At 49.8% G+C, this 72089-nt stretch overlaps 1 long non-coding RNA gene across 1 annotated transcript; it reads left to right on the top strand.

The window, feature by feature from the left end:
• The first annotated feature begins 34043 nt into the window (after positions 1-34043).
• Positions 34044-49943, top strand: LOC140403471 (uncharacterized). The gene is made up of 3 exons (XR_011938333.1): positions 34044-34122; positions 48147-48281; positions 49261-49943. It is a non-coding gene; the product is annotated as an uncharacterized lncRNA (long non-coding RNA).
• The last annotated feature ends 22146 nt before the right edge of the window (positions 49944-72089 follow it).

Raw genomic sequence — 72089 nt, 5'->3', positions numbered from 1 at the left:
AGGGCGATGATTCTCAAACAAATGTTCCACCACAGGACATGCAGACCCGTTGATTTTCAGCACTGATCCAATTCAACAGCTCCTGATAATGTTCATAAACCTTGGCAGCAAACCTCTAACTTATTGTGATATCACGAGAGCAGCTTGATTGAGTGACTGGATTTTATCTGTCTATTCTCCATCACCGATTGCATTGTTAGCTTTCTATCCGTTTATCTGTACATCACTCCCAGTCGTCATACATTATTCTACACGAACCTTCCTACCTGCAATCTATTGATTCCATATGTAACTTACTGCCCGTCATCAATTTTCCACTCCACAAGCATTTCATCCTTCATGCCATAGGTTCTCTCTTACTCGCTGATAGCTTCTGTTACTCCAACCTGTGGACCTCCCGTACAATGTTTACAATGCGCTGCAGGGCATTTTGCCTGATAGTGTTTGGACTTCATACCAGATGTCACAAAGTGTACTGAAATGATGGAAGGAATAGATTCAGCTCTGCCCGGATCAAGGCGCATTTTCACACTTCACACAGGGGCGGCAGGGCGGCACAGTGGCTAGCACAGCGCCAGAGAGCCGGAACCAATTCCGACCTTGGGTCGCTGTGTGGAGTTTGCACATTCTCCCCCGCATCTGTGTGGGTTTCCGCTGGGTGCTCTGGTTTCCTCCCAGATGTGCAGGTTAGGTGGATTGGCCGTGCTAAAATTGCCCCTTAGTGTCCAAAGAGGTACAGGTTAGGTGGGGTTATGGGGTTTGGGGGATAGGAGGGGAGTGGCCATAGGTAGGGTATTCTTTCGGGGGTTGGTGCAGACTCAATGGCCCAAATGGTCCACTTCTGCACTGTAGGAAATCAATGTTTCTATTTGTTAAAAAAACCAGAAAAATAAATAATAATAATCTTTACAAGTAGGTTTACATTAACAATGCAATGAAGTTACCGCCTACCCAGTTGGATGAAGGGAAAACTGACATTATATGCAAATTATAATATTCCTTAATGTCCGAGAGGTGACTCTTCCTCATGAAAGGATCCAATTTTAAGAGAACATTCCCTGAGCAGCAGAATAATACATTGTACACAGCAGGTTATACGATGGAGGACAGCAAAATATCTTGCTTATTGGTCGTGCGTCTGCCTTCCATCTCACCGACCCTCTGAAAATGCACTCCAGTGCGGCCCATTCCCTCCCCACAACCCCACCTAACCTGCACATCTTTGGACTTCATCTTCTTCGGTTTGATGTCTTCATGACGCAAGGGTAGATGGTGTTGGTTTCACAATGAGGCTTGTTAAATTCACTGTGCCCTCGTGCGTGTCAGCTCCCCTTCCTCAATCAGACATTTTTTTTGTAAGGCCAATGAAATGAAATGAAAATCGCTTATTGTCACAAGTAGGCTTCAATGAAGTTACTGTGAAAAGCCCCTAGTCGCCACATTCCGGCGCCTGTTCAGGGAGGCTGGTACGGGAATTGAACCCACGCTGCTGGCCTGTCTTGGTCTGCTTTAAAAGCCAGCTATTTAGCCCTGTGCTAAACCAGCCCCTACTTGTTAAACCTACTTGATCAGGTTTTTGAGGGGTTGATAAGGGTGATGCGGTTGATGTAGCAGATGTAGACTTCCAAATGGCATTTGGTGATAATAGGCTTGCCGGCTCAGCATAGTTGAATTTTGTGGAATAAGAGGGACTAGCATGGAACCGGAGCTGACTGAGTGACGAGCACACATGGCAGATGAAAATTAAGGCGGGGCATTATGAAATGGTTCATCTCAATGGGGAATGAAATTCAAAAGGGGGAGGTGAGGCAAGAACGGAGGGACGTGGGTGCATATGTGCAAAACCTTTTGAAAGTGGCGGGGCAGGTTGAGGACGTGATTAAAAAGACAAACTGTATCCTGAGCTTTGGGAAATTATGGAGTACAAAAGCAGGGAAGTTTTGATAAACCTTGATAAGATATTGGTTTGGCCACAGCTGAATCCTTGTGACCAATTCTGGGCACCGTACAGTAAGAAGGACGTAAAGGATTTAGTAAGAGTGCAACAAGGAGTTCATGGAAGGGACTCAGAGGTACCTGTGTGTAAAACATAGAAGGTGAGCACACAGGTACAGCAGGTAATCAGGTAGGCTAATGGAATGTTGGCCCTTATTTCAAGGGGGTTGGAGTGTAAGGACAGGGAGCTTGTTGCAACTGTACAAGGTACTGGTGAGACCACATCCGTGAGCAGTTCTGATCCTCTTATTTAAGGAAAGATATAGGGCGAAGTCTAACCGCCGTGTCGCGCCTGACTCTGGATGCGACGCTGCCGGTATATCTCGTGAGACGCCTCCTGCGAGATCTACCGGCTCGACATGCCCTGGCGAGATCGAACGGGATCCCGCGAGACGTAGCGATCTGTATCCCGTCCACAATGGGTGGAACCTTAATTTTCATGTTAAAGTCTGCAGTTAGGCACACTTGAATTTTCACTTGCAGGATCTAACCAGCACCCAGGATCAAATCCCCTCGCTGGTGAGAGTCCAGTTGGGTGCCGTTTAACACTGGTCTCCACAAATGGGGGGGGGGGGGGGGGGTTCCCAGGCGATCCGAGGCCCCCGGGTGGTCGGTCTCTGGGCAGGGTAGCACTCTGGCACTGCTGATGCCATCCGCGCACCTTGGCACTGGCATCCTGCCAGTGGCACAGCCAAGCTGACAGGGGCACTGCCAGGGTGTCAAACTTGCAGTGCCAATGTGCCAAGGTGGCATTTTGCCTGCGCCGGGGCCAGGCCCAGGGGTGCCCACATTAGGTGGGGTGCGGAGGGCTTGAGGATCCTCCAACTGGGGCATTGGGAGGGCCCGGGGGTTGTGTTTGGGGACCGAGAGCTCGGGGCTCCATTTAAAAATGGAGCCCCGATCTCTTCCTGCACTGGCGAGTGGAGCTCCTCAGTGCAGGAAGTGGGACTGAGTGTGGCCTTGGCTGGGCGTTCCTCGTCGAGGCCCTGGAATGAAGCTGAGTCCCGTTTCATAGTGCTGCAACTAAGGGCAGCACGGTAGCCTTGTGGATAGCACAATTGCTTCACAGCTCCAGGGTCCCAGGTTCAATTCCGGCTTGGGTCACTGTCTGTGCGGAGTCTGCACGTTCTCCCCGTGTCTGCGTGGGTTTCCTCCGGGCGCTCCGGTTTCCTCCCACAGTCCAAAGACGTGCAGGTTAGGTGGATTGGCCATGATAAATTGCCCTTAGTGTCCAAAATTGCCCTTAGTGTTGGGTGGGGTTACTGGGTTATAGGGTGGAGGTGTTGACCTTGGGTGGGGTGCTCTTTCCAAGAGCCGGTGCAGATTCGATGGGCTGAATGGCCTCCTTCTGCACTGTAAATTCTATGGTAAATCCTATGAACTGCTGTGAAACACCCGGCTAAACGCCACCGATACGGGACTCCGTTAAATCATCCCCATAATTTAATTGGAGGGGGTTCAGAAAAGGTTCACTACGATGAGTCCCGGTATGGAGGGATTGTCTTATGAGCAAAGATTAAACAGTTTAGGACTCTACTCATTGGAATTTAGAATAATGAGAGATGATCTCATTGAAACGCCTCGGATTCCAAAGGAGTTTGACAGGATAAATGGGGAGAGGATGTTTCCCCTCACGGGAGAGTCTCAGACCAGGGGGCACAGTCTCACAATAAAGGGGGGCCAATTGAAGACTGAGATGAGGAGGAATTTACTTCTCTCAGAGGGGAGTGAGTCTTTGGGACTCTTTGGCACAGGGAGCTGTGAGGGCAGAGTCCTTTTGTATATTCAAGGCTGAGATAGATAGATTCTTGACCAGTAAGGGAATCAAAGGTTACGGGGAAGGGGCAGGAGAGTGAAAGGTAAGGAATGTCAGATCAGCAATGATCCTATTCAATGGCGGAGCAAGCTCGAGGGGCCGAATGGCCTACTCCTGTTCCTATTTCTTATGGGATTAGATCCAGGGATGAAGGACTTCAGTTGAGAAGATCATTTGGAGAAGCTGGGACGGTTCTCAGAGAAGAGAAAAGTTCAGAGATGATCTGATGGACGATCAAAATCACAACAATCGGTCCAGACAGAGTAGATAGAGAGAAACCGTTTCCATGGGTCATTGATTTAAGGTGTTTGGCAAATTAATCAAAGGTGATTTGTGGAAGAGTTCCCCCCCTCCCCCACTCTCCTACCACCCCCGCCCCCCCCCCCCCCCAGCGAGTGGTGAAGACATGCATTGCCTGAGAGTCTGGTGGAGGCATTTTCTTTGTGTCCATTAGGTGGGAATTCGGTAAGCATCTGAGGAATAATGATGCTGGGTTATGGGGGAAGGATCGGTGGGCAGAATAGCCCAGTTGTTCATGCAGAAAGTTAGCACAGACCTGACAGGCCGAATGGCCTCCTTCAGGATTGTAACCATTCTCTGACTTGAACCCCACAGCAGCTCCACTCTTAGCTCCTTCCCCCGACTGCCTCACACAGCTCGAAACTCTCACACCCAATCTGTCCACCATCCCCTGAGAAGGACTCATGGCTGCATTCGAGACTGCACTATGGACAAAGCAAAGGGGTTCATTTTTAATCTGTTGCCTGGGTAAGGATCAGCCACTCGATAGAGAAACAGCACTGTTTTTGAGTCTATTGGTTTCTAAAGGGACGGCTAATCCCCAAGCCAGCAGCACGTTACGGTGACAAGTCAGAAGTCTCCCTGGTCAGTTCTTGTGGAGTTTGGGCAATCCTGGAGGAAGGTACTATTATTAATGGAAAGTACAAGATGAACATACTCAGCAATTTTCTGGTATGTCTGTAATGTTAGAGTGGGTGGGACCAGTTCCAGGGAAGGTACTGCATACCCTGACATGTTGTATGGGAGAAGTCCTACATTCATGTAGTTTGAGTTTTTAATGAATGGAATGAAGGGTGATGCTTAAATGTGTTAGTGTGCGATTGTGTGTGATGTGTGTGTGTGCTGGTGATGCGTGGGGGCGGGTTTCGCTCAGTTGGCTGGACAGCTGGTTTGTGATGCAAAGTAAAACCAGCAGTGTGGGTTCAATTCCCGTAGCAGCTGAGGTTATTGTGACGGCCCCGCCTCCTCAACCTCGTCTGAGGTGTGGTGACCCTCAGGTTAATGGATCACCACCAGTCAGCTCACCCCCCTCAAAGGGTGAAACTATGGTGACTTTACTTTTAAAGTGTTCTTTGTTCTTTGTGTGTGAATGTGAGTGTGTGTGCATGTGTGTATATATATCTGTGTGTTGTGTGTATGTGTTTGTGTGTATATATATATGTGTGTTATCTTTGTGTATGTGTGTTATGCATGTATGTGTTTGTGTGTGTGTGAGAGTATGTGTGTATATATATGTATGTGTGTGTGTGTTTCTGTATATGTACGTATGTTTATGTGTTTCTTCAAGTTGTTTGTGTTAATACATGGTGGAACATGTTTGTGAATGTCAGTATCTGTGTGTGAGGTCCACATGAAACTACTGTAATAATGAGGAGTTCAAACCAGTTTTTTCTATAGGGAATCTCCTGATCACCTGCCGTAACTTTAAGTGGATATAAAAGCTCATGTGGAACATCTGGGGTATTATCCCAATGTCCTATCCTTCAACCAACTTCAACCAACACGTCAAACTAATTGCCTGGTCGTAAATGATCACATCGCTGTTTGTGAGAGTTTGCTGTGTGCAAATTGGGTGACGTGTTTCTTACATCGCAGCAGTGACGAACTTCAAAAGTATTTCACTGGCTGTAAAATGTCACCGTGTCCCAAGGTCAGAAAAAGCACTTTGGAAATGCAAGCTCATCGAGTCGTGGAGTCACAGAGTCATAGAGCTTTACAGAGGCCCTTCAGCCCATCGGCTCTTTGCTTTATTAATTTACACATGAACCGTGCCTGAGTAAGGGAGCAGTGAGAGAGGGGAATGAATCTTGGCAGAACCTCTAAGGTGTAAGAAATAATCAAAAGGAATCTCCGGTACAAACACCAGAGACTTCGGTGTGAGGTACTTCTTGGATGGCAGCGGGAAACAAGCGTTTAGCTTTTCCAATGATTTTAGTAGAAGGGAGGACTGAGGGGATTTTAAAAAGGGCTGACGATTCACTATTGCTCACTTTGCATTCTGGCCCAAACCAAATTTCATCCCCATGGAATAAAAATCATGCAAGGTTATGTTGTTTGCGATGTGCCTTAATCTTTACATGCTGTAGAGTCACAAATAGAGTCATAGATGTTTACAGCATGGAAACAGGCCCTTCGGCCCAGCTTGTCCATGTCGCCCAGTTTCTATCACGAAGCTAGTCCCACTTGCCCACATTTGGCCCATATCCCTCGATACCCACCCTGCCCATGTAACTGTCTAACTGCTTTTTAAAAGGCAAAATCGTATCCGCCTCTACCACTGCCTCTGGCAGCCCGTTCCAGACACTCACCACCCTCTGTGTGAAGAAATTTCCCCTCTGGACTCTTTTGTATCTCTCCCCTCTCACCTTAAACCTATGCCCTCTAGTTCTAGACTCCTCTACCTTTGGGAAAAGATGTTGACTATCTACCTTATCAATGCTCCTCATTATTTTGTAGACCTCTATAAGATTACCCCTAAGCCTCCTACACTCCAGAGAAAAAGGTCCCAGCCTATCCAGCCTCTCCTTATAATTCAGACCATCAAGTCCTAGTAGCATCCTCGTAAATATCTTCTGCACTCTTTTTAGTTTAACAATTGTATGAGAGACCAAGATAGAGTGGATAGGAAGGACCTGGTTCCTTTAGTGGAGAGGTTGATAGCTAGGGGGCAAAGATTTAAAGTAATAGCCAGAAGGATGAGAGGGGAGTTGAGGAGACTGTTTCTTCTCAGTCAGATGATGATGGTGGGCCTGTGAAACTCACCACCTGAAAGGAGGTTGATGGGCAACCTGATAGAGGTCTATAAAATCATGAGGGGCATGGACAGAGTGGATAGTCAGAAGCTTTTTTCCCAGGGTGGAAGAGTCAATTACTAGGGGACTTGGTTAAAGGTGCGAGGAGCAAAGTTTAGAGGAGATGTGTGAGGGAAGTTTTTTTACACAGAGGGTCGTGGGTGCCTGGAACTCGCTGCGGGAGGAGGTGGTGGAAGCAGGGACGATAGTGATGTTTAAGGATGTTTAAGGAATGTCTTAACAAATACATGAATGGGATGGAAATAGAGGGATACGGACTGCGGAAGTGTAGAAGGTTTAAGGTTAGACGGGCAGCATGGTCAGTGCAGGGTTGGAGGGCCAAAGGACCTGTTCCTGTGCTGTACTTTGCTTTGTTCTTTGATAGTAAAATGCATTTAAAAAGCACTTAGATATGTGGTCGAAGTGGCATAACCGACGGGGCCATGGACCAGGAGCTGGATGGTTGGATTAAGCTGGAGAACTCTTTTTTCAGCTGTCACAGGCAGTGCGAACTGAACGGCCTCACTCCCTGCTGCACATTTCTACAAATTCAGATTCGAAGACTTAGGTCAGGAGCGATTAGGACTTGGGAAAGGATCAATATTTCTTTTTGTTGGCGATCGGTCCGATTCGCGGCAAACCATTCTTTTCAAACCTGCGCAATAAACGGGAATGGGGTGCTGAATTGTCCCTGCTTTTCCAGTGGCACCCCCACCCCCTCCCCACCCCACTGCCCTCCGTCTGTCTGAAGGAGCTGGGGCTGTCCAGAGTGCCACTTAATGACAGTGACATTACACACTCACTGAACATTGTATCGCTTTTGTCTTCATCCACGGTGGAATGAAGTTTCCCCGACTGCGTTTATCAATCACCAGGGCTCCAGCTGTTTCCTCGGTTTTGGCCTGACTTCACCAGCCACACTTACAAATTGTCTTTGAATGGCGCAGAGAAAGCCTTTTGTCAGTGTCTCCTGACAAATGTTTCTTTTCTCTCTCTCTCTCGCGCTCTTTGCACAGGCCCCTCTTCACAGACACTTTCTCTCCCTGTCTCCCTCTCCACACCAAACTACCAAAGGCGAAAGAATATTTAGGCGGCGGCACCGGACGAGTTCTCTATCGTACAATCGCGTGCATTGTACTTCGAGTAGGACCGTCAAAAGCAGGCTTAAAAGGGAGAATGCTTTTGCGAGGCTATCGTCCAGTAGAGTATGTCCAGTTTGCACGGGGCGGGGGTGGGGGGAACGACAAGAAAGTGGAAGGGAATCAACGGCCCACCTAACTCCTTCATTTACCTGTGGCGGGAGGGGAAGGGGTGGGGGGGGGGGGGGTGGTTTGAAGAGGGATCTTAATCTTTTGCATGTCCGAACATGAAAAGAATTTTTGATCTCGATTGTTTGGAGGGGGGGCTGTCTGTGATTGCTAACATCGTAACTTGCTGCATCAGGGAGAAGGATAAAAAAATAGCACAGAGGGCGAGAAAAATGGAATTGTCACGGCAGGATGAATGAATTGTACAGTTTCTCTTTGTAACCATTTCACAGGAAATAATTAAGATAGATGTGCAGATGAATTAGCTGTCTTCCAAGGTCAACTGCTGATTGCTTTATTACTCTATTATTTTACTGTTGTGGAACTATTACCAATGACGCTTTTTCATGATATTTTTGTACACCCGAAAAAGAGATACAAATTGATTGTTTGGTGGTGGAATCAGTCTTTGTCACTGTCAGCAGGCGGATTAATGGGTTTGATGGCTGCTGCAGGTTCTGCCAACAACTCTGGCTCAAAACAAGAGAAATTGGTTTGGGCCCTAGGGAACGGAATTGATGTGAGTTGCCTGTGAGTTCGGTGATGGGAGTGAAATTCAGCAAATTCTAAATGCTGTTTTTTTCTTCTTGCTACTAACTGACCATCAGCACTTCTTTAAAAGTATTTATTTCCACCCCCCCCCCCCCCCACCCAAAAAAAAGCCTTTCCCTTTTAAGAGACCGAGTATAATTTCTGGCCACCTGATTTGGTCCAGGTTGAACTTTACAAGGGCACACGGTCCGGTAGCACAGTGGTTAGCACTGCTGCTTCACAGCGCCAGGGTCCCGATTTGATTCCCGGCTCGGGTCACTGCCTGTGCGGAGTCTGCACGTTCTCCCCGTGTCTGCGTGGGTTTCCTCCGGGTGCTCCGGTTTCCTCCCACAAGTCCCGAGAGACGGGCTTGTTAGATAATTTGGACGTTCTGAATTCTCCCTCTGTGTACCCGAACAGGCGCCGGAGTGTGGCGACTAGGGGCTTTTCACAGTAACGTTTCACAGTAACAGGGGCTGGATTAGCACAGTGGGCTAAACAGATGGCTTGTAATGCAGAACAAGACCAGCAGCACGGTTCAATTCCCGTACCAGCCTCCCCGAACAGGCGCCGGAATGTGGCGACTAGGGGCTTTTCACAGTAACTTCATTGAAACCTACTTGTGACAATAAGCTATTATTATTATAACTTAATTGCAGTGTTAATGTAAGCCTACTTGTGACACTAATAAAGATTATTAGTTATTAGTTTTACGTGGACACACTGTGGAGAAAAGAGCTCAAAAGCTGAATTCCCCATCAGTTTGGAGGTTGTGAATAATTAAAGAACTGTCACGTCCCTATTTACAAGGGGGGGGGAGGGCAGCGGGGTGGCGCAGCGGTTAGCACTGTTGCTTCATGGCGCCGAGGACCCGGGTTCAATCCCGGCCCTGGGTCACTGTCCGTGTGGAGTTTGCACATTCTCCCCGTGTCTGTGTGGGTCTCACTCCCCACAACCCAAAAAGGATTGCAGGGTAGGTGGAGTGGCCACGCTAAATTGCCCCTTAATTGGAAAATAAATTATGTACTCTAAATTTTTTTGAAAAAAGTCCCTATTTATGGTTTGCAAAATGCTAAAACCGAACTACCAACCCCTTAACTCCTTCCTCTCTGGCCAATGTGGATATCAGCAGTAGCCTGCTGCTAGTCAATACCCAATAGTGTTGGTAGGATATTTGACTGCAGGGGGCATCACAATCATGCCTGATCCTGTGCTCATGCCATATTAGTGAGCGTGGGTAGCAATTGGTCGCGGAGGCCTTGGCTAATGTAAAAGCTCAGGGGCCCCGAGAAGGTGAATCAAAATGGCAGTTTATTTTAAGCCTAAAGAAAAGGCCGCAATTCTGCCTACAGCACCTAGGTCCCAACCGGGACTGCCGATCTGCAGGTCCCAATCCGGGCGGCTTTTAAGTGTTGATTCTATGAGCCCCAGCTGCTGGGCCGCCGCCCATCAGTGGCGAAGCCCCACGGTGAGATCACTCGGAGCGCCCCCTCGGGTCTCGTGAGGGCTATTACAGCTAACTACCACCTTTTCCAGTTCAGGGGTTCTGCAGTCAAATATAGGAGCATAGGCCTGAGGCTTGGAAATAGGCCATTCAGCCCTTCGAGTCTGCTTCACCGTTCAGTAAGATCATGGCTGATCTGGTTGCAGCCTCAACTTCATTTTGATGTCTGCTCCCCCAACAACCCTTGACGCCCTTCCTGTCATGATATTCAGATAAACATATCATGGTGCAAACACACACACACACTGATGGACAGATCAACGGACCAATCAACACACACGCAACATCACAGCCAATCACCAGTGAGAGCACACGCACTATAAAACGGGGAACACCACAGTTCCTGCTCATTCCAGCAGGAGACAGCTCAGGGCACAGAGCTCACAGCGTGCCACTCAGACATACACCATGTGCTGAGTGCTTCTCCAAGTTAGTGTTAGGGCTGCATCCACAGGTTAGAGGGTAAAGTACGAACCACAGTCATACGTTTACAGATGTTGTTATCAAGAATAATAAAACAGAGTTGTACCATCTACAACCGTGTTGGTTCATCTGTATAGCGGAACACCCAACACGACATAGGGCCAGGATTGGAACCCAGCAACTGTGAGACCTACCTGCACATCTTCAGCGATCCGCCATCCTGCGCCATGGACACCATCAGCCCGCCGCAGCTGCTCCAAATCGCTGGAAACCTCGGCGTCAACTGGAAGCTGTTGAAACAGCACTTCCAGCTCTTCCTAGAAGCCACAGACAGGGAGAATGCATCGGACACCAGGAAGATCGCCCTCCTCCTCTCCACGGCGGGGCAACACGCCATCCACATCTACAACTCCCTGGTGTTCGTGGAAGGTGAGGACAAGACGAAGTACAAGACGGTCCTTCTAAAACTGGAGCAACACTTCAGCATCGAGGTGAATGAGAGCTTCGAGTGGTACCTCTTCCAGCAGCGCCTGCAGGGTAAGGATGAGCCTTTTCAATCTTTCCTGACACACCTCCGAATCCTCGCGCAGTCCTGCGGCTATGAGGCCACCTCCGACTCCATGATTCGGGGCCAGATAGTTTTTGGGGTCACCTCGGGCACCCTACGCCAGCTGCTCCTCAAAATTAAGAGCCTCACCCTAGCCACCGCCATCGAAGCCTGCGTCCTCCATGAAAACGTGACCAACCGGTACTCCCAATTCCAGGCGGCCGAATCGGCGCGGCAGGGGTCCTACGAGGCCAAGCGGGTCCGGTCGATCGAGTTCCTCCCGGCCTGCGGCCCGGATGAGGGCGGCCATTTCACGTGCTTTCCGCGGCCTCCCGCGCTTGTACGCGCCAAAAGAGACGTCGCTGCACAGGGACATGACGCGCAGACGCGCTCTACGCAGGACCGAACTGCGCATGCGCGGTGGCGCAATGAACGCCATGACGTCACGACGTGCGGCAACTGTGGATCCGCACATTTAAAGCGGCAATGTCCAGCAAAGAATCGACAATGCCTCCACTGTGGCAAGATGGGCCACTACGCTGCCTGCTGTCGAGCAGCTCAACCTGCCAATGTTCCCCAATTCCGACAACCCCGCAGGGACGTGCGGGCCATTTAGCCTCCATACACCGAGTCATACCCTGACGATGTACAGACCGGTGATACTGACGACCGGGAAGCCTTCCGCGTTGCGGTAATTGACAGGAACCGGATGTCCCCAAGTAGGACCCACCAGCCGATGCCAGTGAACAGCATTAATCCGGGTGATGAATGATGTGCCACCCTAACGGTCAACCGATCACCAATCAAATTCCGTTTAGACACTGGTGCCTCCGCCAACCTTATTGCATGGTCAGCCTTCTACGCCTTGAAGGTCAAACCATCGATTCGGCCATCCCGAGTCAGATGGTCGATTACAACGGAAATGTTATCCCGGCCATGGGATCCTGCCAGCTCGAGGTTACACACAATGCATACACGGCCACACTGTCCTTTGAGATAGTCGGATCATCAAAGGACTCCCTGCTAGGCGCACAGGCGTGCAATGTTCTCCACCTCGTGCAACGAGTCCACGCTCTGTCTCCAGAAGGCACATCCGACTTCCCGGATGCAGAGTTCAGGGCACAGCTCCACTCGCTCCTCCCCACAACCAGGAGGCTTTGAGGGCAGCACGGTAGCATAGTGGTTAGCACAATTGCTTCACAGCTCCAGGGTCCCAGGTTCGATTCCCGGCTTGGGTCACTGTCTGTGCGGAGTATGCACGTTCTCCCCGTGTGTGCGTGGGTTTCCTCCGGGTGCTCCGGTTTCCTCCCACAGTCCAAAGATGTGCAGGTTAGGTGGATTGGCCATGCTAAATTGCCCTTAGTGTCCAAAATTGCTCTTAGTGTTGGGTGGGGTTATTGGGTTATGGGGATAGGGTGGGGGTGTGGGCTTGGGTAGGGTGCTCTTTCCAAGAGCCGGTGCAGACTCGATGGGCCGAACCTTCTGCACTGTAAATTCTGTGAAGAAACTTTCGAGGGCATGGGCACACTGCCCTACACTTACAGAATACGGCTCAAACCGGACGCCACCCCGGTCATTCACGCACCTCATAGAGTCCCAGCACCACCCAAGGACCGCCTCAAGCAGCAGCTGCAGGATCTCCAGGGCCAAGGAGTGCTTTCCCGGGTCACGGAGCCCACGCCATGGGTCAGCTCCATGGTGTGCGTAAAAAAGCCCTCTGGCGAACTCCGGATCTGCTTCGACTCGAAATACCTGAATAATAACATCATGAGGGAACACCTTCCCATACCCAAACGGGAAGAGATCACGAGCGAAATGGCCTGGGCTAGAATTTTTACAAAGCTTGATGCCTCAAAGGGTTTTTGGCAGATTCAGCTGGATCAGGCCAGCAGGAAGCTGTGCACCTTCAACACTCCCTTTGGCAGGTATTGCTACAATAGGATGCTGTTTGGCATCATCTCGGCATCCGAGGTGTTTCATCGGATCATGGAACAGATGATGGAGGGCATCGAAGGGGTGCGCGTCTATGTTGACGACGTCATCATCTGGTCCACCACACCACAGGAGCACATCAGTCGTCTCCAGCGCGTCTTTGCGCGGATACGAGAACACGGCCTGTGCTTCAACCGAGCCAAGTGTTCTTTTGGCCAAACTGAGCTAAAGTTTCTGGGGACCACATATCCCGGTCAGGAGTGCGTCCGGATGCAGACAAAGTGACAGCTATTGCAGCCGTGCCGCAGCCGGCAGACAAGAAGGCAGTGCTACGCTTCCTCGGGATGGTCAACTTCCTGGGGAAGTTTATTCCCAACCTAGCCTCCCACACAACGGCTCTTCACCACCTAGTGAAGAAGACTACGGAGTTCCAGTGGCTGCCCGCACACCAGAAGGAATGGGAGGAGCTCAAGATTAAGCTCACCACAGCCCCGGTATTGGCGTTCTTCGACACTTCTCGAGATACAAAGATCTCGACTGATGCCAGCCAGTCCGGCATTGGGGCGGTACTCCTGCAACGGGACGACACTGCATCATGGGCCCCAGTCGCCTGTGCCTCGCGGGCCATGACCTCCACAGATTGAGAAGGAGTGCCTGGGTTTGTTAACCCGCATAGATAAGTTCCATGACTACATGTATGGTCTCCCTCAGTTCACCGTGGAAACCGACCATCGCCCTCTGGTCGGCATCATACAAACGGACCTGAATGAGATGACCCCTCGCCTCCAGTGCATTCTGCTCAAGCTCCGGAGGTACGACTTCCAACTGGTCTACACCCCAGGAAAGGAGCTCACCATCGCGGATGCCCTGTCCAGAGCAGTGAGCACACCGCCCGAATCGGGGGGGTTTGTCTGTCAGGTCGAAGCTCATGTTGCCTTCACATCAGCCAATCTGCCAGCTAATGATGCAAGTCTGGCCCGTATTCGCCGTGAGACTGTGGCTGACCCCTTTCTACAATGTGTTATGCACGACATGACGGGAGGGTGGCTCAAAGGACAGTGCCCACAATTCTACAATGTTCGGGACGACATGGCCGTCATTGACAGTGTCCTCCTAAAGCTGGACCGGATTGTGATTCCACACAGCATGCACAGGCTGGTCCTCGAACAATTACACGAAGGCCATCTCGGGGTTGAGAAGTGCAGGCGGAGGGCCCGAGAAGCTGTGTACTGGCCGGGCATCAGCGACGACATCGCCAACATGGTGCTCAACTGCCCCACCTGCCAAAGGTTTCAGCCGGCGCAACCCCCTGAATCGCTTCAGCCCCATGAGTTGGTAACGTCCCCCTGGGCGAAGGTGGGTGTGGACATTTTTCATGCGCTCGGCAGGGACTACGTCATCATAATTGATTATTTTTCAAATTATCCGGAGGTCATACGCCTGCACGATTTGACATCATCAGCTGTCACCAGAGCCTGCAAGGAAACCTTCGCTCGCCATGGCATTCCGCTTACCGTCATGTCGGACAATGGGCCCTGTTTTGCGAGCCATGAATGGTCTTCTTTTGCTGCTTCGTATGGCTTCACACACGTGACGTCCAGCCCTCTGCATTGCCAGTCAAATGGCAAGGCGGAAATAGGCGTCCATATCGTCAAGTGCCTCCTCCGCAAGGCTGCTGATGCCGGATCTGACTTCTGTTTAGCCCTGCTGGCCTATCGCTTGGCCCCACTGTCCACAGGCCTCTCACCAGCCCAGCTGTTGATGGGTCGCGCCCTCAGGACCACTGTGCCGTCCATTCATGTTCCTAAACCCGACCATGCTCCAGTATTACAAAGGATGCGACAGCAGCGTGCTCAGCAGAAGGTGGCACATGACACTCGGGCAACTGATCTTCCTGCCTTGGCGCCTGGAGACAACGTCCGCATACACCTACCAGAGGGCGGCTGGTCGGCAACTGCCGAAGTTCTCCGCCGTGTGGCTCCCCGCTCGTTCCTGGTTCTCATGCCTGATGACGCCATTCGCCGGCGTAATCGCCGGGCCCTTCGGCTGCTTCCGTGCTCGCTACGTGATCATGCACCGGTGCCACGCCCTCCTGTTGTCCCTGATGTCAACTTCGTGGAGCTTCCTGCCACTCTGCCTATTCCTCTATCGCCTGTGGCCAGGCCCATTCCTCAGCCGGTGGATCCTGACCCACCCTTGAGGCGGTCAACCCGAATTCGGCCCCCACCTACTAGGCTGGACTTATGAGCCTGTTTGCACATTGGACTCACTAAAGTGTTATGCCACAATGTTAATGTGTTTCTCTTTTTGTCGTTACAGGAGTTCTCTTTCGATGTTTGATGATTGCACTTGTTTTGTTGGTGGTACAACCTCATGGCTATGTTGCACCTGACACCTTCCTATGTATATAGTTTAGCCTCATGTACATGTTGTAGATATTGCACACACATATTCAGCTGCACTCAGTACACACCAATATTTATTACCATATAGGCACATATTCTTGTAAAAAGGGGGGATGTCATGATATTCAGATAAACATATCATGGTGCAATCACACACACACTGATGGACAGATCAACGGACCAATCAACACACACGCAATATCACAGCCAATCACCAGTGAGGGCACACGCACTATAAAACGGGGAACACCACAGTTCCCGCTCATTCCAGCAGGAGACAGCTCAGGGCACAGAGCTCACAGCGTGCCACTCAGACATACACCATGTGCCGAGTGCCTCTCTAAGATAGTGTTAGGGCTGGGTCCACAGGTTAATGGGTAATGTACAAACCACAGTCATAAGTTTACAGATGTTGTTATCAAGAGTAATAAAACAGAGCTGTACCATCTACAACCGTGTTGGTTTGTTTGTATAGCGGAACACCCAACACGACACTTGCCAATCAAAAATAACGCCCGCTCAGCCAGGGTTCCTGCATCCACACTGTCGAGCCCTGTAAGAATTTTGTGAGCTCAATAAGATCACCTCTCATTCTTTTAAACTCTAAACTCTTCTTTCTAAAGGCTCAGTCTATGGAAAACCCGGAATGCTTGCCTTCATTGGACGGGGCATCGAGTATAAAAACTGGCAAGTCATGCTGACGTTGTATAAAACCTTGGTCAGGCCGCACTTAGAATATTGCGCACAATTCTGGTCGCCACACTACCAGAAGGATGTGGAGGCTTTGGAGAGGGTGCAGAAGAGATTTACCCGGATGGTGCCTGGTCTGGGGGGTGTTAGCTGAGTGGAGAGGCTGAATAGACTCGGACTGTTTTCATTAGAACGACGGAGGTTGAGGGGTGACCTGATAGAGGTCTACAACATTATGAGGGGCATGGATAGAGTGGATGGGCAGGCCTCTTTCCCAGGGTGGCGGGGTCAGTTTTATGGGGGCATAGGTTTAAGGTTAGTGGGGCAAAGTTTAGAGGAGATGTGCGAGGCAGGTTTTTTACGCAGAGGGTGGTGAGTGCCTGGAACACGTTGCCAGGGGAGGTTGGGGAAGCAGATACATTAACGGCGTTCAAAAGGCATCTTGACAAACACATGGATAGGACGGGGATAGAGGGATACGGCACCAGGAAGTGCTGAGAATTTTGGCCAAGGTTAGTATCATGACCAGTGCAGACTTGGAGGGCCGAAGGGCCTGTTCCTGTGTTGTCATAGATTATCATAGAATTTACAGTGCAGAAGGAGGCCATTCTGCCCATCGAGTCTGCACCGGCTCTTGGAAAGAGCACCCTACCCAAGGTCAACATGCCACCCGATCCCCATAACCCAGTAACCCCACCCAACACTAAGGGCAATTTTTGGATACCAAGGGCAATTTATCATGGCCAATCCACCTAACCTGCACATCTTTGCATTATTCTTTGTTCTATTTCATCTGTGAGTTGATGTATTTCTGACGCTACAGAGAACCTGAATGAATCTACAGCAAAACCATTACAAGCTGCAAACAGAGACCTGGAACGGTAAGCTTACATTGAAGGAAGGTCTGCTTAACGACAACCATCTGAAACAAAGGCTCTTTTTCCTTTTACTTAATATTTTCCCCCCTCTGTGTTTGTTTGTCTTGTGTTTCGAGGGTGGGGGGGCAAGTTAAAGTTGGAACAAGTTAATAGTTAACCGTTGTAGCTGCTGCATGTTTCATTCCAGTTCTTGTTATGAATAAAAAATAATTGTGTTTAAACTTACAAACATGGTGACTGTAATTATTGGGCAGCCAAGGGGCAAAGACCTTGGGCTGGATTCTCCCACAATGGGACTAAGTCCCCACGCCGGCGTACAAATGCTGGCGTTTTACTCCAGAGATTCCTGTAAAAAGGTACAGCTAATTCGATGCCCTGCAGGGGGCTAGCAGGAACACGGAGTAATTCACGCAGCTTTAGCTGCGGATATGGGCCCCACGCACTTCCGGTTTGGAGTCCCCGCTTGGGCAAGGTGCCGGCCTCCAGTGGCCGCGCCGAGCTCCATGGCGGACATGGACCGCGGAGCCAGACGCAAAACTTAGACCCCCCCCACCGATCAGCCACGCGCACGAGCATCCAACCGTGCACAAACAGTCCCCGGCCGCCTATAAGGCTCCCCCCCCCCAAGGTGGCCGATCCCCCCACCACCACAGGGCGGCCGCGGACTGAGTCCGCAGCTGCCATGCCAGGCCAGCCATAGGTGGTTAGTTCCATGCCATCGGGAACTAGGCTGGTGGGGAGTGGAGGATCACTGGGCGGGCCTCTGTCAATGGGCCCCCAGCCGCGCGGCGTACTCCGCGATCACGCTGATTCTCAGGTCCCGGTGAATCGCCGGACGGGCACCGGCCCGATTTCAGCATGAACGTGGATTCCCCGCCCCCGCCCTGAACACAATTTCAGCGCAGGGCGACGAAGACTCCAGCCCTCCGGTATTCTTCAAAGAAATATTGGTTAATTCAATCGTGTTCTGGGTCACAGAACCGGAGAACAATAAACCTGGGATTAAAAACAGCTAATATCAGTAACGGTGACCATGGAATTACTGGACTGTTGTAAAAGCCCAACTGGTTCACTAATGTCCTTTAGGGAAAGAAATCTGCCGTCTTTACCCGGTCTGGCCTACACGTGACTCCAGACCCACGGCAACGTGGTTGACTTTGAACTGTCCTCTGTAACGGCCCAGCAAGCCATTTAGTTGCATCGGAACTATAATGGAAACTGCCGTGTCCGTAGGGTGATATAGTTCTGCAGGACAAAACGAGGCCCTTCGGCCCATCGAACGGCCCTTCGGCCTAACAGTGGGTGAAGGAGGTGAGCAACCACCCCCTTCTCAGGGGCAATTAGCTCTGGCCTTGGCAATAAATACTGTCCGAGCCAGCAATACCCGCATCCTGTGATTTATTTGTCTCTGTCTTCATGCCCGCATTGTCTTTTGTTCCCTTTGGGGATAGTGGAGGATGCGGTAGAAGGACTCCTGAGCTAATTATCAGCCTGTTAAACCACATTGCCAATGCTCCCTCAGTTGGGCTTGAACCTGGAGCTTCTGCTCCTGCGGTAGGGGTGCTATGACAGTGCCACATTATCCTGGGCCCCCTTATCCTGAATAGATAATAAACCAAAACATTCTCCTTGCAATGGCTATTCATCTTATTGCTCTGCGGGATCTTTCGATGCTTGCCCACCTATTTGCGGCCCCCTTTACCTGTCGCCTGCAAGTTTCTCAACTTTAACTTTCTTTGCCGTGCGATGTCCTTCCGTCTGATTTTTAACGCTGATGTTTTGGTGAAATTGTAACTCTGGCAGCCTCATGGAATATAGGTGGGGTGGAGAGTTCAACCCACTCAGGGTGCTTACTGAGCAGAAAGCAGCCTGGGCCTCTCCATTCTGAGCTGCTCTAATGTGTAGGCAGCATGGGGACCCATTTAAAGCTGACGAGATCCTTCTTTACATATACATGCTGGATTTTGATGATGCCATTGTACCTTTGACTTGAGGCATGAGTGGGGAAACATGCAAAAAAAAAAGGCCCAAAAAGGTAAGATTTTAAAAGAAATGTCCTTGCGCTCGGCAGGAGGAGCATCCTTCCCCTTCCCCACCAGCCTACCAGCTCCTGAAGCTCATGCTGCCCCCTCACTTGACGTCAGGGTGAAGCCTCTGGGCCAAGCGATCTTTCATTGCCTCTCGTCAACTTCCCACTGAAATCAGGTGGCGAGTGGGGTTAATTGAGATTCGCTGTTTAAAGTCAGCCAAGGTGGCATTGTGTCGTGGGTGGGAACTTAACTTGCCTTCATGGCTTCCTGCCTCAGGCCCTTCATCAGCCATTGTTAAACTTCTATTATTGAGTGCATGGTGCTTGCCTCATCAGACCATAAGATCATAAGGCAAAGGAGGAGAATTAGGCCACTCGGCCCATCGAGTCTGCTCCGCCATTCAATCATGGCTGATATTTTCTCATCCCCATTCTCCTGCCTTCTCCCCATAACCCCTGACCCCCTTATTAATCAAGAACCTATCTATCTCTGTGTGGTAGTATGTATTAGGGGTCATGTGGGACTGGAAGCCCTAATGTCATTGGCTGACAGATCCCGGGTCCTGGTTGGCCGTTGACCTCTAGCTCCGCCCTGAAGGCGGAGTATAAGAAGCCGGAGTCCTCCCCCGCAGGCCATTCTACTATCGAGCTGCGGGGGAACAGGCACGCTTAATAAAGCCTCATCGACTTCACTCTATTCGTCTCACGGAGTCTTTGTGCGCTACAATTGAAGTCTTCTCCACCGTGGATCTCAAGTCCGCCTACCATCAGCTCCCCATCCGCCCAAGTGACCGCAAGTACACAGCCTTCGAGGCAGACGGGCGATTATACCATTTCCTGAGGGTCCCATTTGGCGTCACAAACGGGGTCTCGGTCTTCCAACGGGAGATGGACCGAATGGTTGATCAACATGGGTTGCAGGCCACGTTCCCGTATCTCGACAATGTAACCATCTGCGGCCACGATCAGCAGGACCACGACGCCAACCTCCAAAAATTCCTCCAGACCGCTAAGGCCTTGAACCTCACGTACAACGAGGACAAGTGCGTTTTTAGCACCAACCGGCTAGCCATCCTGGGCTACGTAGTGCGCAATGGGATAATAGGCCCCGACCCCGAACGTATGCGCGCCCTCATGGAATTTCCCCTCCCGCACTGCTCAAAAGCCCTGAAACGCTGCCTGGGTTTTTTTTCATACTACGCCCAGTGGGTCTCCCAGTACGCAGACAAGGCCCGCCCCCTAATACAGACCACGACCTTCCCTCTGTCGACAGAGGCTTGCCAGGCCTTCAGCCGCATCAAAGCGGATATCGCAAAGGCCACGATGCGCGCCATCGACGAGTCCCTCCCCTTCCAGGTCGAGAGCGACGCCTCCGACGTAGCTCTAGCGGCCACCCTTAACCAAGTGGGCAGACCCGTGGCCTTTTTCTCCCGAACCCTCCACGCTTCAGAAATCCGCCACTCCTCAGTGGAAAAGGAAGCCCAAGCCATAGTGGAAGCTGTGCGACATTGGAGGCATTACCTGGCCAGCAGGAGATTCACTCTCCTCACCGACCAACGGTCGGTAGCCTTCATGTTCGATAATGCACTGTGGGGCAAAATCAAAAACGACAAGATCTTAAGGTGGAGGATCGAGCTCTCCACCTTCAACTACGAGATCTTGTATCGTCCCGGAAAGCTGAACGAGCCGTCCGATGCCCTATCCCGCGGCACATGTGCCAACGCACAAATTAACCGCCTCCAAACCCTCCACGAGGACCTCTGCCACCCGGGGGTCACTCGGTTTTTCCACTTTATCAAGTCCCGCAACCTCCCATACTCTTTAGAGAAGGTCCGTACAGTCACAAGGGACTGCCACATCTGCGCGGAATGCAAACCGCATTTTTTCAGGCCGGATGGTGCGCACCTGATTAAGGCTTCCCGCCCCTTTGAACGCCTTAGTCTGGATTTCAAAGGGCCCCTCCCCTCCACCGACCGCAACACATACTTCCTTAATGTGGTGGACGAATACTCCCGCTTCCCATTCGCCATTCCCTGCTCTGACATGACCGCGGCCACAGTCATAAAAGCCCTGAACACCATCTTCACACTGTTCGGTTGCCCCGCATACGTCCACAGCGACAGGGGGTCCTCTTTCATGAGTGATGAGCTGCGCCAGTTCTTGCTCAGCAAGGGCATAGCCTCAAGCAGGACGACCAGCTACAACCCCCGGGGGAACGGGCAAGTAGAGAGGGAGAACGGCACGGTCTGGAAGACCGTCCTACTGGCCCTACGGTCCAGGGACCTCCCAGTTTCACGGTGGCAGGAGGTCCTCCCGGACGCTCTCCACTCCATCCGGTCGCTATTATGTACGGGCACTAATCAAACGCCTCATGAGCGTCTCCTTGTCTTCCCTAGGAGGTCCTCCTCTGGAACGTCGCTGCCGACCTGGCTGGCGGCCCCAGGACCCATCTTGCTCTGAAAGCATGTGCGGGCACACAAGGCGGACCCGTTGGTCGAAAGGGTTCACCTCCTCCACGCGAACCCGCAGTACGCTTACGTGGAGTACCCCGACGGCCGACAGGACACGGTCTCCCTGCGGGATCTGGCGCCCGCCGGCAACACACACACCCCCCCGACACCATTCACCCAACCCCCCCCCCTTCCTGCCACCGCCGCACCCCGCGACCGCCCCCTTCCCAGGAGGATCGGTTCCCCTCCCCTCAGGCCCGACCAAGAATAAAGCCCAAGCTGAAACCGTAAGGCTCCCGGAGACGACAACACCGGTACAAGCACCACCACCACCACCGGGGCCGAGGCGATCGAAACGGATGACCAGACCGCCCGACCCACTCGTGGCATCGATCTAAATCAATATATGGACTTTTCACATGAACATTTTGCTTTTCTCCCGATACCTTCTGTAAATAGTTGAAACAGGACAAAATTGTACATACTGTATTGCCATATGAATGTTTTCCTCCCAGGACCAGCCCTGTAAACCCTTACCACCATGCGAAGCATCACCCCGCCGGGTTCATTTTTGACAAGGGGTGAATGTGGTAGTATGTATTAGGGGTCATGTGGGACTGGAAGCCCTAATGTCATTGGCTGACAGATCCCGGGTCCTGGTTGGCCGTTGACCTCTAGCTCCGCCCTGAAGGCGGAGTATAAGAAGCCGGAGTCCTCCCCCGCAGGCCATTCTACTATCGAGCTGCGGGGGAACAGACACGCTTAATAGAGCCTCATCGACTTCACTCTGTTCGTCTCATGGAGTCTTTGTGCGCTACACTCTGTCTTGACGACACTCAGTTATTTGACCTCCACAGTCTTCTGTGGCAAAGAGTTCCACAGATTCACCACCCTCTGGCTGAAGAAATTCTTCCTCATCTCTGTTTTAAAGGATCACCCCTTCAGTCTGACGCTGTGCCCTCTCAGTCTACTTTCTCCGACAAGTGGAAACATCCTCTCCACGTCCACTCTATCCAGGCCTCGCAGTATCCTGTAAGTTTCAATAAGATCCCCCCTCATCCTTCGAAACTCCAACGAGTTCAGACCCAGAGTCGCAACTGTTCCTCATACGACAAGTTCTTCATTCCAGGGATCATTCTTGTGAATCTCCTCTGGACCCTTTCCAAGGCCAGCACATCCTTCCTTAGATACGGGGCCCAAAACTGCTCACAATACTCCAAATGGGGTCTGACCAGAGCCTTATGCAGCCTCAGGAGTACATCCCTGCTCCTGTACTCTAGCCCTCTCGACATGAATGCTAACATTGCATTTGCCTTCCGAACTGCCGACTGAACCTGCACGTTAACCTTAAGAGAATCGTGAACAAGGACTCCCAAGTCCCATTGTGTTTCTGATTTCCTAGCATGGGACTAGCACCAAACAACCCCCCACCCCCACCCCGCCACGGCCCCCTCCCCAACTGTTTGTCCCCTTGTTGCCCTTCTCCACTTTGGCTTCATTGAACTCCTTCAATCCGGCACAAGACTGCTTTTTTTTACGAGTTGCTGTTTGCCACATGCTTCTTTGTGGGACTATTTATGTTTGCAAGCAGTCTCTTGCCACAGGTCCAATGACTGTCTTAAGTGTCCAGTGCTATGTCAAGTGCACTATTGTGTCGTCTATTCATGCAAGTAAGTGAAAGTACACTTGAGGTCAACGAGTCTCCTTGAAGGGCTTCAGAGTATGGCTGTACGAGACAAGGGCTCCTTCTCTCCAGCTCCAGATCACTCACAGGAACCGAGGGAAAGGACAGCATCATTTTCACGCCACTTGTTGTCCACTTCATTATCCCTCCCCCAACATCTGTAGTGGCTTATGGAGTTCCAGCTGAAGGGGCTAAACTGTCTGAAATGACTCTCCTCCAAGTGCCTTCCCTGATTGCAAGAGATGCTAATCAGAGGGAGAAGATCATTAGCCTGAGAGCACTTGGTGAGTTTTTTCCAGACAAGGTTCAGGCAAACGCCCGAGAAACCGGGTTGCCATTTTTTTCATTCTCGGAGGCGTAGAAAGTGATCGGGCGCTTTCTTCAATACTTGTCTGACTGAGCACATTTCTACAGGAAGGGAGGACAATGTAAGAGTGAGTGCCGGCGTCACTGAACAAATTAACCATTTCGTAGCCTGCTCTGGTTAACGTCTAAGCTTCTGAAATCATGCTTCCTTGCTCACGAGGAGTGCGTTTCTGTCACGTACCTCTGTTCGATCCATCTTTTTGATTTCTTTTCTCGAACATTACGGGCAGAGGCCATCAAACATCAGTTACTGAGCTCGAGAGTGTATGGAAGTTGAAATCACATACACAGGCCAAGCAGAAGGACCCCTGAGGTTTAATGGCTTCAGCATGACCAATGTCATTTTCAATTCCTGCCACAGTCTGGTTCCTCCCAGTTGGTCCTCCCATGGCATCAGCTCTCGCTTTTCAATCCAGTATAACTCAAACAATTCAACAGAAATGAACAAGTGATGAATTCGGTATTAATTCTTTGTAATTGTTTGATCCCTTTAAAACGGTATTTTTCTAACTTTTTTTCCCGGGACCCACTTTTACCAACAGGCCAACCGGTTTTTACGACAATCGTTTCCTGGTCATCTTTTAATTTCAGCTGGGAATTTGGGGGCTGTGACAGTTGGTTTGTAATGTGGAGTGGGGCCAGTAGCGTGGGCTCAACTCCCGTACCGGCTGATGTTATTCATGAAGGTCCTGCCTTCTGAACTCTACCCCTCATCTGAGGTGTGGTGATCCTCAGGTTAAATCACCACCAGTCAGTTTACCCCCTTCAAAGGGGAAGACGATGGTGACTTTGCTTTTACTTTTTATCCCAGCTTGTTTTTTATTCAATTCAAATTTCACTATCTGCCGTGGTGGGATTCGAACCCAGGTCCCCTGTGTCTCTGGAATACTCCATCCAGTGACAATGCCACTGTAACTTTCCCACCCCGCATTAGATAAGTTCAATGTGGTTTGAAAGTTAGTTGGTGATGTGGTTGGGAACCATTTGTCAAGAGGAAGAAAGAGGCTTATGTAAAGATGAGACATCTTTAGGGTGCTCGAGAGTTACAAGTTAGCTAGAAAGGACCTAAAGAGAGAGCTAAGAAGAGCCAGGAGGGGACATGAGAAGTCTTTGGCAGGTAGGATCAAGGATAAGCTTTTTATAGATATGTCAGGAATAAAAGAATGACGAGGGTAAGAGTAGGACCAGTCAAGGACAGTAGTGGAAAGTTGTGCCTGGAGTCCGAGGAGATAGGAGAGCTAATAGCTAATAGAATTTACAGTGCAGAAGGAGGCTATTCGGCCCATCGAGTCTGCACCAGCTCTTGGAAAGAGCACCCGATCCAAGGTCAACACCTCCACCCTATCCCCATAACCCAGTAACCCCACCCAACACTAAGGGCAATTTTGGACACTAAGGGCAATTTATCACGGCCAATCCACCTAACCTGCACATCTTTGGACTGTGGGAGGAAACCGGAGCACCCGGAGGAAACCCACGCAGACACGGGGAGGATGTGCAGACTCCGCACAGACAGTGACCCAAGCCGGAATCGAACCTGGGACCCTGGAGCTGTGAAGCAATTGTGCTATCCACAAGGCTACCGTGCTGCCCCAAAGGTGCTAAATGAATATTTTTTGTCAGTATCACACAGGAAAAAGACAATGTTGTTGAGGAGAATACTGAAATTCAGGCTACTAGACTAGAAGGGCTTGAGGTTCATAAGGAGGAGGTGTTAGCAATTCTGGAAAGTGTGAAAATAGATAAGTCCCCTGGGCCGGATGGGATTTATCCTAGGATTCTCTGGGAAGCTAGGGAGGAGATTGCTGAGCCTTTCAGGCTTTGATTTTTAAGTCATCTTTGTCTACAGGAATAGTGGCAGAAGACTGGAGGATAGCAAATGTTGTCCCCTTGTTCAAGAAGGGGAGTAAAGACAACCCAGGTAACTATAGACCGGTGAGCCTTACTTCTGTTGTGGGCAAAATCTTGGAAAGGTTTATAAGAGATAGGATGTATAATCATCTGGAAAGGAATAATTTGATTAGAGATAGTCAACACGGTTTTGTGAAGGGTAGGTCGTGCCTCACAAACCTTATTGAGTTCTTTGAGAAGGTGACCAAACAGGTGGATGAGGGTAAAGCAGTTGATGTGGTGTATATGATTTTCAGTAAAGCGTTTGATAAGGTTCCCCACGGTAGGCTACTACAGAAAATACGGAGGCATGGGATTCAGGGTCATTTCGCAGTTTGAATCAGAAATTGGCTAGCTGGAAGAAGACAAAGGGTGGTGGTTGATGGGAAATGTTCAGATTAGAGTCCAGTTACTAGTGGTGTACCACAAGAATCTGTTTTGGGGCCACTGCTGTTTGTCATTTTTATAAGTGACCTGGAGGAGGGCGTAGAAGGATGGGTGAGTAAATTTGCAGATGACACTAAAGTCGGTGGAGTTGTAGACAGTGCAGAAGGATGTTACAAGTTACAGAGGGACATAGATAAGCTGCAGCGCTGGGCTGAGAGGTGGCAAATGGAGTTTAATGCAGAAAAGTGTGAGGTGATTCATTCTGGAAGGAATAACAGGAAGACCGAGTACTGGGCTACTGCTTGTTTGCACCCAGGTTGAGAGGGTTGTTAAGAAGGCGTACGGTGTGTTAGCTTTTATTGGTAGAGGGATTGAGTTTCGGAGCCATGGGGTCATGTTGCAGCTGTACAAAACTCTGGTGCGGCCGCATTTGGAGTATTGCGTGCAATTCTGGTCGCCGCATTATAGGAAGGATGTGGAAGCATTGGAAAGGGTGCAGAGAAGATTTACCAGAATGTTGCCTGGTATGGAGGGAAGATCTTATGAGGAAAGGCTGAGGGACTTGAGGCTATTTTCATTAGAGAGAAGGTTAAGAGGTGACTTAATTGAGGCATACAAGATGATCAGAGTATTGGATAGGGTGGACAGTGAGAGCCTTTTTCCTCGGATGGTGATGTCTAGCATGAGGGGACATAGCTTTAAATTGAGGGGAGATAGATATAAGACAGATGTCAGAGGTAGGTTCTTTACTCAGAGAGTAGTAAGGGATTGGAATGCCCTGCCTGCAACAGTAGTTGGCTCGCCAACACTAAGGGCATTGGATAGACATATGGACGATAAGGGAATAGTGTCGATGGGCTTTAGAGTGGTTTCACAGGTCGGTCCCCCGGGTGCTCCGGTTTCCTCCCACCGTCCAAAGACGTGCAGGTTAGGTGGATTGGCCATGATAAATTGCCCTTTCTGTCCAAAAAGGTTAGGTGGGGTTACTGGGTTACGGGGATAAGGTGGAGGCATGGTGTGGTCTTTCCAAGAGCCGGTGCAGACTCGATGGGCCGAATGGTCTCCTTCTGCATTGTAAATTCTATGATTCTGTGTGTTTCTCTCTTCCCTCTGCTGGTTAATGGGGTTTCCCATCGAAGCCACCCCTCCCTGCTGGGAAACCCACGGGCAGGGGTGCGCAGTCAGTGGGAACAGAAAAGCCCAATGGCCGGAACATTCTGGCCAATGTAACCCACGACCAGGTTAGGAGAGGTAAACTGACCCCTCTCTTTGCCCCATCCTGGTTGGTTATAGCAGAGTTGGAATTAAAAAATGAGGTGATATTGTCAATTCAGTGTTGGAAATAAGCCAACCAGGATTCTTAAGTTAACAAGTAAAGGACTAGCAGGGTTCGGGGTTTCCAGGCAAAGATGCCGAACTTAGTAACAAAATGTACAGGTTTGTACCACTAGATGTTAATGTAAAAAGCACACACACACAACCCCAGAAGCAGGAAAAACGGAACTAAAAGAAAGTATCAAACCTGAAAACCTGACCAACTAAAAAGTAAAATCGAACAAAAATCACTGATTGTCCGGGTGTTTGTTTACAGCGGAAGAGTCACTTTGCACAATAGCTGTTGATTACTTGGGTTTCTGATTGGAGCAGCCATGGCTGGTTGGAGGCAGTGGCGTTGATTTGGGATCCTCCTTTATCAGCTCTCGGTTTGCAGCAATGAGGTCTTCTGGTGGTTTTTAAATCACAGCCAGCTCAGTTTTGATGAGAGAGGCTTCAGAGAAAGAGGGAGAGAGCGAATAACGATGTTGTCCCTTCTGTGCCTTTGGAAGTCTAGCTCTGGCTGCGAATCCAGCCTATTTTACATCCACAAACTGGGTCAAATGATCTCTCTCTGGATTCAATCTGGGTTTATTTTGGCCCCTGAGATCTCCATGTCTCCACAAAGCAGTTTGTGCCCTTCACAAATGTAACATAGTAGCTGCTGTAGGCTACTTTTGCGAAGCAAAATGTGTTCTCTCCAAAAAGTTCAATATAGATAAATTATATATGTCCAGCCAATGACATTACATATTAATATTCTATATAATGCATCTTCGTAACTACACAAACAAGGACCTAGTGGTCTTTCCACCCTTTCACATAAAGCTGTGCTTCCTTATGCATTGTAATACAGACACTCACGACCCGAGCCAAAACACAGGGGATTTCCTGGAAGAGGTTAAAAAAACAGATTAAAGACCAACAATTAAGGGAGAAAATCTGCAAAATTACTCTCCCCCAACCCCACCGTTTTGGGTGATTGATACCAGACCAGGCCCTGATTACTGCCTCGCATTACAAGGTGGGGGTGGGTTTCGCTCAGTTGGCTGGACAGCTGGTTTGTGATGCAGAGTGAGGCCAGCAGAGTGGGTTGCCCTGGTCTGCTTTTCTCTGGATAAGGAAGCCCCTCTGAACATCTAAGGACCTCTGAGTAGTAACCACCTCCTGACTCCCGCAAGCCTGTCCACCATCAACAAGGCACAGGGCAGGAGACCCTATTCAAGAGCCCAGTGAATTCTAATCTGCAATATAAGAGCAGATGGCATTTCAAATTGCTATCCAATGATTCATCAAATATCGAAACACCAAACCAACCAATAACATCAAGAACGTCAAGCCTACTTAAATTTTATTACCACTGATTAAAAACATAGAATCCCACAGAGGGAGGCCAATTGGTCCACAGAATCGGCACTGACCCTCTAAAAGAGCACTGTACCTAGGCCCACTCCCCCGCCCTATCCCCATAACCTTGTGCATCAAGCGTGGGCAATTCACCTAACCTGCCCATCTTTGAACACTAAGGAGAAATTTAGCGTGGCCAATCCACCTACCTTGCACATCTTTGGGATGTGGGGGGGAGACCCACACAGACTCAGGGAGAATGTGCAAACAGGCAGTGACCCAGGGCCGGGATCAAATCCAGGTCCTCGGCGCCGTGGGGCAGCTGAGCTAACCATTGCACGACCCTCGTAATTCTGTCTAATATTATTGGATAGGTACATGGATTACGGTAAAATGATATAGTGTAGATTTATTTGTTCTTGAGGGCAGCACGGTAGCATTGTGGATAGCACAATTGCTTCACATCCCCAGGGTCCCAGGTTCGATTCCGGCTTGGGTCACTGTCTGTGCGGAGTCTGCACATCCTCCCCGTGTCTGCGTGGATTTCCTCCGGGTGCTCCGGTTTCCTCTCACAGTCCAAAGATGTGCAGGTTAGGTGGATTGGCCATGATAAATTGCCCTTAGTGTCCAAAATTGCCGTTAGTGTTGGGTGGAGGTGTTGACTTTGGGTAGGGTGCTCTTTCCAAGAGCCGGTGCAGACTCAATGGGCCGATTGGCCTCCTGCTGCACTGTAAATTTTATGATAATCTATGATTAATCTGGGACAAAGGTTCGGCTCAACATCGTGGGCCGAAGGGCCTGTTCTGTGCTGTATTTTTCTATGTTCTATGTGTGTTATCAGTCTGTAGTTTGAATTTGAGTTTCTAGACAGAAGATTTACCCTATTTTTCGGGCAGTTGGAGTATTATTCCACAACAGTTGGAAGACTATTGAACTGTTGGGTAAAGTGGCCATAGTCCCAGCTGTCCAAAGGCTATTTTCCCCTTTGAGGGGGTGAGCTGACTGGTGGTGATTTAACCTGAGCGTCACCACACCTCAGGCGAGGGGCGAGGTTGAGAAGGCCGGTCCTTCATGAATAACCTCAGCCAGTACGGGAATTGAACCCACGCTGCTGGCCTCGTTCCGCATCATGAACCAGCTGTTTAGCCAACTGAGCCCCGTTGGAGCTGTATGTGATATTGGACAATAGGTTGGTATGTGTGTGTGTTCTTCAACAATGGCTCGCAGTTGCTTATATCATTGGGAAGTATACTGGTGTTGTGTGTGTGTTATTAGATAGTAGGTTGGAAATATGTATGATATTCAGTATTTGAAGGGAGGTGAGGTGGCGCAGGGCTGGCGTCATTACTTCATGGGTCAGAATTTCCCGGTTCAAGTCCCACTTCAGCACTTGGTGGCCATGGAAGGTGCATCCATACCTGCCAGTTCATTATCCGCCTGCGAATCCTTCCAATATGTCAGGTGATAAAGAGTTGGGCTGTTTCCTGGTCAGCCATACTGCGGCAACGGCAAGCCACTGCAGTACTTTGTCAACTGTAATCATGAACAAATCCAATGGAAAATCCATGGTTGCCAATAGCCTCTTGGCACCTGGTATCTGAAGAAGAAGGATTGAGTAGTTAGAATTGCTGTCAGTAGAGAAGCGTTGCGTGTATTATTGGACCGAAGTGTGGAGTAACGTGTTTTCGAACAGTAGGTTGAATTTGAGTGCATTACGAGCATACAAAATGGGAACAGAAGTAGGCCATTCAGCCCCTCGAGCCTGCTCCACCATACAGTAAGATCATCCTGATCTGATTGTATTTCGAGTTCCACATTCCCATCTATCCCCGATAACGTTTGATTCCCTTGCCAAATAACAATCTAGCCACCTCCCGCTTAAATGTTTTGAGTGACCCTGCCTCCGCTACCTTCAAGTTCCAAAGTCAGATTAACCCACTGAGAGAACAATTGTTTCCTAATCTATGGCCTATAAGGGCGTTGTCTAATTTTAAAAGTGTCACCCAGTTCTGGACTAACCCACAAAAGGAAACATCCTTTCCATGTCCACCTTGTCAAGATCATTCAGCATCTTTATATACTTCAATCGAGTTATTGGAAATAGGTTTGATCCCTATTTATTATTGAACAGTAGAGCGGTGTTTTTCAAACTTTTTTTCCGAGGACCCATTTTTACCAACCGGCCAACCTTCGGGACCCATGCCGGCCGACCTTCGCGACACACGCAAGCCGACCTTCGCGACCCATGCCGGCTGACCTTCACGACCCATGCTGGCCGACCTCTGCGACCCAGGCCGGCCGACCTTCGGGACCCACGCTGGCCGACCTTCGGGACCCACGCTGGCCGACCTTTGCGACCCACGCAAGCCGACCTTTGCGACCCACGCTGGCCGACCTTCGGGACCCACGCTGGCCGACCTTCGCGACCCACGCAAGCCGACCTTCGCGACCCATGCCGGCCGACCTTCACGACCCACGCTGGCCGACCTCCGCGACCCATGCCGGCCGACCTTCACGACCCACGCTGGCCGACCTTCGCGACCCACGCCGGCCGACCTTCGCGACCCACGCAAGCCGACCTTCGCGACCCACGCAAGCCGACCTTCGCGACCCATGCCGGCCGACCTTCGCGACCCACGCTGGCTGACCTTCGCGACCCACGCAAGCCGACCTTCGCGACCCATGCCGGCCGACCTTCGCGACCCACGCTGGCTGACCTCCGCGACCCATGCCGGCCGACCTTCACGACCCACGCTGGCCGACCTTCGCGACCCACGCCGGCCGACCTTCGCGACCCACGCAAGCCGACCTTCGCGACCCATGCCGGCCGACCTTCGCGACCCACGCAAGCCGACCTTCGTGACCCACGCCGGCCGTCCTTCGCGACCCACGCTGGCTGACCTTCGCGACCCACGCTGGCCGACCTTCGCGACCCACGCAAGCCGACCTTCGCGACCCACGCCGGCCGACCTTCGCGACCCACGCAAGCCGACCTTCGCGACCCACGCCGGCCGACCTTCGCGACCCACGCTGGCTGACCTTTGCGACCCATGCCGGCCGACCTTCGGGACCCACGCTGGCCGACCTTTGCGACCCACGCAAGCCGACCTTTGCGACCCACGCTGGCCGACCTTCGGGACCCGCACTGGCCGACCTTCGCGACCCACGCAAGCCGACCTTCGCGACCCATGCCGGCCGACCTTCACGGCCCACGCTGGCCGACCTTCGCGACCCACGCCGGCCGACCTTCGCGACCCACGCAAGCCGACCTTCGCGACCCACGCAAGCCGACCTTCGCGACCCATGCCGGCCGACCTTCGCGACCCACGCTGGCTGACCTTCGCGACCCACGCAAGCCGACCTTCGCGACCCATGCCGGCCGACCTTCGCGACCCACGCTGGCTGACCTCCGCGACCCATGCCGGCCGACCTTCACGACCCACGCTGGCCGACCTTCGGGACCCACGCCGGCCGACCTTCGCGACCCACGCAAGCCAACCTTCGTGACCCACGCCGGCCGTCCTTCGCGACCCACGCTGGCTGACCTTCGCGACCCACGCTGGCCGACCTTCGCGACCCACGCAAGCCGACCTTCGCGACCCACGCCGGCCGACCTTCGCGACCCACGCCGGCCGACCTTCGCGACCCATGCCGGCCGACCTTTGTGACCCATGCCGGCCGACCTTTGTGACCCACGCCGGCTGTCCTTCGCGACCCACCATTTTCTCTTACCTTGTTTGTTGCTGACAAAAATGGAGGAAATGGTTTTGGGTCCTTTTGGCCCCAATGGTCCCTTTGTCCCTCTGAACGTGAAAAATAAAGGCTTGCGACCATATTTTAAAAATGCAGCCGCACTGGGCATGCGCACCGATGATTGGGCACGCATGCGCAGTGCGGGCAAAATTGTTTTATCTGTTCCTGGCCATTTTGTAGGCCGCTTGCAGCCGGCATTATTAAAAGCCGGCTGCTGCGACTGTTGCGCGTGGATTTGCACGATCGGGAGCGCCGCGACGGACGGCTCCGTGACCCTCCCGACACCCGCCTGCAACCCACCGAGTATAACAATGCCTGCAGTAGGGTGATGTTGTGCCTGATACTGGTTTCATCTGTTACTTTGGACGGCAGTTTGGATATGTTTGCGTTATTGTCAGTCAATTGTCATGAAAGACTTGCATTTGAATAGCACCTTTCATGACTACAGAGTGTGCCAAAGGATTGGACAACCAGTGAAGTGCTGACACTGCCGCAATGTAGAAAATGTCGCAGCCAAGTTATGTATGATAAACTCCCCCAAAACAATAACGTGGTAATGATCAGACAAGCTGGTTTTGTGATGCTGATTGAGGGAGAAAGAGTCGCTGGGACACTAGGCATAATTCCCCTGCCTTGAAACAGATCATAGATCATAGAATTTACAGTACAGAAGGAGGCCATTTGGCCCATCGAGTCTGCACTGGCCCTTGGAAAGAGCACCCTACCTAAGCCCACACCTCCACCCTATCCCTACACCTCCACTCCATGCCCGTAACCCCACTTAAACCTTTCTTGGACACTGAGGGCAATTTAGCTTAGCCAATCCACCTAACCTGCACACCTTTGACTGTGGGAGGAAACCGGAGCACTTGGAGGAAACCCACGCAGGCACAGGGAGAACGTGCAAACTCCACACAGATAATTACCCAAGCTAGGAATCGAACTTGGGACCCTGGAGCTGTGAAGCAACTATGCCAACTATTGTGCTACCATGCTACCCTATAGTGCCCGATAGTGCCATAGAAATATATACACTCAACTGAGTGGACAGACGAGGCCTTGGTTGAGTGCCTCACCTGAAAGATGACACCTTCCTCAGTGCTGCACTGGAGTTGATCTTTTGTACTTAGTTCCTTGAATGGGCCTATAAGATTCTATCTAAGGCGAGGGTGGTGTTATTGGACAGGAGGTGGAGTTGCTTTAGTGTTGGATGGTAGTTTGTTTTTGGAGAGTAGGCAGGATTAATTTACAGCGCTGCCGGTTGTTTTATTGGATAGCCGGTTGGAATTATGCATGTTGTTGGGATATGGTTTGATGGGGCCAGCACACACACAGTGGGCCAATGGGCCTCTTTCTGTGCTGCTAAATTGACTCTTATTGGTGGCTGTTTTTTCTGCTGGAAGGCAGGCTGAAGTTGGGTTGACTCAGTGGGCAGTAGCCTGAAGCTGTGGGTGTAATCCTGCATGGGTTTGGAATGGGATGTGTTGTTGGAGATTAACGTGGAAATTATTGGAAAGTAGTTTCACGTTTTGTATGTTATTTTGCAATAGGCACGTGTCGTGCATGTTGGACGGCAGATGGGATTTCTTTGTGCTAATAATCGGCAGGGTGTAGTTGTGTATGTTTTGTACAGCGGGCTGGAAATGCTTTTGGTATTGGACAGAGGTGACTGAATGATTGAAACACTTGTGTTATTCTGCAGCAGTTTGGTGATGTGAGCATTATTCAACAGCAGTTCAGAGCGACAGTTGCTATGGAATGGAAGGTTGGAGTTGTTGCAATGTTAGTTATTACAGCTGTTTTTGTTATTGAATAATGACACAGAGCTTCTTTTCTTATTAGATATTAATTTGGACTTGTGAACACTATTGCACAGTAATTTTGATTTGCTTCGGTGTGAGGACGATAGTTTGCAGCTGTGTGTGGTATTGGACTGGCGGTTGGAATTGAAGATGTTATTGAAAAGTTGGTTAGAGTTGTAAATGTTCCTGGACATTAGGGGCGGGATTCTTTGGCTTCCCAACCGCTTGAGTCTTGGTGGTGGAAGGAGGCATGCTGTTCGCTGGGGGCTGCGATTTTCTGCTCCCATGGCAATTGCCATTGAAGCCACCTCACCCCACTGGGAAACTCACAGCAGGGTGCCAACAGGTCCAGAGGATCCCGCCGCCAATGCACGGTCGGAAAATTCGGCCGACATTAGAATTCTGTGCATTGTTGGACCATAGGTGGTCAGTTTGTAATTGGAGAAGAGTTTCAAGTTCTGTTCTTCTTGGACTATCTACGGGTTGCTTGTGTTATTGGGCTCTCGTTGAGAATTATTAGACAGTAATTTGATGTTGCGTGCATTAATGAGCAATCGTTTGGATTTACTTTTATTGTTAGAAAGTAAGTTGATCTCCTGCATGTTATTATACAGCAGATTGGAGTTGTTAGCATTATTGAATAGGGGGCTGGCGTTACTTGCGTTTCTGGACTGGTCATAGGCTCAGGGTAAGAGGTAGCAAGTTTAAAACAGAGTTGAGGAGAAACTACTTCTCCCAAAGGGTTGTGAATCTGTGGAATTCGCCAACCCAGAGTATGGTGGATGCTGGGACTGTGAGTAAATTTAAGGAGGAGTTAGACTGATTTATAATTGGGAATGGGTTGAAGGGTTACGGAGAATGGGCAGGACATAAGAACATAAGAACTAGGAGCAGGAGTAGGCCATCTGGCCCCTCGAGCCTGCTCCACCATTCAATGAGATCATGGCTGATCTTTTGTGGACTCAGCTCCACTTTCCGGCCCGAACACCATAACCCTTAATCCCTTTATTCTTCAAAAAACTATCTATCTTTATCTCAAAAACATTTAATGAAGGAGCCTCTACTGCTTCACTGGGCAAGGAATTCCATAGATTCACAACCCTTTGGGTAAAGAAGTTCCTCCTAAACTCAGTCCTAAATCTACTTCCCCTTATTTTGAGGCTATGCCCCCTAGCTCTGCTTTCACCCGCCAGTGGAAACAACCTGCCCGCATCTATCATATTTATTCCCTTCATAATCTTATATGTTTCTATAAGATCCCCCCTCATCCTTCTAAATTCCAACGAGTACAGTCCCAGTCTACTCAGCCTCTCCTCGTAATCCAACCCCTTCAGGTCTGGGATTAACCTAGTGAATCACTTCTTCACACCCTCCAGTGCCAGTACGTCCTTTCTCAAGTAAGGAGACCAAAATTGAACACAATACCCCAGGTGTGGCCTCACTAACACCTTATACAATTGCAGCAGAACCTCCCTAGTCTTAAACTCCATCCCTCTAGCAATGAAGGACAAAATTCCATTTGCCTTCTTAATCACCTGTTGCACCTGTAAAACAACTTTTTGCGACTCATGCACTAGCACACCCAGGTCTCTCTGCACAGCAGCATGTTTTAATATTTTATCATTTAAATAATAATCCCTTTTGCTGTTATTCCTACCAAAATGGATAACCTCACATTTGTCAACATTGTATTCCATCTGCCAGACCCTAGCCCATTCACTTAGCCTATCCAAATCCCTCTGCAGACTTCCAGTACCCTCTGCACTTTTTGCTTTATGGTGGGATTAAGGCCAGGATGAGATCAGCCATGATCGAATGGTGGAGCAGGCTCGATGGGCCGAATGGCCTGATCTGCTCCTAAATCTTATGGACTGTAGTTTGTGCTTATGAGAACTGTTGAACAACATGCTGCCAATACTTCTTTCATTGTTCAGAGGTTTCCCCTTGGCTGTGTTATTGGGGAATTGATTGGATTTCTGTGTTATTGGCGAATTGATTGGACATGTGTAGATTATTGCCCAGTTGTGTACAATATTGGACTGTAGATCTGTGTTGCTTGTTGGGATTTCACTGAAGGTATCAGCTCGATTCAGAATTTGTATATTAATGCATAGAATTGGAGGTTCTAACTCCTGGAGCCGATGAATCGGGATTCACTTGATTCCCTGTCAATATGCACAGACTAAAATTGTCATAGGAACATAGGAATTCGGAGCAGAAGTCGGCAATTCAGCCCCTCGAGCTAGCTCCACCATCCAATCAGATCCTGGCTGATCTCTTCCTGGTCTCAAAACCACCTCCCCACCTGCCCATATCCCTTTAACCCAAATATATCTATCTCTTTCTTGAAACCATTTAATGACTCAGATTCCACCGCACTGTGGGGCAGCGAGTTCCACAAATTCACCACCCTCTGCGAGAAGCAGTTCCTCCTCATCTCAGATCTAAATCTACTGCCTCTCAACCTATATCCGTGACCTCTTCTTCTAGATTTCCGACAGGGGGAACATTTGGTCTGCATTTACTTTATCAATCCCATTTAGTATTTCATACACCTCGATCGGATCTCCTCTCTTCCTTCTAATTGTTAGATTAGGAGGTGTATATTTGCAATGTGCAACGCTGTAAATAAATGTTTATTGTAATGGTAAATATGAATAGCAGGGAATGGTTTTGATCCATCGACCTCTGGGTTATGGGCCCAGTACACTCCCTCTGCGCCACTCTGCTACCTGCAAACACATATTTTTTAAAGTGTAGAGGGTCCCAGGGTAGAAGGGTCAATTACTAGGGGGCATAGGTTTAAGGTGCTAGGGGCAAGGTTTAGAGTAGATGTACGAGGCAAGTTTTTTACACAGAGGGTAGTGGGTGCCTGGAACTCGCTGCCGGAGGAGGTGGTGGAAGCAGGGACGATAGTGACATTTAAGGGGCATCTTGACAAATACATGAATAGGATGGGAATAGAGGGATACGGACCCCGGAAGTGTGGAAGATTTTAGTTTAGACGGGCAGCATGGTCGGCACAGGCTTGGAGGACCGAAGGGCCTGTTCCTGTGCTGTACTTTTCTTTGTTCTTTGTTCTTTGTGTACAGTGGCTCAGTTCCATTCTTCTGGAGTATTGACACTGTGGATAGTAGGTTTTATTTGCACATGCTATTCCACCTTAGTTTGTGTTACATATAAAATTGAATAGTAGTTTGAGTTGCTGGAATTATTGGAGAGTAGTTTGAAGCTATGAATTCTTTGCATTTTCCTGTATTATTGGATTTTTGGTTGGATTTGCTTTTGTTTTGGGGCAGTAGACTGGAGTTCTGGGTGCTATCGGACAGAATCTTGGTGGTCTGTTCTTTCTATTAGTTCACTGGATATGGACATCACTGGCAAGGCCACCATTCATTGGTCATGCCTGATTGCCATTGAGAAGGTAATGGCAAGGTAATATCAAGGTGCTGCTCTACATCTGGATGTGGTATCGCCACAGTGCGGTTAGGTAGAGATCTGGCAGAATGTTAACGCCAGGATAATGAGGAAATGATGAAATCATAGAATTTACAGTGCAGAAGGAGGCCATTCGGCCCATCGAGTCTGCACCAGTGCTTGGAAAGAGCACCCTCCTTAAGCCCATGTCTCCACCCTATCCCCGTAACCCAGTAACCCCACCGAACCTTTTGGACACTACGGGGCAATTTACCACGGTCAATCCACCTAACCTGCACCTCTTTTGGACTGTGGGAGGAAACCGGAGCACCCGGAGGAAACCCAAGCAGGCACGGGGAGAACGTGCAAATTCCACACAGGCAGTCACCTGAGTCCGGGAATCGAACCCGGGTCCCTGGCGCTGCGAGGCAGCGGTGCTAACCACTGTGCCACCGTGCGGCCCATCTTATTGTAACCGGTGAAATATTCTGGAATATGTAGTTTGTTATCACTGATTGAAAAATAACCCCCTTAAAAAAAGGAAAATAGAGGAATAATTAAGTATTGAAAAAATGATCACTAATTGATTTGATATCAAACTAAATCTATTTATTCTTTATGATCTAGATTGCTAGCGATTTTATTATTTCCAGAAATACGTTCTTGCTAACTAATAAATTTTGAAGAAACAAATGGCAGTGTAGAGCGATGTCAAGGCTGCAGTATTTGAGGTGGGCACAGCAGTAATGCCATTGGTTGGGCATTGTTCCTGGATTGATAACTTTTTGTGGGGGACAAAGACATCGCTGGCTGGAATAGCATTCCTAATTGCCCTCAAACTGAGTGGCCTGTTAGGCCTTTCAGACATTGCTGTGGGTCTGGAGTCACATGTAGGCCAGATCAGGTAAGGACGGCCGAATTCCTTCCCTAAAGGATATTAGTGAACCAGATGTTTTCCTTTTTATCACGGTCAGCGGGGGGAATGGTCAGAATCACCCCCCCCCCTCCGTGCCTCTGGACTGCTCGTCCAAACGTTGATGCCATTACGCCATCGCCTCCCCATGAGGCCTCGACTAACTCTAGGGAGAGATAAATTCAAATCCGTCCACGATGAAGGCATTTCACGAGAGACATTCAATATATTTCCATTGACCAAAGTTACGGGCCATAGATAATAGGTAGTGACTGATGAAGTCGAAGGGAAATTCAAGTGAAATTTCTTTGCCCGTGAGTGGTAAGAATTTGAAACTTGTTCCCACAAGGACTAAATGAGGCAAATGGTGAGAGATGCATTTGAGTGGAATCTAGATGAACGGATGAGGGAATTGGCCGTTCTTACCCGGTCTGGCCTACATGTGACTCCAGACCCACGCCAATGTGGTCGACTCTTCTGAAAGGCCTAACAGGCCACTCAGTTTGAGGGCAATTAGGAATGCTATCCCAGCCAGCGATGTCTTTGTCCCCCACAAAAAGTTATCAATCCAGGAACAATGCCCAACCAATGGCATTACTACTGTGTCCACGCTGATAGGATTAAACAACGACAGTTGGGAGGAGGTTTGCGTAGCCCCTAAATGCCAGTTGGGCTGAGTAATTATTTCTGTGCATTCGGCGCACTCTACACAATGCCTTCATCATTTTAAAGTTCTTTATTAAGTTGTCCCTTAGCCGATTCTTTTTGAGGCGAGAAAGATCGGCCTGTTCAGCCTTTCCTGGCCAGTGTCTCCTCTGTTTCTGTACTGTAGATTCAATGTCGTGGCACGGGCTGGGGGGGTTTGCACTGCCGCCTCACAGTGCCAAGGACCCTGATTCGATTCGTGCCTTGGGTGACTGTCTGTGCGGAGGCTGCACGTTCTCCCCGTGTCTGCGTGGGTTTCCTCCGGGTGCTCCGGTTTCCTCCCACAGCCCAAAGATGTGCAGGCTGGGTGGATTGGCCGTGCTAAAATTTCCCCTGAGTGTCCAGGGATGTGCAGGTTAGGTGGGTTGACCACGCTAAATTGTCCCACAGTGTCCAGGGGTGTGCAGGTTAGATTTTGAGGTTACGGGGATAGGACGGGGTGGACAGGGGAGTGGACATGGGCAGAGTGCTCTTTTGAAGGGTCGGTGCAGACTCAATGGGTTGAATAGCCCCCTTCTGCACTGTAGGGACTCTATTCCACAGTAAACTGGGATTGTGTGTGGCACTAGACAATAGGCTGGAGTTACATCCATTATTGGACAGTTACTTGGTCTCGATTTAATATTCAGGTTTCAGTCAGCCTACCTTTTTTCACATACTTGTCTCTTTAATGCCTATAAAATTGTTAATGTAACATATGCCATACAGGAGCATATCCGGGGTTAACACACACTCAGCGGCGCCCACTGCCCCTTTGATACACTTTCCTATGTTACAAACAGGAGAGAGTTGATGGAAAGAATGATTTCCCATCTCTATTTGTGTGGGCCATCAAGCATTTGCATTTTTATATTTTATTTACTGTGTGGCTTATACTCTAAAATAATTAGTCACATTGGACCATTAAACCTCTGGTAGGAACCCTGTAAAATTAATCTGCTTCCCTCTGTAATTCTAAATATTTGCAGCATGCACTGCATGGGTCAGTGCCTCAAAACTGCATCTTGCAATGAGGATCCCATAATGATTTATTACGAGCCCTTCTACACATATTATTACAAAATGAGTTTATTAGTTTTAAATCTAGTAGTAATGTGTTACTGTTTTAAAACCTTCATGCAATTTTCAGTCAATCAGGCAGGGGTGACATATGCTCCTGCCAAACTTTCACTGAAGGTTTTATCGTACAGTACCTAGGTGGCTTTGAAACATGGCAGCATTTTCCCTGCCTGAGTGTCGCTCGCTCTCCCATTGTTCTCTTATCCTTTCTCGTAGGCGCTGACGGGGTGAGAGGAAGCTGTTTCAATTAAGTACTCATTTTTTAAAATTCAGCAATCCAGACGGCGGTTTTCAGGAGGGCGTTCATCTGTGGGACTGTCCTCCAACCTCTTCCCACCAGACCTCCAGCAGAGCTCCGCACACTCAACAATCAGGAGTGGGAACCCAGGCTGACTGACCCCTGGACGAGAGCAATCATCACGTTCAACTGATGCCCCAGTCGAGGATTGGCTAGTTCCATCCGGGCTCGGAATCAAGCTGTCTGGACTGCACGGATTCATGCAAGCGATGCATTTATTCGCAAAAGTACCGAGGCGACCGTGATGCCCGCCCCCCCACCCCCCCCAAACTTGCATAGGTGCCATCAGACTGTTAGTCCCCAGCTCATCCTTGCTTGCGCCAATCACATGAAGTAAGCAAGGCCTTTGCCCCTGATGCCACTGAGGATAGTTCGCAGAGAAAACCTTTTGACACCATTGAGAAAACAAGTAGCATTTCCACTGCCGTGAAATGATGGCGAGTTGGAAAGGATGTTGGCACCAGGTACAGCAGGCATTACCTTGAATGCAATGCTGCACATTCCCAAATGTTAGACAGTCCCAATAAAGATTCCCAAACCAGCCAACCAACTTGAAACTTTATTTATTTATATATTTTATAAATTTAAAGTACCCAATTCTTTTCTTTTCCCGATTAAGGGGCAATTTAGCGTGGCCAATCCACCTACCCTGCACATCTTTGGGTTTTGGGGGTGAGACCCACGCAGACACGGGGAGAATGTGTAAACTCCACACGGACAGGGACCCATGACCAGGATTGAACCCGGGTCCTCGGCTCCGTGAGGCAGCAGTTCTAACCACTGCGCCACCGTGCCGTTTGACTTTAAACTGTAAACGGGAGTTTGCGCTCACGGTTAAAGCACATAATCGATATCTTAGGTAGCACTGGTTGCTGGAGTGTTGTTTCTGGATCAAGATATCTGGGAATCTCAGTCCTTCGGCTTGAACCAACATGAAGCCAAGCTCACATTCTGATCTCCCATGTGTGGGGAAGAGTTGGGTCTCAGTATTTACTCTGGTCTGGGGCGAGGCAGATGTTGATGTGGCTACACCCTGGGGTCCACCCTGTTAAGCTTGGACACAGCAGGGGCTGTTTAGCACAGGGCTAAATCGCTGGCTTTGAAAGCTGACCAAAGCAGGCCAGCAGCATGGTTCAATTCCCGTAACAGCCTCCCCGAACAGGCGCCGGAATGTGGCGACTAGGGGCTTTTCACAGTAACTTCATTTGAAGCCTACTTGTGACAATAAGCGATTTTCATTTCGTTTCATTTCAGTACAATTCTTCCCAAGTCACCCCAACCAGCGCAGATTACAGAATTTCAAGCCCATGTTCTATTCAGTGCAGATCACGTGTTGTGGTCTTTTGCACTGATTTAAGAATCACTAATGGCAGGGCGGGATCTTCTGCCCCAAAGTCGAAGTTTGGTGGCAGTTGTGGAGGTGCGAGGGATTCCCGCTGCCATGCGGGGACGGTTGAACATGTGCAATCCTGCGCGGTTCAGCTCATTGCCTACGCATCTATGCAGAACATGGTGAATCTCGTGACAGGGGCTGGGAGGAAGTTGTGCTCCCCGTCATTACCTCATGGGCTCAAAGGTCCGGGGGCAAAATTTAAGGGGCACCCTGACACCCTCCCTCCCTGAGATGGCGGGACTGGCATATGAGGGGAGGTTGAGTCGGCTAGGATTGTATTAGCTGGTGTTCAGAAGAATGAGGGGGGGGAATCTCCTCGAAACCTATAAACGTCTAACAGGACTGGACAGGGTGGATGCAGGAAGGATGTTCCCGATGGAGGGGGTGCCCAGAACCAGGGGTCACAGCCTGGGGATATGGAGTAGACCATATAGGACAGAGGATGAGGAGAACTTTCTTCACCCAGAGATTGGTCGGCCTGTGGAATTCATTATCATAGGTAGTTGAGGCTGAAACCTTGTATAGTTTCAAGAAGCAGTTAGATACAGCACTTAGGACGAAGGGGATCAAAGGATATGGGGGGAAAGCGGGATTAGGCCATTGAGTTGGATGATCAGCCATGATCATAATGAATGGCGGAGCAGGCTCGAAGGGCCGAATGGTTGACTCCTGCTCCTATTTTCTATGTTTCTATGTTTCCCTTAGCTGTGACCGTGGTCCACCCTCCGCTCCACCCTATCCCCCCCCCCACAACTTCCAACTTTCGCACAGCTTCTGCTACAGACACCCAATATGGGTGAAGCTATCAGCGGTCCCCAAGGAGGTGAAAGCAGCATGTACTGACCTCAAAGCTGGGGAAGAAGTGAAATTTGCCAGGTGCACCCATTGGAGCATCCGCGATGCTGAGGAAGTTGTGGAAAGCACATTCAGTGAGTTGGTCACACCGCAGATTAAAATTACTGAGGCAGATAGGGAAAGGGTGACCAACAGACAGAGGAAGAGTAGGAAGGCAGTGCAGGGATCCCCTGCGGTCATCTCCCTCCAAAACAGATTTACCGTTTTGGAAACTGTTGGGGGAGATGGCTCACCAGGGGAAGGTGGCAGCAGCCAGGTTCATGGCACCGTGGCTGGCTCTGCTGCACAGAAGGGCGGGAAAAAGAGTGGCAGAGCTATAGTGATAGGGGATTCAATTGTAAGGGGAATAGACAGGCGTTTCTGCGGACGCAAACGAGAATCCAGGTTGGTATGTTGCCTCCCTGGTGCAAGGGTCAAGGATGTCTCGGAGCGGCTGCAGGGCATTCTGGAGGGGGAGGGTGAACAGCCAGCTGTCGTGGTGCATATAGGCACCAACGATATAGGTAAAAAATGGGATGAGGTCCTACAAGCTGAATTTAGGGAGTTAGGAGTTAAACTAAAAAGTAGGACCTCAAAGGTAGTAATCTCAGGATTGCTACCAGTGCCACGTGATAGTCAGAGTAGGAATGACAGGATAGCTAGGATGAATACGTGGCTTGAGAGATGGTGCAAGAGGGAGGGTTTCAAATTCCTGGGACATTGGGACCGATTCTGGGGGAGGTGGGACCTGTACAAATCGGACGGTCTGCATCTGGGTGGGACCGGAACCAATGTTCTCGGGGGGGTGTTTGCTAGTGCAGTTGGGGAGGGTTTAAACTAATGTGCCAGGGGGATGGGAACCGACGTAGGAAGTCAGTGGGGACAGAAACAAAAGGCAGGAAGGGAGAGTGTGTAAAGCATAACCAGAGAAAGCAGGGCAGAGAGCAAGGAAGGTCTACATTAAACTGCATTTATTTCAATGCAAGGGGCCTGACGGGCAAAGCGGATGAACTCAGGGCATGGACGGGCACATGGGACTGGGATATTATAGCTATGACTGAAACATGGCTAAGGGAGGGGCAGGACTGGCAGCTCAATGTTCCGGGGTACAGATGCTATAGAAAGGATAGAACAGGAGGTAAGAGAGGAGGGGGAGTGGCGTTTTTGATTAGGGAGAACATCACGGCAGTACTTAGAGGGGATATATCCGAGGGTTCGCCCACTGAGTCTATATGGGTGGAACTGAAAAATAAGAAGGGAGAGATCACCTTGGTAGGACTGTACTACAGGCCCCCAAATAGTCAGCGGGAAATTGAGGAGCAAATATGTAAGGAGATTACAGATAGCTGCAAGAATAATAGGGTGGTAGTAGTAGGGGACTTTAACTTTCCCAACATTGACTGGGACAGCCATAGCATTAGGGGCTTGGATGGAGGGAAATTTGTTGAGTGTATTCAGGAGGACTTTCTCATTCAGTATGTGGATGGACCGACTAGAGAGGGGGCAAAACTTGACCTCGTCTTGGGAAATAAGGAAGGGCAAGTGATAGAAGTGCTAGTGAGGGATCACTTTGGGACAAGTGACCATAATTCCATTAGTTTTAAGATAGCTATGGAGAATGATAGGTCTGGCCCAAGAGTTAAAATTCTTAATTGGGGCAAGGCCAATTTTGATGGTATCAGACAGGAACTTGCAGAGGTAGATTGGGGGAGACTATTGGCAGACAAAGGGACGGCTGGTAAATGGGAGGCTTTTAAAAATGTGTTAACCAGGGTGCAGGGTAAGCACATTCCCTTTAGAGTGAAGGGCAAGGCTGGTAGAAGTAGGGAACCCTGGATGACTCGAGATATTGAGACTCTGGTCAAAAAGAAGAAGGAGGCATATGACGTACATAAGCAACTGGGATCAAGTAGATCCCTTGAAGAGTATAGAGATTGTCGAAATAGAGTTAAGAGGGAAATCAGGAGGGCAAAAAGGGGACATGAAATTGCTTTGGCAAATAATGCAAGGGAGAATCCAAAGAGATTCTACAGATACATAAAGGGGAAAAGAGTAACTAGGGACAGAGTAGGGCCTCTTAAGGATCAACAAGGGCATCTATGTGCAGAGCCACAAGAGTTGGGTGAGATCCTGAATGAATATTTCTCATCGGTATTCACGGTGGAGAAAGGCATGGATGTTAGGAAACTAAGGGAAATAAATAGTGATGTCTTGAGAAGTGTGCATATTACAGAGGAGGAGGTGCTGGAAGTCTTAAAGCGCATCAAGGTAGATAAATCCCCGGGACCTGATGAAATGTATCCCAGGATGTTGTGGGAGGCTAGGGAGGAAATTGCGGGTCCCCTAACAGAGATATTTGAATCATCGGCAGCCACAGGTGAGGTGCCTGAAGATTGGAGAGTGGCGAATGTTGTGCCCTTGTTTAAGAAGGGCAGCAGGGAAAAGCCTGGGAACTACAGACCGGTGAGCCTAACGTCTGTAGTAGGTAAGTTGCTAGAAGGTATTCTGAGAGACAGGATCTACAAGCATTTAGAGAGGCAAGGACTGATTCGGGGCAGTCAGCATGGCTTTGTGCGTGGAAAATCATGTCTCACAAATTTGATTGAGTTTTTTGAGGGAGTGACCAAGAAGGTAGATGAGGGTAGTGCAGTAGACGTTGTCTACATGGACTTTAGCAAAGCCTTTGACAAGGTACCGCATGGTAGGTTGTTGCAGAAGGTTAAAGCTCACGGGATCCAGGGTGAGGTTGCCAATTGGATTCAAAATTGGCTGGACGACAGAAGGCAGAGGGTGGTTGTAGAGGGTTGTTTTTCAAACTGGAGGCCTGTGACCAGTGGTGTGCCTCAGGGATCGGTGCTGGGTCCACTGTTATTTGTGATTTATATTAATGATTTGGATGAGAATTTAGGAGGCATGGTTAGTAAGTTTGCAGATGACACCAAGATTGGTGGCACAGTGGATAGTGAAGAAGGTTATCTAGGATTGCAACGGGATCTTGATCAATTAGGCCAGTGGGCCGACGAATGGCAGATGGAGTTTAATTTAGATAAATGTGAGGTGATGCATTTTGGCAGATCGAATCAGGCCAGGACCTACTCAGTTAATGGTATGGCGTTGGGGAGAGTTATAGAACAAAGAGATCTAGGAGTACAGGTTCATAGCTCCTTGAAGGTGGAGTCGCAGGTGGACAGGGTGGTGAAGAAGGCATTCGGCATGCTTGGTTTCATTGGTCAGAACATTGAATATAGGAGTTGGGACGTCTTGTTGAAGTTGTACAAGACATTGGTACGGCCACACTTGGAATACTGTGTGCAGTTCTGGTCACCCTATTATAGAAAGGATATTATTAAACTAGAAAGAGTGCAGAAAAGATTTACTAGGATGTTGCCGGGACTTGATGGTTTGAGTTATAAGGAGAGGCTGGATAGACTGGGACTTTTTTCCCTGGAGCGTAGGAGGCTTAGGGGTGATCTTATAGAGGTCTATAAAATAATGAGGGGCATAGATAAGGTAGATAGTCAACATCTTTTCCCAAAGGTAGGGGAGTCTAAAACTAGAGGGCATAGGTTTAAGGTGAGAGGGGAGAGATTCAGAAGGGCCCAGAGGGGCAATTTCTTCACTCAGAGGGTAGTGAGTGTCTGGAATGGGCTGCCAGAGGTAGTAGTAGAAGCGGGTACAATTGTGTCTTTCAAAAAGCATTTAGATGGTTACATGGGTAAGATGGGTATAGAGGGTTATGGGCCAAGTGCGGGCAACTGGGACTAGCTTAATGGTAAAAAACTGGGCGGCATGGACTGGTTGGGCCGAAGGGCCTGTTTCCATGCTGTAAACTTCTATGATTCTATGATTCTATATACAGTCGTGAAAGTAAACGTTCTAATTCCCGGCTGGCGGGGAACTTAACCCCAGCCAGCTGACCTTCGACCGAGTGTGTATGACCGGCTAAGGCAGGTGAAAGGGCTTTCCTGACACTCTCCGGCAGAAAGCTCGACCCACCTTTAAGCTGCCTTTAAAATCCCGAGACCAAATCCTGACAGTTCATCCCGACTTCGGGATATTGATTTGTGATTAGGTTCCCCCCCCCCGCCTGCCATGCTTTCCGTTGGCGGGAGCAGTAGGAGGTGCCCCCAATTGCCGTACCATCCGCCCACACCCCCCCCCCCCCCACCCCACCCCCACCCCCCAGATCGAATTAATCACAAGGGCTGAATTTCCGCTAATTGGGCCTGTGTTGAAAGCCCTTGCTGATCAGTTTTCTAGGTGCAAAGATAGCGATCGGCACATATTGAGGGGTAGCAACTGGTTCCATGTAGCTTTCTAAAGTCATTTTCGGGCATGTAAAATTGGGTGACTTGCAGCGGACTAAAAACTGTTGTTACAAATGCCTATTGTTGCGGTTAACCTGTATTAATAAAACTGCAGCAGGCTACTGCTCCTAAATACAGCACGGTAGCATTGTGGTTAGCACAATTGCTTCACAGCTCCAGGGTCCCAGGTTCGATTCCCGGCTTGGGTCACTGTGCGGAGTCTGCACATTCTCCCCATGTCTGCGTGGGTTTCCTCCGGGTGCTCCGGTTTCCTCCCACAGTCCAAAGATGTGCGGGTTAGGTGGATTGGCCATGATAAATTGCCCTTAGTGTCAAAATTGCCCTTAGTGTTGGGTGGGGTTACTGGGTTATGGGGATAGGGTGGAGGTGTAGACCTTGGGTGGGGTGCTCTTTCCAGGAGCCGGTGCAGACTCGATGGGCTGAATGGCTCCTTCTGCATTGTAAATTCTATAATTCTATATAATACATCGTTTAATGCAGAAATTTTTAAAAATGCATTCAAAAATGCTGTTCCGTTGCAGTTGTTCATGGAAGATTATACATTGGGTGATATGCAAATGAATTTGTCCATCAACATAGAACATAGAACATACAGTGCAGAAGGAGGCCATTCGGCCCATCGAGTCTGCACCGGCCCACTTAAGCCCTCACTTCCACCCTATTCCCGTAACCCAACAACCCCTCCTAATCTTTTTGGGACACTAAGGGCAATTTATCACGGCCAATCCACCTAACGTGCACATCTTTGGACTGTGGGAGGAAACCGGAGCACCCGGAGGAAACCCACGCACACACGGGGAGGATGTGCAGACTCCGCACAGACAGTGACCCAAACTGGGAATTGAACCCGGGACCCTGGCGCTGTGAAGCCACAGTGCTATCCACTTGTGCTACCGTGCTGCCCGTACATGAACCAAAAGGATCCTTAAATCCGGCACAATTTACATCCGCACCAGCGATTGTGCCCAAAATGCAAAGTCAGAGTGGGAATATTCTGACGTGGGCAGTAGAATAGATACGCAGTTTTATTAATTTCATTTTTTCCCCCTTTTACCAGCAGGTGATGCCTAAAATCAGATACAATTCCCTTTCGAATGTCCTCTCATGCACCGATTAAGTAGGAACTCTTCAGTCATGAAAGTGAAGCACAGCTAAGGTGGACCTTCATCTCCCACCTGCCATCCAAACTCAGGTACTTTCCAAAACAGTTACCTGACAGTGAATAGAATGTTCTATTTTAACTTACCTCGACGTTGACAGCGAAGCCAACCAAGATTAGACAATTTGGTGCAGACTGGAATTTACATATGATATATCTCGCACGAGATTTACTTTAAAAAAAAAATTCCAATTAAGGGGCAATTTAGCATGGTCGATCCACTTACCCTGCACATCTTTGGGTTGTGGGGGTGAAATCCAGGCAGACACGGAGAGAATATGCAAAACACAACACGGACAGTGGTCTCCCAGGCCATTAGAGACCCTGGGTGTTCGGGGACAAGGCAGGGTAGCACCCTGGCACTCCCTCTGGCACCCAGGCACCTTGGCACTGCCAGCCTGGCATGCTGGCAATGCCACCCTCGGATCAGACCCCGGGGGCTTTACCAGGCAGAGAGGGGGTTGAGGGGGCATTTTGGGGGGGGGGGGGGGGGGCACCCCAAGGTTAGGTGCGAGGGAGGGTCAAAAATGGCGGGGGGGGGGGGGGGGGGTGGAGGCTGCTAAAAGGCGCGGGGGGTGGGGGGGGGGGGGCAAGATCGGGGCAGCCAGACAAAATCTGCGAGTAGCCAATCTGCAGCCACCCCACTAAATGCTCCCAAAAACGGACATAGATTTTTCCAGTTGAATTGTGTCCAGAGTTTATTTACCCATGACATGTATTGCAGAAACTTATACCATATTCACGTCTACATCAACCGCATCAACCCCTGTGGTCCTAGCAAGATTGGAAATCACGGGAGCATCGGTCGATCCAATTACCAAAATCTGCCATCTATAATTTTTACTTCATTGTCAAGCCCAATGCATTTAGGATCTGAAACCTGCTCCCATTTGTAATATTCCCCACATGAGTGGACAGGACATGAGAAATAAAATTCCTCAGTGCTGTGATTTCCAATTATATCTGCTATTCCGATCTCTTTCACTCTCTCTGTTATTTTTCCCATTCTCAGGTCTATTAGCTGTCCTCCCTTGATCGTCCCCAAGCTTCATCAATGTTGTCCTGTCCTCTCTTCATCCCCCTGCACATTGTTGGGGAAATCTGTCCATTCCCTGACAGCAGGGTGTGCTGCGTGTCAGTTTGCAGCAGTTAATTACACCATGTGTCCATGCTGTGGACATGAAACTGCAAATCTACTCCACCAGCATCCAGAGACTCTACCTCTTCCTTCTTCCCCTGACTTCAGAACTATGGAACGGTTCCCTTCCAAACATCTTGTCCTTACTTCAACCTGCTTCAGAGATTTGAGCAATCGACAGCAGACACCTCAAAGCACTGGGGAAGTATTGTCAATAGTGTCTTCGCAGGATCCTTCAAATCCAAAGACAAGAAAGGCAGTCTTCTTCCAAGCCCAGCATCGAGGCGCTCATCACTCAAACCCAGCTCCGCTGGACACAGCACATCGTTCGTATGCCTGGCACCAGACTCACGAAGCAACAACTCCACTTGGAACTCAGTAGGAGCAGCAGCCTCGCAGGAGGACAGTGGAAACACTTTCAGATGTCTTCAAAGCTTCCCTGAAGACGTCAAGCATCCCTGCCAACTCATGGGCCTTCCCTGACTGTCCAAAATAGGGAGGGTTAAATCTCTACGCACGTGAATGTGATAGCATCTGTACATGTTCAAGACTGCACGTTTGACAAACCCGTGTCTGGACGCTAAATAAAAATAGAAAAAGCTGTTTTCATTTCAGATTTCATAGTAACTTTGATTTTTTTATTTGTTCATGGGCCAGCATTTATTACCCATCCCTAATTGCTCTTGGGCAGTTAAGAGTCAACTACATTGCTTGGGTCTGGCGTCACATGTCAGCCAGACCAGGTAAGGAGGGCAGAGTTCCTTCCCTGAAGGACATTAGTGAACCAGATGGGTTTTTACGACAATCGACAATGGTTATCATTAGACTTTTCATTCCAGATCATTATTGAATTTGACCATCTACGGTGGCGGGATTTGAACCGGGATCCCCAAAGCATTGCTCTGGGTCTCTGGTTTATTAGTCTAGTGATAATACCACTACGTCGCCGCCTCCCGTGTCTGAGCATGTGTCCGTCTGCGCAGATGGCTTGATTTGTGATTGCGTCTACACTTGTGACTCTCTGCTCCTGTGTCCGTCCTTGTGCCTGTGTCTGATGTCTGATTGGATGTTAGCTGACACGCATGAGTGAGTGCGCAAGACCATGGTTGGGAGTACCAAGTCTGAGGGTGGGCACTATAATATGGACCAGTGGACTGGTCCATATTTAAGAACTCAGCGACCAACTTAAATGAGTATGCCACCACCGTCACAGACTTCATCAGCAAATGTGTGGACGACTGCGTGCCAAAGAAAGCAGTATGTGCGTTCCCCAACTGGAAACCATGGCTCAATCGCGAGATTGACTCCCTACTGAAGGACAGGTCTGAGGCGCTGAAGTCAGACGACACTGACCTGGACAAGAAATCCAGGTACGACCTCCGCAAAGCCATCCGGAATGCCAAGAGAGAATATCAAACCAAGCTAGAGTCACAGACAGACTCTCGGCGGTTATGGCAAGGACTAAACAACACAACGGGCTACAAAGCGAAGCTGAGCTGTATCTCTGGCAGCAGCGCGCCCCTCCCGGAGGAACTCAATGCATTCGATGCTCGGTTCGAGCAGGTAACCAACAATCCGCTGTCGAGTGCCCCAGCAGTCCATAATTCACCCATACCCGCCATCACAGCTTCCGAAGTAAGATCGGCCTTCCTGAAAGTGAACCCTCGGAAGGCGACGTGCCCGGACGGGATGCCTGGTCGTGCACTCAGAGCCTGCGCGGATCAGCTGGCAGAGGTGTTCGCGGACATCTTGAACCTGTACCTACTCCACTCCGAGGTCCCCACCTGCTTCAAGAAGACCACCATCATACCGGTGCCAATGAAGAACCAGGCAACGTGCCTCAATGACTACCGACCAGTGGCCCTGACTTCAGTCATAATGAAGTGCTTCGAGAGGTTGATCATGAAGCACATCACCTCCATACTCCCAGAACGCCTTGATCCACTGCAATTCGCATACCGCTGCAACCAGTCCACATCAGACACCATTTCCCTGGCCCTACACTCATCCCTAGAGCATCCCGACAACAAGGACTCCTACATTAGACTCCTATTTATTGACTACAGCTCCGCCTTCAACACCATAATCCCAGCCAAGCTCATATCAAAGCTCCAAAACCTAGGACTTGGCTCCTCACTCTGCAACTGGATCCTCGACTTTCTGACCCACAGACCACAATCAGTAAGAATGAACAACAACACCTCCTCCACGATAGTCCTCAATACCGGGGCCCCAAAAAAGGCTGCTTACTTAGCCCCCTACTCTACTCCCTGTACATACATGACTGCGTGGCAAAATATGGTTCCAACTCCATCCACAAGTTTGCTGACGATACAACCATAGTGGGCCAGATCTCGAATAACGATGAGTCCGAATACAGGAGGGAGATAGAGAACCTAGTGGAGCGGTGTAGCGACAACAATCTCTCCCTCAATGCCAGCAAAACTAAAGAGCTGGTCATTGACTTACATAGAACATACAGTGCAGAAGGAGGCCATTCGGTCCATCGTGTCTGCACTTAAGCCCTCACTTCCACCCTATGCCCGTAACCCAATAACCCCATCTAATCTTTTTGGACACTAAAGGGCAATTTAACATGGCCAATCCACCTAACCTGCACATCTTTGGACTGTGGGAGGAAACCGGAGCACCCGGAGGAAACCCACGCAGACACGGCGAGAACGTGCAGACTCCGCATAGACAGTGACCCAGCAGGGAATCGAACCTGGGACCCTGGCGCTGTGAAGCCACAGTATCCACTTGTGCTACCGTGCTGCCCCAAGGACTTTGACGTCAGGAAGCAAAGTACTGTACACACCCCTGTCAGCATCAACGAGGCCAGGTGGAGATGGTTAGCAGTTTCAAATTCCTAGGGGTGCACATCTCCAAAAATCTGTCCTGGTCCACCCACGTCGACGCTACCACCAAGAAAGCACAACAGCGCCTATACTTCCTCAGGAAACTAAGGAAATTCGGCATGTCCACATTGACTCTTACCAACTTTTACAGATGCACCATAGAAAGTATCCTATCAGGCTGCATCACAGCCTGGTATGGCAACTGCTCGGCCCAGGACCGCAAGAAATTTCAGAGAGTCGTGAACACCGCCCAGTCCATCACACGAACCTGCCTCCCATCCATTGACTCCATCTACACCTCCCGCTGCCTGGGGAAAGCGGGCAGTATAATCAAAGATCCCTCCCACCCAGCTTACTCACTCTTCCAACTTCTTCCATCAGGCAGGAGATATAAAAGTCTGAGAACACGCACAAACAGACTCAAAAAGAGCTTCTTCCCCGCTGTCACCAGACTCCTAAATGACCCTCTTATGGACTGACCTCATTAACACTACACCCTGTATGCTTCATCCAATGCCGGTGTTTATGTAGTTACATTGTGTACTTTGTGTTGCCCTATTATGAATTTTCTTTTATTCCCTTTTCTTCCCGTGTACTTAATGATCTGCTGAGCTGTTCGCAGAAAAATACTTTTCACTGTACCTCGGTACACGTGACAATAAACAAATCCAATCCAATCCAAGCAGAAAAGTACCAGTCTGGCTGAGCCACTGAGACAGAACTGTTGTAAAATCACCAAGCCCCTTCACCTTGCCAATAGCAGGATTAGCATTGCTGCCGCAGATCCTGCCTGTAAAAACTAATGATCAAAATTATTTATTTTAAAAGTGAAAGCGGACGGTAGGCCTGAATATCAAGTTCAGGTAGCGGAGAAACAGACAGCCTGTCCCCCAGCTCCCCGCCGCCTCTTAATTCCATGTTTTTCTCTGCCCCATGTTCGCTTTTGAGTGTCCTCCATCGGTGAATGACCTGGGAATCAGTTAATTAAATGGATGCCCTGTTCACCCGGGCAAAGGGCAAGCATTTGGCGTTTTTAAATTTGGGATGGCCAACGGCAGGCTCGCCTGCTGGGGCTACCAACAACCTCAAGCAGAGCGGGGCCTCCTCTCTCAGCCGGAGGACTCCAGTAGGCGGGTTCAGTTGGGGTAGGTTGATGGGGCAAAACATACCTGCATAGTCTTTCGCCACTTGCAACAAAATCCCTTCTTTCCTAAGCAACAGTGACAAGAAATATGGGCTGTTTCTCACACTTGCACTGAAATGGGAGAGAAATGGGTTAATAAAATGACTGCTTATTTTTTTAAAAAAGTCATGAATATTCCCTGGCCTTCCTCAGAGCCTCTGCAATTTAATAATTACACATGGTTTATTGAACCATTTAATATGCAATTTATTGTATAATAGATATCATTACATTCTATCGAGTGATGGTGCATCATATATACATAATATATTGGGGGTCAGTTAGCTGGACAGCTGATGCAGAGCGAGGCCAGCAGTGTGGGTTATCCACGAAGGCCCCACCTTCTCAACCTTGCCCCTTGCCTGAGGTGTGGTGACCCTCAGGTTAAACCACCAGCAGTCAGCTCTCGCAAAGGGCAGAGCAGTCTGTGATCCTCAGGGACTGTGGTGACTTACACTTTTACATTGGACTGATTGAACCACCTCGTCGCGCCTGACTCGGTGACGTGATGAGGCCGTTAATCCCACGGGAGGCCTTTCGCAAGATTTACGACACTGGGGACGCCTCGCGAGATTAAGCGGGACGTCGCAATCTGGATCTCACCCTCACTGGGCAGGATCCAGATTTGCATAGTGTGGTAGTCTGTGTTAGGAGGATTACGGTACCTCGTAATGCCGGAATGCCATTGGTGGAGAATGGACTTGTTCCATTGGATAAGCTTGCATGTTAGCTCCGCCTTGCAAGGCGGGGTATAAGAGCCCGTGCTGCCCCAGCAGCTTCCTTCTGTACCTGCGCTGCTGGGGGAAACTTCTAGCGTATTAAAGCCTTCAATTGTCTCCAATCTCGTTCCTGAGGTTATTGATTGTGCATCACATAGTTAGGCCCACTTAAATATGCCTGCACAAGTTTGTCCCAATGCCTGAGATCAAGAAGCCCCTATGCCTGGGAGAAGTTGCCATGGTGGCACTTAGCACTGGGCAGCACAGTAGCACTGTTGCTTCACAGCTCAGGCGTAACGGCATCTCGGGGGGGAGGAGACACGTCCCAGATTATTGGAAGCTCCTGGGTGGTCAGACTCTGGGCAGGGTGTTACCCTGGCGCTCCCTCTGCAGCCTTGGCACTGCCACCTGGGCACCCTAGCAGTGTCACTGGCACTTGCAGGGTGCCCAGGTGGCACTGCCCATTTGAAGGGGCACTGTCAGGGGTTGGGCCCGAGGATGCCCTGCCCTTATGAGGTGGGGTGAGGGGAGATAGAGAATCCCCTAAGAGGTAAGTTGGGCATGGGGGCAGGGTTTGGAGGCGATTGTGGGGACTCCGAGAGGGGGGTGCCTAGAGACCGGGGCAGCATTTAAAAATGCTAAATGCGGCCTCGCCGGGGCATTCCTGATCGAGGCCAAAAAAGAACAGGGTCCCATTTGCTGGCAGGGTCGTCCTCGGCACTGCAGGTGCTGAGAAAATCCCTGCTAAACGCCCAAAACATGACTGTTTATTTTCCGTTAAATCGCGCCTGTTATAAACCTCGTATGGAATATGAAGAACTGTTGGGTTCAAAGCTTCCGTGGAAAGGAATTTGATTTTGTGTTCCGGATTGTATCTGCCCACAGATATTGCCATTGCCCCTCCCAAAATTTGGAGTGTTCACATGAGAGTCAAGGAAGAACAGGACATTGTTGGGTTCAGCTGGCATCTGTGGAGACTCCCTCGGTGGTGGTCGGGTGTCAAGGAGGTTTCCCCCTCCCCAACTGGCCCCTGTAGCCCCCATTCAGGGTTAGAATGAAAACTAATGAACAGTTATTGATCTGCAGGTCCCAGGCCCTAATTTCCAATGTGCAGCCTCACTTCCACAATCCCAATTTACCTCAGTGTTTGAATCATTCGTCCCAGTTTCTGAGGTTTCCTTTTATTCTTTCGTAGGATGTGGGCTTCACTGGAAAGGCAGGCCTTTGTTGTCCATCCTCAACTGTCCTTGAACTGAGTGGCTTGCTGGGCCATTACAGAGGGCCATTAAGAGTCAACCACATTGCTGTGGGTCTGGAGTCACATGTAGGCCAGACCGGGTAAGGACGGTAGATTTCCTTCCCTAAAGGACACAAGTTGCTTGCCCCTCATACCCAGTTTGAAGTGAGATTACATTGCATCCCAATTCATAGCATCATCTACCCATACTCTCCCTATGAGAAGATATCGCCATTGAAACTCAACTTGTGAAATTCCCATATTCTCAACACATGTAGGGAGATATCCCCATGTCCTCCATTGAATGTGAGATCCCCTCAACCGCAGCGTCGAACTAAATGCCCCTGCACTCTCAAAGCAAAGCATGAGGCCTTCATACCTGGGGTGCGTGGTGATATCCTTCCGCACCGCTCTTATGTTCTTTGTATTGTTCTTCAGGATGGTGAAGGTTGTAGTGTTGACAAAGAACAGTGAGCAGCGTTTAACAAACAATGCTAATTTATTACACTACACCTAATTAGATTTGAACATTTGCTAACGAATTAGATAAGTAAAGAATACACTACACATCTCCAATACTAAACTATGCTATCAGCTCAACTATCTCACATCTACTCAGTCTGGCTCCCTTCCACTCTCTCTTACTCTCTCCTGTCTCTCTTCCAGAAGTCAAGGGGCCATGTGATATTTATATGGTTGTATGGTTGCTCCATAGCGCCATCTAGTAACGACAGTACTACCATTACATTAACCCCTTATATCCCTTGCAATAGCCACATATTGTGACAACTGCCAATGTCAGTTGAGTTGACTCCACTGCTTCAGTGTGTGGTGCGCTTAATAATAATAATCTTTATTAGTGTCACAAGTAGGCTTACATTAACACTGCAATGAATTTACTGCGAAAAGTCCCGAGTCGTCACATTCTGGCGCCTGTTCGTGTACACTGAGGGAGAATTCAGAATGTCCAAATTACCTAACTGCCCTCCATTATCCACCCACCATAAAAGTCTCATCTACACCGCTGCTCCCCAGACTCTCTCGCTAAGACTCATTCACCCACTAACCTATTGGGACTTGTGGGAGGAAACCGGAGCACCCGGAGGAAACCCACGCACGGGGAGAACGTGCAGACTCCGCACAGACAGTGTCCCAGGTTCGATTCCCGGCTTGGGTCACTGTCTGTACGGACGCTCTACCAATGTTGGGTGAGTTAAGCCTTCTACTGCAGGCAATCTTCACAGTATGATCTGAGCTTCAATTTGCAACCCTGAGTGTGAGGTAGTCACATTCTCTGCACTGCAAAATGAGCTTGATTCATATTGTACCTCACTTCATTGACAGGCACCATCGTCACACACACACCAAACACACACACAGTCATTTCTTCATTCGATTACATTTTTATTGAGAAGTAAGCACCAAGGGGCACGGTTCCAAGTCCACGGCCATTAATGAGAAGAGCAATAAAAAAGAATATTCAATTCACAAAGTGCAGATATTCGAATGATAACAACACAAAGAGGCTGCATTCAAACCATACCAGACACCCCGATGTGCGTAACCAGCCAAGGACCAAAATGACACTGAATCGGAATGGGATGAGAAACCGCAAACTTGGTCATGGTCCTCGGCTTTAAGAAAGATCTTGATGGAGGAGAGCGAGGCGGAGAGGTGGCTGGAAGGAATTTCAAAGAGTGGCGTTAGGGTAGCGAGAGGTTCGGGGGCATAGGTTAGTGGGTGAATGAGTCTTAGCGAGAGAGTCTGGGAGCAGCAGTGTCGATGAGACTTTTATGGTGGGTGGACGATGGAGGGCAGTCAGGAATTCAGAGGAATAATCAAGTCTGGAGGGGACAAAAGATGAGAGGTTTCAGCAGCCACTGGTCAAGGCAGCGGAAGGCACTGGTGATATTACGGAGATGGACGGACAGGCGGCCTTAATGAGAGAGAGAGAGAGTATGGCCAGAATCTCAGCTCAGGGATAAGTGGGATGGCAAAATTGCGAACAAGCTGATTCAGCCTCAGGTAATGGGCAGGGACAGAGATAGAATATCGATATGAAATGGATCTTGGACAAGACTGAAGCAGTGGAGGGGTCGAGACTGGTGAACGCGAGGTGGAAGGTGGGTTTTGTCAATGTAGACCTGGAAACTGATAATTCTTTGGCCAATGTCACTGAGGGACAATATACAGTTGACAGGTAGGAGGGGGGTCCAAGGAAAGGGTTTTTTTCAATAATCGCGCAAGAGCAAGAAGGGAAGGGTGGCACGATGGCACAGTAGTTAGCACTGTGCTAGGGACCTGGGCTCGATTCTAGCCTTGTTGACTGTGTGGAATTTACACGTTCTCCCCATGTCTGCGTGGGTTTCCTCTGGGTGCTCCGGTTTCTTCCCACAGTCCAAAGATATACAGGTTAGGTGGATTGGCCACACTAAATTGTCCCTTGTAGCCAAAGATGTACAGGTTAGGTGGATTGGCCACACTAAATTGCCCCCTTAGAATCCAGGGATGTGCAGGTTAGGTGGATTGGCCACACTAAATTGCCCCCTTAGAGTCCAGTGATGTGCAGGTTGGATGGGGTTACGTGGTTATTTGGATAGGGCGGGGGAGTAGACCTAGGTAGGCTCTTGGTCTGGTCGGTGCTGACTCGATGGGCCAAATGACCGCCTCCTGCACAGTAGGAATTTTATGGATTGTACGGATGGTGATTCCCTGGCTGTGACTGGGTCAATTAGAATGGATCCAGGTGAGGATGGTCCTTACTCAGCTGGACAATGGAGGAGAGGCATTGGGGAGAAAAGTGAGGAAAGGATCAGAGCAAGGAAAGAATGAGGGAAATGTTTCAAAGTTTTCTGGCACTGGGAAAGGTGAGCTAGAGTCAGAAGCAGTGCATTTAAATTTAACACAAGGGGCGAGATTCTCCATCGGCGAAATGCTCCACTTCGCCGACAGCGCACTCACGCCCGCAGATTTCCCGACGGTGTGGGATGGCCTCAATGGGAATCCCCATTGGCTGGCAGCGGGAAAGGAGGTAGAGGGGAACATTGGATGATGGGTAGAATTCTCCGGTTATTGGCATTCTCTATTCCCAATGGCAGCACACCCCTGCCCATGGTAGCCATGTGGGGTGGCTTAGAATCCCGTAGGAGGAGGCCATTCGGCCCATCAAGTCTGCACCGGCCCTTCAAAATACCACCCTACGAGGTCCAACCACCTGCCCTTAACCACATAACCCCACCCAACCTTTGGACACTAAGGGCAATTTATCACGGCCAATCCAACTAACCTGCACATCTTTGGAGTGTGGGAGGAAACCGGAGCACCCGGAGGAAACCCACACAGACACGGGGAGAACGTGCAAACTCCGCACAGACAGTCACTCAAGGCCGGAATCAAAGCCGGGTCCCTGGCGCTGTGAGGCAGCAGTGCTGACCACTGTGCCACCGTGCCACTTCAATGGCAAATCCCATTGACAAGGGGCAGGAGTGTAGAATCCCACTGCCAGCGAACGGCGCGCCACCAAAAAACACGTGGCTGGGGGTTCGGAGAACCCCGCCTGGTATGGGATGAGCAGGAAAGAAGAATTCGGTGGCGCAATGACTATAGTCACATTGATTCCATGGACAAACCTAGTCAGGCAACAGAATCTGACCAGTTAGCCACTGACACCTCCCTCTATTGGGCTACCCCCTGCAACCTCTTCTGCTCAGACCCCCCTCCACTCAGACCCCCCTCGACCAATCATAAATGACACTTTGCCCAGAAGGTATATTGAGGGTCAGTCAAGTAACCTGTCATCGCAGCAAAGCCACTGCGTGTTAAACATAGAAAGAAGTAACCGGGGTATTAATTCACGTTCTCCCCTTGGGCAATTCATTCCCGTGATATATTCCCTACTTTCATTGTTGTGGCGGGCGCGGAGGTCATTAGCGGGCGGGCACGAGGGACTAAAATGCAGAATTAAATCACCAGGCCATTTGAATCGAAAAGGGTTGCCGTATTTTCACCCACGTTGTCACCCTTTGAGCGGCTACTGCGTGTGTTTCCTCTTTGACACATTGCACAGAAAATTATATAACTAACTGTGAGAAATAGGACCTCTCGAAAAGTCAAACATTAGTGGTCAGCCTTCGAAAAAAAGCTCCCATTCTCTCTGTTTCTACTGTTGAGTAGTTACATGTAAGGTTTGACACAAAGCCCTGATCAACTTCCAAGGCCCTTGCTTGTCAGCTGGGGAATATATAAAGATAAATGATATTATGTTAAATTCCACTTAATGACAAATTTTTAATTTTCGAAACATGGTCATTTTCTGGCTAGTGAATCAAGTGTAAGGAGCTAATTACATGAGGATCTGAGCAAAAATAACTCCTAATTTTCAAGGATAATGGGAGAGAAATGTTCGAGATTAATGGGACTATTTATCTTTTTTAAATTTCTATCTTTCTCAGTGATAGCAGTGCTCCCCAAGGAAAATATTCATAAAATGAAATTGAAGTCGTAACTTAATAGGTTATTAAAATTTTTGAGTGCATATCACTTTTCTTTCGCAGAGCTGTAAATTTAAATTGAAGTTTGTAACGTTCAGAGTCACCAGCGGAGTTTTTTATGATAGCGCGATAGAGAGGGAACATGCATCTTTGTCAAGAGGTATTTGCTATTCTAATTTTATGGCAGAGCAGATTATCAAAAAAAGGAATGTCACAGTACAGGCTGCTGACAACAGTCAGCCTTCAGCCATGTGTTTCCATTAAGACCAGGAGACGTTTGGGGGTTTGTATGGCCTATTATTTTCCATTTCAGTCTTTTATCTTGATTTAAAGTGAGGCCTTGTCATTTCATTCTCAAATCCATATACCGCATTGTCACAGCGGGGGTCTCAGACGCACTGGGTCGATGCAGTAGCACGGAGCTGGAATCGGGAGGATGCATTCTTGCGTGCTAGACCTTGGCGCAGAACGGAGGCTGCCAAGGCAGGCCCTTGGACAGTGCCAGCTCTCCGGGGAGGGGGGCAGGGGGAGGGGGCAGAGGGCAACGGTAAGGTCATTGTTTCGAAAGCGCCAAAATCGCCAGGCAGACTCTTTGCATAATTATATCTATGCATAACCTGTGAACCTGGGTGATTAATGTACATTTATATATTAACCAGTAACAACCAGGCTGTGCGAGATTTTAACATCAGTGTGCATTTTGGAACATATTTTGAATTGGATTGAAATATGTGCAAAGTACAATCGCAAACCTGCACATTATTCAAAGCTAAATGAAAATAATTTTCTTTCCCGTTTTTCAATCTTGCCTCACTCCCACTGCTAATCCGTCCAACTGCTATGTATGTTTTTTAAACAATATAACCACGGCTTAACCCTTTTCCCTGGCCCCCATTAATATTCGAGGGTTTCTTAAATTGTTTTCCAGATCTCTGAACTGTGATTTATTTTCACATACCATGGCTGTTTTTCCTCTCCACCCCTCCCCAGCCACCCCTCCGTTTCTGAATGCCTTACATTAAATTATCTTACAGAATCCCACCTCTGAGCATTTCTCCTTGCATCAGAATGCGAGAATAAATGCGACACCAAACGCGCGGAAAGAAGTGGGGCGGCGCGGTGGCGCAGAGGTTAGCACGGCTGCCTCACCGCTCCGGGAACCTGGGTTCGATTCCGGCCTTGAGTCACTGTCGGTGTGGAGTTTGTACGTTCTCCCCGTGTCTGCGTGGGTTTCCTCCGGGTGCTCCGATTTCCTCCCACAGTCCAAAGATGTGCAGGTTAGGTGGATTGGCCGTGGTAAAAATTGCCACTTAGTGTCCAGTGATGTACAAGTTAGGTGGGGTTACGGGCATAGGGTAGGGGGAGCGGGCCTCAGTCGGGGGCTCTTTCAGAGGGTCGGTGCAGACTCGATGGGCCGAATGTGGACTCACACGGTAGTGCTAACCCATGTGCTTCCTCATTGTGCGATTCTCAGAGAACAGCTGGCAGCTAGCTATGGTACTACATCAAGCATTATAATCACCTGCCCTCACCCACACCCAAACATGAATACTGGAGTCACGGGTTGCCAGCCATTATGGCTGACCTTTCCCTCTCTGGCACAGTAACATAAGACCAGAAGACATAGGAGCAGAATTAGGAAATTCGGCCCATCGAGTCTGCTCCGCCATTCAATCATGGCTGATATTTTCTCATCCCATTCGCCTGCCTTCTCCCCATAACCCCTGATCCCCTTAGTAGAACCTATCTATCTCTGTCTTAAAGACACTCCACAGGCCTCCACAGCCTTGTGCGGCAAAGAATTCCACAGATTCACCTCCCTCTGGCTGAAGAAATTCCTCTTCATCTCTGTTTTAAAGTATCGTCCCTTCACTCTGAGGCTGTGCCTTTGAGTTCTAATTTGTCCGACTAGTGGAAACATCCTCTCCACGTCCACTCTATCCAGGCCTCTCAGTATCCTGTAAGTTTCAATGAGATCCCCCCCTCATCAAGGGGCTGGTTTAGCACAGGGGTAAAGACCTGGCTTTTAAAGCAGACCAAGGCAGGCCAGCAGCACGGTTCAATTCCCGTAACAGCCTCCCCGAACAGGCGCCGGAATGTGGCGACTAGGGGCTTTTCACAGTATCTTCATTTGAAGCCTACTTGTGACAATAAGCGATTTTTCTTTTTTTCCTTCTAAACTCCAACGGATACAGACCCAGAATCCTCAACCGCTCCTCATATGACAAGCTCTTCATTCCAGGGATCATTCTTCTGAATCTCCTCTGGCCCTTTCCAAGCCAGCACGGTAGCACAGTGGTTAGCACTGCTGCTTCACAGCGCTAGGGTCCAAGGTTCGATTCCCGGCTTGGGTCACTGTCTGTGTGGAGTCTGCACGTTCCCCCCGCGGCTGCGTGGGTTTCCTCCGGGTGCTCTGGTTTCCTCCCACAAATCGCAAAAGACGTGCTATTAGGTGAATTGGAAATTCTGAATTCTCCTTCAGTGTACCCGAACAGGCGCCGGAGTGTGGCGAATTTTCACGGTAACTTCATTGCGATGTTAATGTAAGCTTACTTGTGACACTAATAAAGATTATTATATCTTCCTGAGATATGGGGCTCAAAACTGCTCACAATACTCCAAATGGGGTATGACCAGAGCTTTATACAGCCTCAAAAGTACATCCCTGGTCATGTATACTAGCCCTCTCGACATGAATGTCAACATTGCATTTCTTTTCCGAACTGCTGACTGAACCTGCACGTTAACCTTAAGAGAATCTTGAACTAGGACTCCTAACGCCCTTTGTGCATCTGATTTCCTAAGCCCTTTCCCATTTAGAAAATAGGCTATGCCTCCATTCCTCTTTCCAAAGTGCACAACCTAACGCATTGTGTTCCATCTGCCACTTCTTTGCCCACTCTCCTAGCCTGTCCAATTCCTTCTGCAGCCCGCCTGCTTCCTCAATACTACCTCAATACAATGAGGGTATTGGAGTCCTATCCTTGACTTCCACCCAGGGTGGAACTGATCAATTTAATCTAAATTTAAAACAAATTTTAAAAACTTTGCCCCCAGTAATTAACAGACAAAAGTCAACATTCAGTTGGAACCTTAAACAATGGGAACATCAACCGGAAGATCTTGCACTTATTTAGTGACTTTCACAATCGCAGGGCAGTATGCTACATCCAGTGAAGCCACAGAGGCCCTACAGTGCAGAAGAAGGGTAGTGGGCCCTTTCAGTCTGCACCAACCCTTCGAAGGAGCACCCCACCCAGGCTCATGTCCCATAACCCACCTGACCCTTTGGACACTAAGGGTGCAACTTATCACGGCCAACCCACCTAACCTGCACATCTTTGGACCGTGGGAGGAAACCGGAGCGCCCGGAGGAAACCCACGCAGACACGGGGAGAACATGCAAACTTCACACAGACAGTGACCTAAGGCCAGAATCGAACCTGGGATCCTGACGCTGTGAGGTAGCAAGTGCTAACCACTGTGCCACCGTACCCACCCCGGTATTCCTAAAGTGTAGTTTCAGTCCTGATGTGGGAAACAAGGCAGCAAGAGCAAAAGGTGGATTGGTGAAATGATTGAGTTAAAGAGAGAGGTCTTTCAAAGTAGATGGCTAAACATATTACTTATTATTGCTATTGATTGTGGCTGATCAGTGGGATCACTTAACTCCGTACTCTAGGGGTTGTTGATGATTGACTAACCGGCCTGGCTCATTGATGGAATTTTTGCAAGTGGTGAAGTCACCAGGAGCCTGGATTATTCCCAGTCCAGGGGAATCCTCTGGACTTTTTGGCCTAACTTCAATGCCAGAGAAGCAAAACGGAGTGAACTCCGACATGCCCGTTTGACCCACTGCTGAGCTAGTTTTAAGGGGCAGTAACCCAGGTATTAGGCCCCCTTGGATATGTTAACGGAGGACCTCTCGGAAATCTGTTTTCAACGAGTGGAGCGGGCCCAAACAGCGGCCTGCACAAAAGCATCAGATATCGTCATGCCTTTCCCTTTGAAAAAAACCCGAGAGCAACAACAACAAGTGTGCTGCCATGTTCATCCCCCACTCAACCTCTACCTCCCAGGACACACGTTCGGACTGCTGCTGGTGAAGCAAGAGAGTAATTATTCCTCCGCCGCAAATGAACCTGTGGAAATGCACAGAAAATTAGAAGCTCATGCCACAGCTTCAGTGAGGGACGAGGACTGATTTTGCTGGTCTCTTGGTAGTGGTGCGCACTGTTAGTGCATCACTGGTCACGGCCTGGAAACAGGCCGCAACCAATTTTCACCCCAAGGACTCTTGAGGTCCAGTGATCGCCCCTGCATCACAGTTGTGAGCTTCGTCCCATTCTTAAGCTTCCCTTCCACCACATGAGAGGCCTCTGGGCCAGGAACTCAGGCAGTGATCTGCTTCCAATCCTTGGGCCACACTGGAAGAAGGCCTCAGGCCTTCCTTTGCCATTAACCCAAAACTAAGAACTCCTCAAGTGGGGAACTGCAGAGGGAGGAGGTGGTGGTGGGGGAAGGGAGGTGCATACCCACTTACTACCAGGCATGGGTATCCCAACACCTTGCATGGTCCTGTCATCACTCACTGTTCACTGGTGCCTTTTACTAGCTTCCTTCGATGATCCTGACTCCTTTACACTTCCCTCGCCACCGGCAGGCATGGCCAACCTTCCCTTCCAGAGAAGATCCATAGAATCCCTGCTGTGCAGAAGGAGGCCATTCAGCCCATCAAGTCTGCACCGACCATCTGAAAGAGCACCCCACCTAGGCCCAATCTCTCACCCTATCCATGTAACCCGACCTGCACATCTTTGAGGTATCTAAGGGGCACAGTTAGCGTGGCCAATCCACCTGCCCTGCCCATGTTTGGACAGTGGAGGAAACCTGAGCACCCGGAGGAAACCCATGCAGTCACAGGGAGGACGTGCAAACTCTGCGCAGACAGTCACCCGAGGCTGGAATTGAACCCTGGCACTACGAGGCAGCAGTGCTGACCACTGTGCCACCGTGCTGATCTTGTGAGCAGAGAGAGCGAATATTGATAGGCTATCACACTGCTTGCCAGATTCGCTGCTCACGCATTATCCACACTCGTGCCGATAGCTCTGACATTAGTTGATAGCATAAAGGGGGTCATTTTAACTCTCCTGATAACAAGAATAATTGAGGAAGGTGTAAAAGTCAACGAGCCCCTCCTCATAAAACCAGGGGCTGGTTTAGCACACTGGGCTAAATCGCTGGCTTTTAAAGCAGACCAAGGCAGACCAGCAGCACGGTTCAATTCCCGTACCGGCCTCCCCGAACAGGCGCCGGAATGTGGCGACTCGGGGCTTTTCACAGTAACTTCATTTGAAGCCTACTTGTGACAATAAGCGATTTTCATTTTTCAATTTTTCATTTTCATAAACTTTCCAGAAAATAGTTACTGGATAGTGATCCGGGACCCAGAGGTCTGGGGTCAATTCTGCCTTCGGGTGACTGTCTGTGTGGAGTTTGCATGTTCTCCCCGTGTCTGCGTGCGTTTCCTCCGAGTGCTCCGGTTTCCTCCCACAATCCAACGATGTGCAGGTTAGGTGGATTGGCCATGATGAATTGTCCCTCAGTATCCAAAGATGAGGTGGGGGGTCACAGGGATAGGGCAGGGGAGTGGGCCCAGGTTAGGGTGCTCTTTCAGAGGGTCAGTGCAGACACGATGGGCCGAATGGCCTCCTTCCGCACTGTAGAGATCCAGTGAAGCTCTACAAATCCAACTGGTTTCACAATCTGAGACAGCGAAAGAGGGGTAGGTTCGACACACGGCAGAGCTCTCTCAACGAGCCATCGGGCTTTCAATTCCCAAGTTTTATTGTCGGCTGAGGGATCTTCCTCGATTTATCTCAATCTCCTCTTGCTACTTTTGGGGTCTGGTAGGGACCTCCAGTACGTCCCCTCACCTGGATATCTGAGCACCTTAGGAATGAGTTTCTTGGCCCTGTATTCAAACGTCACTCCACGCCACCCCAATCTCATGCAGCGCATCCCCCCCCCCCGCCCCCCCACTTCTCTCCCTGCAACCCTTGCTCAAACAACAGCAGTGACGGGTGGTGAGCTGTGGCACTTCTGTAACCCTCGTCAGTGAGCTCACCAGGAGTCCCAGTGCATCCATCACTTCCATTGTTCATTGTCGTGGGTGCTGCTTATTAAAAGACTCACACGGCCTTAAGATCATTGTGCAAAATGGTAGTTATATTGTACTGGTGGAAAGCCATTATCAGTAATCACTGCTTATAATGGTCGCTGAAATGACACAGTTCCACATTCAGATCAAGCAAATCTACAGTATTACTGGAAATGGAAATTAACAGCAAAATGATTAATTTAAGTGAAGTGCATACGATATTAATAAAGTAATAATTGAATAGACTAACATCTTGCACTAGCTTGATGTCTGCCAGATGTGTTTCTCTCCCTTTTTACCTTTAAGAAGCAATAAAAAGGTATAATTCTTTCCGGGACAGCCTGAAATTTGCTGGTTTTAACATTTTCTCCTCTCAATTTTCTTTTTTGTGCCCACGAGGAATTTGGATAACGAATGCAATATTCAGGCCCCGTTGTCTGATTTATATATTATTCCACTCCCAGTATATATTGCCCTACAGTTTAACAGATAGCTTGCTTCAGCCTGAACTCTCTCAGTGGACCTGACAGTCTATCAACTGTTATGCGCATAAACAGGTCAGATTGTCTACGTACTCCAATATGTTATACTTTAAGGTTTTCAGCTTGTGGAATCTCTAAGTAGAAATTGAAAAAAAAAAATCCTTTAGGGGATATTTGAGAGACCATATACCGCTGAATGATAAATCTGCTCTCTCTACATTCCAAATAGGAAAGAAAATGTTATTAATTTCAAAACATCAGGACACTCCACACATGACAATAGCATAAACCGTAACTAATATTATTAGCACCACTGACAATATTGTATTATTGTTATTCTGAAGGTTTTTATTCAATACATGCGTGTGTTGGGGGACTGGCATCTCAGAGGCTGCAGGCAGTGACAACAACAGGGAGTCCTCTACCAACACCCCCCCCCCCCAACCCCTGCCGGGGCCTCTACCCCCAACCCCTACCTCCCATCAACCCCCCACCCCCACCCCAGCCGCCTCACTCCTGTGGAGGTGCTCAGCTTCTCCCTGCTTTGCAAGACAATGAGGCCAATCAACTATTAGTAATTGGCTATTAATGAACCTCAAGTGATGGTCACGAGGGACTGTGCACAGAAGGCCAGGGCCGCCTCTGGGGCGTGCTCACCCATTGTTCCCATTGTTCAGCCTTCAGCCGGGAAAATGCCGCTCTGCGTTACGGCAAATGTTAAAATAGTGAACATTATGGATGTAATTAATTGGCCTGTTTGCACGTCCTCGGCCTCCCACCAACCCCTAAAGGCCTCGCCACCCCCACCCCTTCACGCTGCGTATTACTGGTGAACCTGTGTCCTTCAATGTTGGGAAGGATTCAATGCGAGGGATTAAAGGCTGGTGCTCGTGATTAAACACAGTTATTAGGGTGAGAGTTAGGGTATTACAAAAAGGATTAGAGCCTAAACAGTGAAAGAGGAAGGTTTAAGAAAGCAACAATGATGGTGCAAGTGTACGTTCGTCAAGGGGATACCAGATACACGTTTACTTTGACATGAAGCGAAGCTGACCATTAAAGTAGGCAATGTTGGCGTGGGGTGGTAGTAGGGGGGTGGTGGTGGCTTCAATAGGAATTCCCATCGGCAAGGGGCGGGAACTGAGAATCCCAGCGCCAGCGAACGGTGGCCGCTTCCCGCCGCCGAGGCACACGTAGCTGGGGGGGCCGGAGAATCCATCCCGCTGTGTTTCAGGGAGGAAAGGAGAGATGGGCCTTGTTTGCCTCTCAGGTGGATGGTAAAGATCTCACAAAACTATTTTGAAGAAGAGCATTGGGGGGGGGAGGGGTTCTTCCAGGTATCACGGGGTATTTATCACTTGGCCAATATCAACATAACAAATTATCTGGTCATCAATCACATTGTTGTCTGTGGGATTTTGCTGTGCATAAATTGGCTGCTGTGTCTCCCGCTTTACGACAGTGAATGTGCTTCAAAAGTAAGTCATTGGCAGTAGAGTCCGCTGTATCGATGCAAATTTGTTTGTTTTGTCTTTTGCAGTTATTCATTGGGTGCGTGTCGCACTCTCTAACCTACGTGGAGTTACGTCACCTCAAGTGGAGTAGCGGCAGGGCCTTGACCAATAGCTTGTGGATTGTGGATTGCATGGGGAAAGGGCCGGCATAGACATGATGGATCAAACGGTCTTCTTTTTTGTGCCCCCCTTCCAAACCTGTGACCTCTACCATCGAGATGAACAAGGACAGCAGGTGCACAGGAACACCACAGTCTCCAAGATCCCCTCCAGGTCACACACTATACTTGGAGCGATATCACCGTTCCTTCAATGTCGTCCAGAATTCCCTGTCGAACAGCAGTGACTGTACCCGGACCAGAGAATTTCCCTGCCAGCGAATAGCCGCAGAATTCCAGCCATCATCATCACAGAACCCTCCCTCATATCAACATCCTGGGAGTTACCATTGACCAGAAACTGAGCTGGATTAGCCATATTGATACTGTGGCTACCAGAGCATTGAACATACAGGGCAGAAGGAGGCCATTCGGCCCATCGAGCCTGCATCGAACCACTTAAGCTCTCACTTCCACCCTATCCCGTAACCCAATAATCCCTCCTAACCTTTTTTTTTAGTCACTAAGGGCAATTTAGCATGGCCAATCCATGCTAAATCTTTGGACTGTGGGAGGAAACCGGATCACCCGGAGGAAACCCACGCAGACACGGGGAGAACGTGCAGACTCCGCACAGACAGTGACCCAGCGGGGAATCGAACCTGGGGCCCTGGCGCTGTGAAGCCACAGTGCTATCCACTTGTGCTACCGTGCTGCAGGTCAGAGGCTGGAATCCTGCGGAGAGTAACTCACCTCCTGACTCCCCAAAGCCTGTCCACCATCTACAAGGCACAAGTCAGGAGTGTGCTGGAATACTCCCCACTTGCCTGGATGAGCGCAGCTCCAACAACACCCAAGAAGCTCAGGGCAAAGAAGCCCGCTCGATTTGTGCCCCATCCACAGACATTCAAACCCTCCACCACTGACGCACAGTAGCAGCAGTGTGTACCATCTATAAGATGCACTTCAGCAACTCACCAAGGCTTCTTAGACAGCATTAGAGTATTCAGGAGTGAAATCAGCAAATCATTTTTCACATAAAGGGCAGTGGAACTCTCTTCCCTCAAGAGGCTGTTGAGGCTGGGAGTTCAGTTAAAATCCTCCTGTCGAGGTTGAGTAGGTTTCTGTTTGGTGAGAGTGTCAAGGGTTACAGAGCAAACGTGAACAGATAGAGTTGCAATGCAGGCCAAGCATGATCGATGAGAATGGTTGAGCAATCCTGAGGGGCAGAATGGCCTCCTCCTATTCCTCCAGCAGGATCAAACACAGCTTTGATGGCAGCCCACGTACTCCATGAGAGGACGGCCCCATTGATATCTATTCTTGAGCTCACTTGAAGGCCGAGATACCCTGGGTGGGATTCTCCCCTACTCGGCGGGGGGTCCCGGCAGGATGGAGTGGCGTGAACCACTCCGGCGTCGGGCCGCCCCAAAGATGCGGATTCCTTCGCACCTATAGGGCCCAAGCCCTCACCTTGAGGGGCTAGGCCCGCGCTGGAGTGGTTGGCGCCCCGCCAGCCGGCGGTAAAGGCCTTTGGCGCCACGCCAGCCAGGGCTGAAGGGACTCCGCCGGCTGGCGGAAATCCGCCCATGCGCGGGAGTGTCAGCGGCTGCTGATGTCATCCTCGTGCATGCGCGGGGGGGGTCACCGCCGCGGAGGCTGATGGCCGACACGAAGGGGAAAGAGTGCCCCCATGGCACAGACCCACCCGCGGATCGGTGGGCCCCGATCACAGGCTAGGCCGCCGTGGGGGCACCCCCTGGGGCCAGATCGCACCGCGCCCCCCCCCCAGGGCCCCGGAGCACGCCCGCGCCGTCTGGTCCCGCCGGTAAATACCTGATTTAATTCACGCTGGCGGGACCGGCATAACATCAGCGGGACTTCGGCCCATCGCGGGCCGGAGAATCGCCGGGGGAGGGGGGGGGCCCCCGCCGACCGGCACGGCGCGATTCCCACCCCCGCCGAATATCCGGTGCCGGAGAATTCGGCGGCCGGCGGGGCCGGGATTCACGCCGGCCCCCAGCGATTTTCCGACCCGGCGGGGGGTCGGAGAATCCTGCCCTTCCCACAGCCAGCCAATGGGGCCACCCCATGCCGTTAGGTAGAGCACGGGCGTGGGCGCGCTGCCGGCGGACTTGAAGATCCTGCCGATGGAGAATCCCGCAGAACACCTCCGACCATGCAGCACTCCCACTTCCCTCGGATTATCATTCAAGTCTCTCAATTGGGGCTAGGACCCACTTGCATTTGATACCTTGATGGATGTGTTACCCACTGGGCCATAAGTTAAGCTTGCGTTTTCCCCTGGAGATGGTGGTGTCGCCTTATTGACTCCACAGCATCAATACTGTACGCTGGGCTATTGCCAGAATCGCCTCTTCCAGTTTGGAGCAGCATACGGAGACCCCACTACCATCCAGAGCAGCGAGGAACACATTCCTCAATGATCTTTAATGATTTCTCGCCCAACCAAACGGACAAATGATACACGGTGCTGTGAACAATAGGAAGTCAGTGATAACACTGAGGGAATGAATTCAGTCAAATGAACAGGGACACCTCAATTACATTCAAGCGCGAGAAATTAACTAAACTGAGACACATTTTATAAATGTGATTCATATTTTCATTTCTTTAATTACACAGAGCAATGTCTATCCCAAAACTAACACTTCATTTCACAGGGTTCAAGTGTCTCCCGTTATATTTTGTTGAGATCAATTCTATATTAGTACATTTGATTAATATAGCATAAATACATATTTTACCAGAATCAAATATCTTTCTATATGTCAATTGGGATTTAACATAAAGGATACTTTGTCGTTACAAGATATTAATGGACTGTATATTTATTTAATCAGGATCTGAAATGTGTCAATTTATTTTTTATAAATCCAATGATAATCAGAATCAGAATCTTCTGCAGGAACGTAATAACAGTAGTCGGCCATTCAGCCCCTCAAATCTATTCCGCCGTTTAATTATGGACGTGATTCAGCGACCCTTGCGTTCGGTGCAGATCCAGGGGCAATGGATGAATCGCGTGCGAGCCCCACATCGGACCGGAATCCGGACCAGGAGCGAAGCCTCGTGCGGGTCACCAGACTCGTTCGGCCCAGCGCAATATGGATTTCGCCCTAGCTAGGCGAGGTCCAGTTTTGAATATTTAAATGAGTATTACTGCTCTGCTCCCTCAAGTCTAATTAGGGATGGGCAATAAATGCTGGCACAGCCTGCGACATGAACAAATAAAAGAATAGATATATTTCTATGGGATCCAATTCAACCTTATTGAACCTCAAAATTAACCGACTCAGATCACACCTTTACCTGTCTATAATTTACTGGAAATTAATATATTATGGCACAGTCTATTAAGGTCAAGCTGCAGGGCTGGATTCTCCGTTTGGGAGACTAATACCAGTGTGAAAACAGTGGTATTTTGCGCCAGGAAACTGACGCAAAACGGCCACCGATTTGCCATTTTGCTGGGGGCTAGCGTGCGCATTGCGGCGGCCTGCAGCAGCTGCGCCGTGCGTCATGGCGGACTCAGCCCGCGGGCCCGGACAGCAAAAATAGAACCCCCCTTCGGCCGCTCGCGCGCCCCAGACCACCCACCCACAGTGCCACCAGCCCCGAATGAGGCCCGCGGATCGGCCCTCCCCCCTCCTCCTAGAGTACGCCACTTTTCAGGGGGTGGAACATCGCAAAAGCGGCGGTGCCCCTGATTTTGCCATCATCGGGTTCTCTGGTATCGGCGCGATGTCCGCCGACTGGCGCCCAAAACGGCACAAATCAGTCGGGCATCGCGCCGCCCCAAAAGTGCGGAATGCTCCGCATCTTGGGGGGCCGAGTACCAACCTTAAGGGGCTAGGCCCACGCCGGACTGATTTCCGCCCCGCCAGCTGGCGGGAAAGGCCTTTGGTGCCCTGCCAGCTGGCGCGGAAATGACATCT

This window comes from Scyliorhinus torazame, chromosome 28 (assembly GCF_047496885.1).
Source record: "Scyliorhinus torazame isolate Kashiwa2021f chromosome 28, sScyTor2.1, whole genome shotgun sequence".
NCBI lineage: Eukaryota > Metazoa > Chordata > Chondrichthyes > Carcharhiniformes > Scyliorhinidae > Scyliorhinus > Scyliorhinus torazame.
This window is presented reverse-complemented; position numbering and strand designations above follow the sequence as displayed.